This window comes from Pinus tabuliformis, chromosome 3_1, assembly GCF_031772625.1.
Source record: "Pinus tabuliformis cultivar Carrire ecotype Pingquan chromosome 3_1, CPIR1, whole genome shotgun sequence".
Classification (NCBI taxonomy): Eukaryota; Viridiplantae; Streptophyta; class Pinopsida; order Pinales; family Pinaceae; genus Pinus; species Pinus tabuliformis.
This window is the reverse complement of record NC_142301.1, coordinates 195,648,457-195,720,545: the sequence shown is the minus strand read 5'-3', so window position 1 is coordinate 195,720,545 and position 72,089 is coordinate 195,648,457.

The window sequence follows — 72,089 nt, the reverse complement described above, 5'->3', positions numbered from 1 at the left end:
ACTATCTCTTGAGAAAAGTATGAAAAATTACAATAGCTGCTGAGGAATGTCAACTTATTCGAAGGCCAGGCCTTTGAAGGATGGCGAAAGGAAGAAGAAAGGGTCAAAAAGGTAACTCATAGACTAGATGTAGTCATCAAACAAATGGATACCTTATGCTCTTTGTATACTAACATCCTAGCATGTAGAGCACCTGCTAGGAACTATGCCTTGTTTTTAATGGAACGATAATTTCAATTGAAAATTAAAGATGTCAAAGCAAGAGCCCTATAGAAATAAACACTATTGACGATTTCATAAATTTTTGTAAGCACTATGGGGTGAAGGTTCAGAGATTATTATGTGAATTCTATCTGCACAACCTTGTGTTAGATCAAGAAACAGAGCAGAATCCCAGCCCTTTCATTGGGGATATCCAACTGCAGGCATTCATTTCTTTTGGTGTTAATCAAATAAAATGGCTTAAAGCCTACAATGCCTTTCAAAGACAAGAAAATGGATTAGACTTATGGGTGCGAGCTGAGCCTAGAGACCCATTACAGTTGTGGAATAAACATAGGAACCTAATGAGGACTCCGGGCATGATTGAGGCATTAGGACCTATTCATACAACAATCAATTAGCAAGGGATAGAATATTTCTTTACCATCAAGGACCTTGCCATTGCAGCTGCAAAATTCCGATATCAGACTTCTAATTCGAACATCCAACTCAGGGAACCATTTACCTATGAGAACTTTAAGCTAGCTGCTAATCGCTTGGGTCTCTATGGTGACCTTGTTTTGAGAGAAGACCCATCTTGGTTAGGTTGTAGATTCTGAAGTCCGGTTATTTGGTACCCTGCACCAGGATACCAAGCATTGTATGAAATTCCTGAGGGTCAGACAAGACATCTTTTTGAACACCTAGCTAGGCATCATGGCTGTAGACCACCTCATGAGATCCCGTCTCTAGCCTACTCCCTCACTGCCTTGCATGTCAACTACAACATTTTCATGAGGGCATGAAAAAGGGTAAGGAGGGGGGTGTGTTGAACATGGGAGAAGGTATGTTATTATCGTTTATTTTTCATCTTTTCTTTAAAACTCATAACCTATTTGCATCATGAACTAGGTAGATAATAAAAAATTATGATAAAATCTATAGGATTTGTATGTAATGTGAAATAACTAATAATTACCATTTTCTTATGCAGGAAAAGGAGAAAACGGAAGACTGCCATCCCAAAGGAAAAGACAGGACAAAGTTAACTATTTTCCCTTTGATAGGGAACTACATGCAAACAAGGTGATCCAAATTGGAGCGTATCAGCCAGGAAAGGGAAAAGGAGATACCAAATCGGTGCAAGAGAACAAGAGGATGACTGAGAATTAACAGTTTGGTGAATCCCTCAGGATCCTTTCATCCTAAGGGATCGCTATCTTAACGATTTTTTGTATCGCTGATATCTCTGCTCGGCTGTTATAAGAAGGTGTAGCACTGTTAGCCCGGGCGATGAACTGTTGTTGTTTTTAATGAAATTATCCTTTGTATTTGAAACTTTGATCATTGACTCTCATTGAAGAGCGATTCACTGTAACTCTGTCTGATGATTTAATATAAATCTGGTTGCCGTTCCATCTTTGATTCTGGAGTAATCTCAAGTAGTGTGTCCCTGGAGGCTAAGGGCCCGACCTTGGTGGAACACTTGCTCTTGTACCATTATTACCAATTCGCGTGTGGTTTGATCTTCTTTATTAGCTCTATTCAGTAATCTGATGTGCTTTGCTATTTTACATAATGTTTCTGTTATATTTTGTTTATACTCGATTAAGTAATGTTGTTCTCTATAACAGGAATGTTGTGTTGTTCATTCTGACTTTATAACGCATTGTTGTTCCTTTAACCATTGATATAACATTGTTGTTATTTACAGATTGCCATTATTGTTTGATTGCAGAGTAACCGTGTTGTACATTCATAAATCAGTATTACTGTATTTATCTATTGTTTCCACTTAAACGTGATTGTTGTTCAATTGGGATTGTTGTTCCATTGCGAATCACAATTGCTACTCTTTATAACTGTGATTTATACTTGTATCGAAGTGAGATTACTGTTCCTTTCATTATTAACTGTGCCGTGTGTGATATTCGACTTGGTTTGTCATACAAGTTGCTATTCTATATTTCATTTCTGTTTACTGCCTGACTTATCTTTAGAGTAAATATTGTTACTTAATTCCTGTAGGATATAATTACTATTGCATTCATTTCCCTAGCTGAAAGTTTTTTTGTTCAATCCTGTTCATAAGAATAGTTTTTGTTCCATTTCCTGTCATTTGAATTATCATTGCTTTGGTGTGCAGAACGACCTGAGACTGTAGTGAGCATTGACATATGTTGTCTGGTTCCCAGATTGATGATCCTTTCCTTGATTGTCTTTTAATTACATCAGTTTATAGAGGGAAGAGTTACCATTACTGTACCCTTGACTGATAAATTGCTATAGCTTTCTGAGTGCATGATTTGAGTTTTGATTTTCTTTTCTGTAAGTAGATCTTATTTCAAGCATCCATTTACTCTTGTATTTAGAGCACTATACTACTAGCATTACTATGACAAATGACTGCCTCAAACTGAGTACACACTTTGAGATAAAAAATCATTCCTAGGTTGACAAGTTAATGTAGGGTAAATAGAGGTGAAAAAGACCCTTTTTGCTGCTCGATAGAAGTAAAGACATACTGGAGCAGAAAATGGACCCATCTATGCTTACTACATTCTTGGAGACATGCATGAAGTTGTTGCATAATAGCAAGGCTGTAAAGGGGTTGCAAGAACTCATAAGTAGATGTGCTAGGACTGCGCTAGGAGAACCGTGCATATTTCAGAAGCTCGGAAGAACACGATGTAAACAGGACGGGAGATGAGATTGATTGCATAGACTAGGGAATATAATATGGACCAAGTGATTCTGGATCTAGGATCAGTGAACGTCCTGCCAAAGCAGGCATGGGAGCGCATGGGAAAGCTTGCGCTGCAATGGTCTCTTATCCAACTATGAATGCTAAACCAACAAAGGATCCTACCTATGGGGAGATTGCAAGGAATTGCAGTAGATATCGAAGGAGAAAGCACACTAGAATATTTTTAAGTGATAGAGATTGTTGATGACAACAATCCATACCTTGTGCTATTGGGAATAGATTGGGCCACTTACATGAATGGAGTGATAAATCTGAAGAAGCACAAGATGATTTTTGAGAAAAAGTCTCTGTGTGTAGTTGTAACTTTAGACCTTGCAAAAGGATCATGCTACATGGAGCCAGTGCATGACTGTGATAGCGATGATGATATGTACTGCATATACAAGGTAACTGTGTGGGAGAAAGACTAGGTAAATCCAACCACAGATGGCCAAATCTCATCAGAGTGTGAAAGCTCCTGCACATTAGATTTTGATGAGGAGATAGAACGATTTCAGAACCAGTTACATGGGGTAACCACGCTAAACTGTAACATGATGACAAGATCACTATGCTGTGTACCAATAGAGGTAAGAGATCTTCCTACGTATGACAGGTTAAGTGAGGTGGATGACTTCCTGAACAGATTTGAAAGAGAAGTGTCGGAACAGTTATGCTTTGATGCTCTAAAATGGGTACTGTGACGTATGCCCGCAAGGTGGTGGGGTATGCACCAAAGAAGTATTAAGGATTGGTGTCAATGTAGAAGAATGATGCGCACATGGTTTGGGAAGCCTCAGATGTGATTAACAGACAATATTGTCAGACGAAACGGTCCACACACCCATCTATCCAAGTGGATATAGACATATGGTGCGAAACATGCGCAGATGCACACAGTCGTCGCAGTAAGAGACACGGTTAGTAAGTAGGTGTGGGCAAGGCAATGGTGTGAATGACCCCTTCAGTTGGGACCACAGAGTATGGAAAGACCAAGTGCGTATAATTATATCCATGTAAAATCCTTTAAAAAAGTACGCAAAGTGATGAACAAGGTCCATAATGCGAAGTAGACTGATTGGGACCTGTGCGTACCAGTGGTTCTATGAGCTTATAGGACCGTATGAAAGAACCTGACTGCACAAGCACTGCCAAGGCTAGAGTATAAAGTGAACATTGTAAGCCCTATAGTACATAAAAAGCTTACACCATGCATGATAGCACCAGTAGATATGACAGTTCATGGAACCTTAGAAGAAGAATTCCAACAAGGACATTTTAAGCTCCAAGAACTTGAGAAAGCAAGGGTTCAATTAAGGAAGAAAAATGCTCTGGTAGACGCAGAAGTCAAGAATATGGAGGACGAGATAAAGGAAGATTTTATCGATAAAAATACCAGGGTGATAAGATAGGATGCGAATGATCATGCTAACATGTTTGATGGCTATCGCCACGAATGGATCAGTCTAATGCCTTGGCTTGGACCACACATTACTAAATGAGTCAACCAGGGTGGAATGTTGTAGATGATAAAGTGCGTGACACCACCGGTAACAATAAAAGGTGGGTATTTTCCAGGAAAAGTGATGGATGACAAGATGAAACTTTATACAGGTGGTGCGACCACCTGAGTAGCCAAGGGAAGTACAGTCTTAGCACTCTAGGCAATTGAAAGGAAGTGCGGGACTATAAACTATTATGCATGGGAGCTGCGCGATGTTGGAGCTACGTGCAGAAGCAGAGTGTTGTTGGGAAAAGTATCTATTCAGAATGCCCCTATCCCACCCTAAGGTGTGATAGTGCCTTAGCAACAAACAAGAAAAAACTAATTGAGTATTCTTCTTTATGAAATGTAAATGAGGAGGAAGGATGTAACTAACCTTGGTCTTCCGCTAGTTTGTTGATCCAATCACTCCTCTCTTCAGTAGTTCCCAGCTCCCATCTCCCTTACTGGCCCAGCTTCACCAAATTCCTGCAAGATCACAAGAGAGAGAAACTACACGAAGATACAGAAACACATTCATAAAAAGCTCAAGATCAAATTAAGCTAAACATGCAAATATAACAAAACATCATTGATACACAGCATGTAGGAGAAACTCAAATAGTTTATTGATAGAATAAGAAAGTCCAAGAGGAGATACAACCAAGTGAGTTCCAATCCAGCATCTACCTCCCAGCAAAGGAATCCCTTCCTCTCCTCCAACAAAGCAAAAATCACCCAATGTACTAATCTCAATCTCAAACCAACAACGATTCTCTACAAAGTACAAAATTCCAGCCCCCTGGATCTCTGGGTGAGAGACCCATATATAGATGTAAGCAGAGAGGATGAGTCAGCTTATGTTTTGACTTGTGGCTTCTTTTTGTCAGTTCTTGCTTCCACCTGGAGGTTGAGAGCCTCTTACTCATCACTAGTCGAATTCATTGAGGCAAGTGTCACTGGAGAAGATTCTGGAAGCTTCCATGGTATTTCCACCTCGTTGAATGAGCTTGCCACTTGTCATTTCCCACTCAGCGCACCTGGGTAGTGTATCCAAGTGCGTTGCAACGCACCTAGCCAGTGCATTTGGGTGCTTTGCAACACAGGGAGCTAGTGGAGCACTTGAATTGATCCTGAATTGACTATTTCTGAGTGGTTTTTGGTGGAGGACTTCTGGGAGAAGTTGTCATTGGTTGACCTTGTTCCTTTAGGAGCTGTAACAACATCTTTAGGGACTTTGGATCCCTTGAATTATGGACATTTCATGCTTATAGTTGTAAGGCACAAAAATTTCTATAACACAGAGTCACAAGGTTCCTGACCACACATGAAGGGCTATGCTACTGCGTGGGTTGGCTAGAAAATGACCGTTGAAGTCACTATTCATGATGGCATGCTCGAATTGAGACCAAATGGAGTGGGCGACAAGAATTTAAGACATGATTTATGGGCAAGATTTGGGAAAATATACCGCCAAGGGAGCATTAATGAACCGTATTTGGGGGTAATGGGCCAATTCAAATTCAAAAAGTGATATAAATTACGAAGGGCTGCCCAACAAACAAAACTTTATCATTTGCGAATTGAACTATTGAGCAGATCCCTATTTTTTTTGTACCGAGCATTGATTGAGCCCCTGAGTTTGCGAGTGAAAGATTTCTATACGAATACGATGGCAGCAACTAAGGAAGTTATACAAATAACAGAGATGACTGCCGAAGACGTCGTGCAGGCCCTGACTATGGGGGATGCTCCAGAAGGTACCAGGATTGTGGCAGAAATCCCAAGATCACCACTCATGCCAAGACCAAAGAAGGACAAACAAGCGATGGTTCCTGTACGTGTGTCCTTGTGGAACCCGTTGCGCACCAAGTTGTCGATAGAGGAGAAGGGGAAAGTTGTTACCATAGAAACTGATGATGAAGAAGAATACTTGGAGGACCTTATCATCAAAGAAGATGAGGATGAAGGCATGGAGGAGGAAACTAATCCTGCGCACCCTCCAACAAAGCTGCCTACCTATGTTCCCCCGCAGAAAGGGAAGGCTAACATGCCCAAGGACCTTGATGAGACCAAGAGCTCTCTACAAACCCCGCTCCTCCCAAACAATATCATTTTTGAGGGCACGCAACTAGGATGGGTGCCGAGCTTAAAATTTGAAGATTGGGACCTCACTAACTACAAGAAGTTACCTCACCTTGAGACCTCGCACCTCATGTGTTAACTACCTATACCAATAGGTTTCATATTTCATGATTGGCAAAGAAAGTTCCAAATATGCTCTGCTTTGATGATGCAAAGATCCCATATTTCCAAGAGAAGACAATGTGTGTATATAGCTTGATGTGGACTCAATTTTGATGGATGGTCCAACAGCCTAATCTGGATCATGCCATGTTTCAATTTTCTATTGTAGAATAGAGAAACAAGTCTGTCCAAACTATTTAATCTTGGCAGACCAGTAGCTTAGGTAGAGAATTAAGGTTCCCAACTGCTTAATCTGGGACCTTGGAAGCAATAAGGGTAGTTCTAGATAGAAAATCAAAAGAAAAAGCCAAGAGAAAAGAAAAGGAAAATAAGGGTCTACAAGTCTAAGTGCACCCTCCAAGAAGAAACAAAAAAATGCTAGGCAAGTAGATGGGTAGGCAGATTGGGTTGCAGAAATGTCATTCCTTACAATTGAATGTGTGCTAACCTATTCACAAAGGAAAATCAATGGATTGGGAAGGTCGTCCTCTCCATCATGCTGCAGCAAAGCAAAGGAGCATGTCTAACTTCACATTTTCCCCTTTCACATTCATTACTGACATTCCTTCATCAGTTGAGATTCATGGAAGAATTTGAGGTTTTATGGTGGTTCTTATTCCTTTAAAAGCCACATTTCTTGTCTAAAAATCTTTTCATTTTGATCTACTCCCTAAGCTAAGTTATCTTCACATAAACTTAGTGATTTCACTCCTCATTCGCCTTTTCCATCCATATTAACCCCTAACTTCTATTATCTAAATCCCCTATGTTACCCTTTCCCTACTAGTATAACACTATGGTGTATAAACACCAAACATTGTATAAATATCCCTCCCCTTGGCATTATAGCCATATGTTCACTGTTAGGGATTAAATTGACATCTCGTCAGTTTGAGAACCCTAAGCCTTACCCCTCTTTCCCTTTCAGAAGTCATTTAACCCACTAAACCCTTTATTTGCCAAGAAACCTTGTCATAAACCCCTTTTTACCCCTAACCCGCTTCATTTGCAAAATACATATAAAAACCCACTTTTTCACTTACCCAAAGTCTTAGCGCTATGCGCATTTTTGTAAAAAGCATCGAAAAAACATGAAAATCTGCCAATTTCCAAAGGTTCCCGCCGGGCGCAAATCTCAAAAGAAATATTATTTTAACTCCGCCTGCATCCGTATCGTCCGGCCAGCTCAACGATCCATCGACCGTTGGATCGGGCCCTTTTCATCCGACGGACCTCGTGCATATCGGACCGGCCCCGACATTCGAAAGATACCTTCCGATATCTGTCAAAGGGTGACGTCATGCCTCTACCACTCGTCACCCCCACATCATATCGGAGGTACCTCTTACAATTCCTCTTCCTTATGGAAGGCAGTGCGATATGAAACCACTAACCACTTCCGGTTTCGGTTAATCCACCCTGCCTACGTCACTGCCCGCATCACTGCTACGTCAGCGCCGCGTCGGTACGCCCCGTCCGCCATGCCTCCACCTGTCTACCACCTCACCATCCCCGTGGACCTCTCTTATGCCGCCACGTCACCCGATGACGTCATGCTGACGTCATCTGACCTTGACCCCACCTGATGACGTCATGCTGACGTCGTCCAAAAAAGGCGCCAATATTCCAAAAAATCCATATTTTAGCCAAAATTTCGTGTTTTTTGCACTTTTTGCCAAAAACGCTGTTGTTTTCTCTGCATGGTTTTTACGTCCAACCGCGCACCAACCTGCTGAACTCGACCTAGAGACCGCTGGCACGCCATTTCCACCTGCATTCGTGTCCATTGTTCTCTGTATATCAGGTATTTATCCTTGTGAATCCCTCCTGCACCTGGTTCCGTCTGTAAATTGCCAAGAAAGCTTAAGACACTGAGAAGCTTATAATTCAACAGCAAATCCGTTGTGCCTAGTCCCCATTTACACTCTAAGGTCGAAATTCACCGGTTGAGCCTCGTTTGCCCGAGTTTTTTACCAATAACTGCATTCTGTTCGCACAATCGCGAAATGGTAACCCAAACTGTACCAATTTGCTGAGAAAAAGAGTTTGAGACCAGACATTTGTCTTATCCATACTTTAAGCAGTATTTCAATTGCTGCAATTGACCATTTATCCTCTGTTCCTCAGTAATTTACCTTCCTGTTCAAAGGAAAACTCTTTGGTGTTGCTCTGCACAATAACACCAGTTTATAAACAACATAAATCCTTAAAGTAACCATGGATCCACCACTAGCTCCTGTAGCATTGAACATTGCTCCTTTAAATCCCCCTCAAAGACAATTGGATTGGCAGCCTCTAGCAGACCTGGATTATCAGATAGCAGAAGAAATGCTAATGCACAGCAAGTACCACATTCATTTGCTGAATGAGTTGAGGATTAAACATGAGGTTGGAACATATGTATTGGGAATTTGGGATTCTTTCCTCCCTCTATTCAAACTCCCTCAGGTCAACCAGTTTCCTAACCTAATCCACCTATGTGCTGAATCCTACGACGCCACTCAGAGGGCTGTGATTGACCCTTCAGGCTCAGTTGTTTTCTATGTCACCCCTGAAGCCATCAGAGAGATGCTCCATTTCAAAACTGAGAAGAAATTAGTTCCTTTATCACTGGCTGATCTGATAAAGCAAGGAGCTAAATTGACAGAGGCCCAAATCACCAAACTAAATCAGTTGTACATAGGGTCTGACACTGTGAAGTTCCCTCCCATCTCTCATGTTTGCCTCAACCAATTGGGCAGGGACCTGGTAGATATGATCAGTCCCATTCTGGGCTATAATTCTATTGAGTTTGTTGATGAGACTGTGCTGGTGATGATGCTCATGTTTGCCCCTGGCAAGTCTCCAATCTGCTATGACTATGCCACTTACATATCTGACAAAATACATGAGCAATTGATGAACTTACCAAGAGAAATGGTGTTCAGATACACCTCCTACATCTACCACTTGATTTTGTATTATCAACATGAGAAGTTCCACTTTTCTATCAAGAGAGTGGATGCACAAGGAAATCCAAGGTCAGTGGTGTATTGGTCCTCTGCTTTCCACTGCAGATCTGTTTCTCCATACAATTATTGTGAATTTATAGACCTCTTCATCCAACCAGCCATGTCTCTGCTCATGAGCTCACCTCCTCCTAGGCTAACTGATGAGATGCAGAGGATTCTTCAGCTGTCGAAAGCATACAGCATCGGGGATTGGTATTATTACCAACACCACACAGTCATCAGAATATATGGGTTTGAGCTGCCCCCATACAGATTGCCTAGATATGTGCCCATGAGATTGTTTGCCCTGGAATACTTCAGGCAATTTGGGAATGCTGATGTGTTGCACTTTTCAGGTAGAGGCAAGAAAGCACAACTCAAGGTTAGAAACCAATTAGGCCACTTCATCTACAACAAAAGGGAGGAAGGTTGGCAAGAAGCCGACAGCATGTTAGGATCCCTTGGCCTACAGACCAGTTTCCTTTGGAAACCTTATGACCCCAACCACTTCATAACTTTAAGAAGGGTCAAGTATAGGCTATCTGGTTATGACCTTGTAAGGTTGCCTCACATAGAAAAATATGCAAATCAAGCAAAATGGACGAGGGGAACCTTAGAGGAGGTTGCTACACAAGAAGAATTAAATCAAAGAGCAGTTAGAAATATCCAAAAGATGGCTGACTTGGAGCTTTGTGCACAGGTGTTCACTCTTCCAAGCACTCAAGTGGGAGCAACTGCATCTTCCTCTAAAGCAAATCAGCAAGCGGTTAAAGCTACTGAGAAAACCTCAAGCAAAGGCAAAGAAAAGGAGATGGAACCAGAACAACCACCTCATGAGTAGGCACAACAGCAACAACAACAGGTACAACAGCAACAAGAGGGGCAGCAAGAGAAAGAGCAGCCATTACAGCAAGAAAAGGCAGCTGAAGCCCCAATTTCCACTGAGCAATAGGCTCAGGACACGGTGCCTCCTAGGCCAGAAACGACAGTGGAGGCCTCAGTCCTCCAAACCCCACAAAAAGAAGACATAAGCAGAAAGAGGGACAGAGAGACTCCCCTCACAACAACAAGGACTCAAGGGGAGAAAAGACACAGAATGAATCCCCTTTCAGAAGAGGAAATGCCTATGGGGCAATCTTTGGGTATGGGCCCACCAAGTCTGGAGGCCTCAGCAAGTTCCTTCTAGCAGGAACAAGAGAGGATAATGGGAGGAGAAGTCAGCTCCTCAAGCCAGCAAAGAGAAGGTGAACTAAGCATCAAACAACAGTTCATTGACATAAAGAGGAGGAATGAGCCAATAAAGATACAACTATATAATCATTTGTTGAAAATGGCTCCCACTAACCAGCAAAGACTGATCTCTGCATATGATGTTAGTGAAGGCAAAATGATCATGAGTCACTTCATGCCAACTGCATTACAACCACAGTCCCATTCAGACTACTTGAGGACCAATCTTGAGGTCCTTGCCAAGGACATCCACCCAATGGACAAAATCGAATTGCATAAGCAAACGGGTGAGATGGTGTATGCCTCCTTGGCAGACAAGACATTGGATAATTATAGGCTAGAAAATAGCCTAAATAATACAGCTTCCCAACTTGAGTTGGAGAGAGCATCCTCTCAAGCAAAGGACAACAACATCAGGTCCTTAGAAGATATAATCATAGAGATTGGGCATGATCCCAAGGACATCAAGGGCATACAAGAAATATTGAAATTGAGGGATGCAGACATGGCAGCTTTGAGGAGAAAGATCAAAATCCCAGCAACAATTCACCCTCAAACAGATGAAGTTGCCCAACTGAGACATGATCAAGATGCCACAGCTTTGCTGGTGTCTTTATATAAACAGCTAATCCAGACTCAAGAAAAGCTGGGAGAATCAGAGGCTGCATAGGCAGCATTTCAAGCATCATTACAGCAAAAGGAAGGAGGTCAAATATCTCAACCTCCTCCTGAAATAATTAACCTTGTGGAAGCTCCTCCAACTACTGCTCCCCTCACTCAACAAACAGAACAGGCAGCACCTTCTACCTCAGCACCACCGCCAACAACAGAGCAGGCCTCAAGCCTGGACATGCAAAAGCTCAGAAATGAGATTCAGACCCTGGAAGCTCAAATGATAGAATTAAATGAGGCCAGGGAGAATTTAGCTAAGGTAAATGAAAGATATGACAAATCCAAGCAGACTGTGACAGAAAAGGGCAGGGAAATAAAAGCCCTCAAAGACAGGATAAAGGAGCTGGAGAAGGAGCTCAAACTGGATAAAGTAGTGGCTGAGCTCAAGACAGTGCTATGGGCCAATATTGGACAATCCATCACTGATCAATGGCAGTATATTGAGACAATTCATGAGCAGTTGGAGCTCATTGCAAAAGCACAGAAGGAAATTCAGAGATCAAGGGCCTCTCTAGGCAATATGCCTGAAGTTGCCAACAGGATGATCAATGTGCTTAATAATAGAACAAGTGCTCAGTTAGCAACTATGGGAATTTCCAACAGGACTGAGACTATTTTGTTAGTAAAGACGGTCCTAACACTAAGAAACCTGGTGCAGACATTAGAAAGAAGGACCGAGGACATGCAGAAAAAGGTCAACATATTCATGGACAAATTTGTGGCATTGCAAAACAGAGGTCTCCCTGGCTTACTGAACAGCGCAGGAAGACTACTTACACATGAGCAGTATGCCAAGAGGGTCAACACATTCGCCACAAATCAGATCACTGAAAGGCCCAACACCTCAGAGGAAACAGGGCCAGCTACAGGACAAAGTCTCTACAATAGAGTAGAGAATTTATTCTTTATAATGAATGAAATTAAACACCTGTTTGAAGTGCCTCCCAATTTCTATAAATACACAGAGGCAGATGAGACTTTGGATGCAATTCTTAGACATCAACTGCCCACACAGGAATGGTGGACTAAGGCAATATAGATGATCTTATAGACCAGGAAGCCATTCACTAAGTTTTTTTCATCAAAAAATACAAGTTGGCATGCACAGGAAGACTTAGTAAAATCAGCATGCATGAAAAGGGAAGGGCTGAGCCAACTCAGCAGATCATATTCGGCCAACAAAAGCAAGATTGACAGCTAACAGGTAACAGGGCCGAAAAGCTACAGTGCAAAAGCCATAAAGGCACATTTCCAGCACTAAAGGAGAACGTTTAGACCGACTAAGTGGCCTCCAAGGGTCAAAGTATCTCCTGACAGATATAAAGGGCATTCATTTTGTATTAATAGCAGCAGTAACTGCTTTTCTGATATTTTGTAAAAGTTGGTAACGTACTTAATTATCAGATAACTCAGCGGTTCAGATATTTTGGAACCGATTGTATAAATTCCCCCTCACATAAGCTTGCAGGGTTGTTGATTTCCTCTTGAAGAGATCCTATGTTGTAATTTATTCAGAGTTTAATAAAAGAAGTGATGGAATCTCTCAAGTTCTGAGCTGTTTGAATGCGTTCATGGTGTTTGTTAAAAGTTGCAGGATCCCTGTGCATCTCACAATACAATAAGTCTTCTGTAACTCTCTTTGTTATGTGTTTCAATCTTTTACAATCCATACATGTTTCTAAGTTCTAGTATTTAGCAGCAAAGAAAAAGAATAGCTTCAGGATTTATTCATGAAATACCCTGGGCTCAATCTATTTTGTTAATGAATTTTTTTCTTCAGTTATAATCTTGATAAGTGTAATTCTTAATTGTTGCACTTTCAAAATATATCTTTCACAGTGACCCTTGTTTCAGGAATTCAAGTTTGCTCCTGTGCAATATACTTCACTTTCACACCACTAGCTTAGTGGAAAATTCTTAATTGCTTTCCATTGGCTAATCATACATCATCACCACAATTTTAAGTTTGTTTGTTGGAATACCCAATAGGCACTGCAGTCTGAACACTCCCACTTAAGCATTTCAAACAATTCACATCTCTAGACTCCATTGCCCAATGAATTACAACTGTCTGAACACTACATCTTAGGTATTGAAAGATATCATTCAACCAAAATTCAAACCAAACCCTCACTTCATAATTAGCCTAAAATCCTCACAGAACAGAGACAAATCTTAAAGAGAGAGCCCTCTCTGATTACAGTTTGGCTAGAGACTGTAATCCAAATCTTGGTTAGTGGTTACCTGGGCCGTATTCCCTTGGGAGTCATAGGGAACAACCTGGGAGTTAACATAATTGGCGACTCCACTGGGGAATCCTTAGGATTTTCTAATTGATATATATCCCCTAAATCTGCTTCAGTCAAATCTTCATGATAGCTTTGAGACATATACAGCCATTCTAAAATCTAGTCTAGTCCTTACAGATATAACAATTCCCTGAAAATACTCAAAAAACAAGTTCAGAAGTTGGCTCCCAAGAAGAATCCACGGTACACAAGGTCAAATCCAGACCCCAACCCACCCACTGTTTTTGAAAATCCTAACACAATCCCTAAGATTGTTAGGAAGCAGCAAGGGCCAGATAAGCTTGCTGACTTAAGTCTAGAGACATATCACCCTAACCCCATTTCCACTCCAATAAAGGTTCTTTTTCGGTCTACCCCCAATTCCCCTAGTTCACAATCCACATCTGAAAGCCCTCCTTTCACACCTTCATCCACTGGACATATTCCCTTGACCAACACTCTAGGTTCTGCTATAGCTGTTACCCCTGTGGTACCCATCGTTCCTGTTGTCCCAGTTGCCCTTGTCAATCCTCTAAACCCTGTAAATATGGCTAACATATATGCACCCTTGCAGTTGCCTGCTAATCTTGCAGCCTTACCTCAGGATTATCAAACCAAGATCTCATATTTTGACTCCACTGGTCCTTTCACAGCTATTCAGCATGCCAAGAAGATGCAGGATCACTTTGAGAACTATGAAATAGATGATGATAGTGTGAGAATGAGAATTTTTGTCCAGAGCCTGACAGGTGATGTCCGAACTTGGTTCAGATCACTTGCTGTAAATACCATCACAACCCCTAATGAGTTTTATCAAGCCTTTACTAACAGATGGGAGAAAAAGAAAGATCCCTTGCACATACTTGGTGAATATGACACAATCAAGAGAGGTCCTCAAGAGACCGTTCTAGAGTATTGTGCCAGATTCAACAATGTATACAACGCAATACCACAAAACTTAAGACCTCCTCCTGATTTAGCCTTGTACAAATTCCCTGATGGATTTGACCCTGACATGGCATATCAGTTAAAGGAAAGAGCACCTGAAACTCTCCAAGATGCCCAAAAGGTAGCTGTCATAGTAAAGCAAACCTGATTGCTAAAAGAAACAGGGCAAGATTGGAAAAGAGAAACATATACAAAGAAGAACCCTCGGCCTTTGATCAGAAACTGGATGCAATACTCAATGGTATGAAGAGATTGGGTGATAGAGTGGATTCGGTTGAGAGAAAGGCATCATGGGAAGCACCGCAAAACAACCCTATAAGGAATCCCAATTTTAGAAGAAATCAAAACCCAAATGTTGGCAAGGCCAATTCTGATCCAGACATAAGACCTCCTTTCCAGGAAAACTATATTGAGGCATCCACTTTGGATGAACAAACAGATGACACCCACATTAACCTGATGGGCCTGAATGATGAGCAGCAAGTTTTTCTAAGTCAAGAGGATCATAAAGATCATGACATTCAGCAATTCCAAACCAGGTCAGGTGAGTCATTTGACTTTAAACAAGGATATGACACAGCTATTTATGAAATTCATAAACAATATAAGCTAAGAAGCAGAACTATAAATGTGACACAGCCTGACGAGACAAAGGACACAACACAGCCTAAGAAAGCTATTATCACAAAACCAAGTGACAAAACTGGTCCAATTACAGATGAGGTAACAGTTGAGGAAATAACTGTAACTTCTCCCTCAAAACAGCAACCAGTAGAGTCATCACCCTTGCAGCCCAACCCAACTAACATTCCTCAAGAGGTTAGTAACAAGGACAAGCTTCAAGATCAAGATAAGAATCAAGAAGAAAACTTAGTGAACAAGGAAAAGGCTGCCACCCAAAACACCAAGATCTAATCTGAAAGACCCTTTGACTTAGAAGCTGAAATTGGTAAATTGAAGGTAGATGTCCCTCTTTCAGAACTAGCCAAGCATGACATTTATAGACAACAAATCAAGAAGTCCCTTCAGCTAACTCATAATAAATATAATGTAAATGTGTTAGATGACACCCCAGAATTGCTTTTCGGTCCAGAAGTTGATGGAAAAACAGCCGTTGCAGGTATCTTACCTTTTTATGTCAGTTTACATGTTCATGATAAGATACTACACAATGAAATGTTTGATTCAGGTGCCTCTCACAACTTGATGCCCAAATCAGTCATGGAAAGATTGAATCTAGATATTACAAGACCATATAAGGACCTATTCTCATTTGACTCCAGCCAAGTCAAGTGTCTAGGCTTGATAAAAGACTTATGTGTGTCCCTTGTTTAGTACCCAAATAAAACAATTCTCATGGATGTTGTGGTTGCTGATATCCCACCTAAATATGGGATGTTGTTATCAAGATCGTGGGGGGCTAAACTCCAAGGTTCCCTACAACTATACATGTCATATGCCGCTATCTCTGTCTTTGGGCAACCAAAAAGACTATACAGAGAAACACTTATGAAATACATGGTCAACAGTGAAGAAAAACCTCAAAATTTTCCCATATATGCTGTTCATTCTGATATATACTCATATATTCTTTTCAATGACAATACAGGTCTTACAAATAATGATGTTGAAACCAAAACACTTGAGCAAGACCAGGATATTAATGAACAAGCTGCTGCTCAAGAAATCAAGCTACTTCAATCAAGTGATCAGACTGTCCTAGAAGACAAACCAGGTGAAAAACCAGAACTTCAACTTATGATTCCAGATCACAGACAAGTTATTAAATCTCCCCTAGAAAAAGAGAACCTATGGTTTCTAGAATTTGATGGGTCAGTCAACAAGTTAGGGGCAGGAGCAGGGGTTTGGATACATAATAAACAAAATAGTCATGCAGAGGGCCGAGCCTATAGGTTAAACTTCAGATGCACCAACAATATGGCAGAATATGAAGCTCTCTTGCTAGGTCTTAAGCTAGTAAAATCCTTACAAGCCATAAAAGTTTTCACTTATGGGAGATTCAGATTTGATTATCCAACAGGTAAAGGGAAATTTTGTTACTAATGATAAAAGACTGAGATCTTATAGATCTGATGCTGCTGAACTACTGCAGTCCTTCACTGAATTTCAAATTACCAAGACTCCCAGGACCCATAACCTGCATGCTCATAGCTTGGCCACATTTGCAAGCACCTGCAAGTTACCTTTTGAGCCCCATCATTGCTTTACAGCTGAGGTAAAAAAAAGACCTTCTGTCCCAAACAATGTCAAAGACTGGCAAGTATTTGAAGATGATGCACAAATAAATAATTTCTTGACCTTGCAACAAGAATTTGCAGGACTAAATATTGACACTGAGGGAGCAAGTCAATCACAAATACTTGAGGGAGCAAGTCAATCACAAATACTTGAAAGAGGAAGTCAATCACAAATACTTGAAAGAGAAAGTCAATCACAAATACAGAGTAAACTGAAAAACAAGCCAGTATCACCTAAGACAGCTCACCAAATTCTACATCCAACAATTTTTAACAAAGACAATATACAAAAAATTCAACAAATCAGTAGTGAAGAAGTGGCTGATGCTGAGGCTGAAGTAATACAATTGAAAGAAAATTTTCTTCCAATAGGCCTAACTCCACTAGAGGATATCTTTGATTCAAATGATGTCCCAAGAAAACCAAAAATGCAACCCCTTAACTCTGCCATTGAAGAATGCAACATTGGAACCATGGAAAATCCCAAGATAATAAAATTGTCTGCATCCCTACCTCCTGATCAAAAGCCCAAATACATTGACCTTTTCAAAGAGTTCCAGGATGTCTTTGCATGGAGTTATGAGGACTTAAAATCCTATGATACCTCTATTATCCAACACACAATCCCTCTCAAGCCAAATCAAAATCCATTCAAAAAAAAATTGAGAAGGATAAACCCCATGCTTCTCCCTGCAATTCAGAAAGAGGTACAAAAAATGTTTAAAGTTGGTATCATAGCACCAATCAGGTTTTCTGATTGGATCTCAAATTTAGTGCCTACAAGAAAGAAAATTGGTGAAATAAGACTCTGTGTTGATCTTAGAAACCTAAACCAAGTGTCCCTCAAAGACAACTATCCCCTACCTAAGATGGATCACATCATCCAAAGAGTGGTAGGAGCATCAAGGATCTCACTACTTGATGGATTCTCAGGCTTTAATCAAATCCTAGTGCACCCAAATGATCAAGACAAAACTGCATTCACAACCCCATGGGGAACCTTTAAATATGTAAAAATGCCTTTTGGATTGAAAAATGCGGGGGCAACATTTCAAAGAGAAATGGATATTTCTTTTGCCAAAGAGATTCATGACTTTCTTGTCATTTATTTGGATGACCTTACACCTTTCTCAAAATCAGACCAAGAACACTTGAAGCACTTAAGGCAGATTTTCTTAACATGTAGGAAATATGGAATTTCCTTGAACCCAAAGAAGTCTCTATTTGGTTTGGAAGAAGGAAAGCTTTTGGGACATATCATTTCAAAGGATGGCATCAGAATTGACCCAGACAGGATACAAGCTATCTTGCAAATGACCCACCCAAGAAACATCAAAGAATTGCAAGCCTTCTTGGGTAAGATCAATTTCTTAAGAAGGTTTATCCCAAACTTAGCAGAACTGATCAGATTATTGAACAACATGATAAAAAAGGATTCAAAAGTGAAATGGACAGTAGACGCAAATCAAGCCTTTGAAGGCATAAAATTGGCCCTCACCCAAACCCCAGTTTTAACAAATCCTCAATTTGACAGGGAATTTATCATTTTCTCTTTTGCCTCCAAACATACTATTGCTGTTGTTTTATTACAAAAAGATGACCAAGGAAATGAGAAACCCATTGCTTTCTTTAGTAGAGCCCTTAGAGATGCACCCCTGAAATATCAGATCATGGAGAAACAAGCTTATGCTTTGGTCAAGGCCATTAAAGACTTTAGGATTTACATCCTTTATTCCCATGTTATAGCTTATGTGCCAAGTCCCATTGTAAAAGACATTCTCACTCAAGAAAACTTAGAGGGTAGAAGAGGAAAATGGATTGCGAACATTTTGGAATTTGATATTGAGATAAAACCTAAAAAACTGATAAAAGGGCAAGGTTTGGCCAAATTAATGTCTGAAACAAATTTCCAAGCCTTGGACATCAACCAGCTGGACAGTGAACCGGAGCTGGCGACTCCAAAGATCAATGTAGCCTTTGAACAATCCCCCTGGTATTCTGATATCTGTTATGTGTTACAAAACCTGTGTGCTCCCCCAGGACTGTCCAGAACTAAATGTAGGTTCCTAAAAATGAAAGCTTCAAAATTTTGTGTTATGAATGGAAATTTGCTTTGGAAAAACCATGAGGGTATATTGTTAAACTGCTTAATGGAAAATGAGTCTAACAAAATCTTGGAAGAATTTCATGCAGGTAATTGTGGTGGACATTTGTATTGGAAGTCCACTGTGGATAAGATATTGAGAGTTGGTTATTATTGGCCCTCTGTTTTCTCTGATGTCAAGAAATTTACCACTTGATGTCATAAATGCCAAGTGTTTGAGGGAAAGAGAAAAATACTGCCACTTCCTTTGAGGCCTATTACAACAGAGAGACCTTTTCAGCAATGGGGCTTGGATTTCATTGGAGAAATTCATCCCTCATCTTCAGGCCAACATAGATGGATTCTAACAGCTACAGACTACTTTACTAAATGGATTGAGGCCATCCCATGTATACAAGCAAATGATTCCACTATCATTCAGTTCCTTGAGGCCAATACCCTTGCTAGATTTTGTTGTCCTGATAAGATAATAACAGACAATGCTGTTGCTTTCAGATCTAAGAAGATGGTGAACTTTTGCCACAGATTTCACATCACTTTGGGCCATTCCACTGCATACTATCCCCAAGGAAACGACCTAGCTGAATCATCAAATAAAAGCCTTGTAAACATCATAAAGAAGGTATTGGAAGAAAATAAGAAGAATTGGCATAAGAAGCTTGTGAATGCCTTATGGGCAGATAGATTAACAACCAAGAGATCAATTGGGGTCAGCCCATATGAGCTAGTCTATGGATTAGAGGCCAAATTCCCTTCATCACTAGGGATCCCTGTTATGAAACTACTTCAAGAGACTCAAGCTGAGCCCAATGATATGTAGAGGGTAAATCAAATTATATGTTTACAGCAAACTAGAGACCAAGTTTATAACACAGTTCAAATCCTACAAGAGAAGTTGAAGAAAGCCTTTGACAGGAGGACTAAGGCTGAAGATTTCAACATGGGTGACAAAGTCCTCAAGTGGGATTCAAGAAGGGAAGATAAAGGAAAACATGGAAAATTTGATTCCCTTTGGAGAGGACCATTTGTCATCCAAGCAGTACAAGGAAACAACACCTACTTCCTCAAGAATCTTGATGAAACTGATTTGGATGAAGGTCCTGTGAATGGCAGGATTTTGAAGCACTATTTTGACTGCCCCCCATGTATATAGCGTGGCTATTCCCTTGTACATAATTTGTTGTGTTTAGTGTTTTCTTTCAGCATGTGAATAGCTTAGTTCGAAGGATCTTGCAGAAGCAGGAAAAGGTTGTAATTCAACAAGTTCTATAAATATGACAGTTTACAATTTTGAGGTTTCAAGGAAGAAAAACTCCAAGTTTTGGTAAAGAGTAGTCAAAGGGCCAAGGCATTCTGACCTGCTGTTCTTGGTCTTTCAAATGGAAAAACCATCCCCATGTGGAGCCACTGTTAGCTACCTATACCAATAGGTTTCATATTTCATGATTGGCAAAGAAAGTTCCAAATATGCTCTGCTTTGATGATGCAAAGATCCCATATTTCCAAGGGAAGACAATGTGTGTATATAGCTTGATCTGGACTCAATTTTAATGGATGGTCCAAAAGCCTAATCTGGATCATGTCACGTTTCAATTTTCTATTGTAGAATAGACAAAGAAGTCTGTCCAAACTGTTTAATCTTGGCAGATCAGTAGCTTAGGTAGAGTATTAAGGTTCCCAACTGCTTAATCTGGGACCTTGGAAGCAATAAGGGTAGTTCTAGATGGAAAATCAAAAGAAAAAGCCAAGAGAAAAGAAAAGGAAAATAAGGGTCTGCAAGTCTAAGTGCACCCTCGAAGAAGAAACAAAAAAATGCTAGGCAAGTAGATGGGTAGGCAGATGGGGTTGCAGAAATGTCATTCCTTATAATTGAATGTGTGCTAACCTATTCACAAAGGAAAATCAATGGATTGAGAAGGTCTTCTTCTCCATCATGCTGCAGCAAAGCAAAGGAGCATTTCTAACTTCACATTTTCCCCTTTCACATTCATTACTAACATTCCTTCATCAGTTGAGATTCATGGAAGAATTTGAGGTTTTATGGTGGTTCTTATTCCTTTAAAAGCCACATTTATTGTCTAAAAATCTTTTCATTTTGATCTACTCGCTAAGCTAAGTTATCTTCACATAAACTTAGTGATTTCACTCCTCATTCGCCTTTTCCATCCATATTAACCCCTAACTTCTATTATCTAAATCCCCTATGTTACCCTTTCCCTACTAGTATAACACTATGGTGTATAAACCCCAAACTTTGTATAAATATCCCTCCCCTTGGCATTATAGCCATATGTTCACTGTTAGGGATTAAATTGACATCTGGTCAGTTTGAGAACCCTAAGCCTTACCCCTCTTTCCCTTTCAGAAGTCATTTAACCCACTAAACCCTTTATTTGCCAAGAAACCTTGTCATAAACCCCTTTTTACCCCTAACCCGCTTCATTTGCAAAATACATATAAAAACCAACTTGTTTCACTTACCCAAAGTCTTGGCACTATGCGCATTTTTGTAAAAAGCATCGAAAAAACCATGAAAATCCGCCAATTTCCAAAGGTTCCCGCCGCGCGCAAATCTCAAAAGAAATATTATTTTAACTCCGCCCGCATCCGTATCGTCCGGTCAGCTCAGCGATCCGTCGACCGTCGGATCGGGCCCTTTTCATCCGACGGCCCTCGTGCATATCGGACCGGCCCCGACGTCCGAAAGATACCTTCTGATATCTGTCAGAGGGTGACGTCAGGCCTCTGCCACTCATCACCCCCACATCGTATCAGAGGTACCTCTGACAATTCCGCTTTCGTATGGAAGGCGGTGCGATATGAAACCGCTAACCACTTCCGGTATCAGTTAATCCGCCCTGCCTACGTCACTGCCAGCATCACTGCTATGTCAGCGTCGTGTCGGTACGCCCCGTCCGCCATGGCTCCACCTGTCTGCCACCTCACCATCCCCGTGGACCTCTCTTATGCCGCCACATCACCTGATGATGTCATGCTGACGTCATCCGACCTTGACCCCACCTGATGACGTCATGCTAACGTCATCCAAAAAAGGTGCCAATATTCCAAAAAATCCATATTTTAGCCAAAATTTCGCGTTTTTTGCACTTTTTGCCAAAACCGTTGTTGTTTTCTCTGCATGGTTTTTACGTCCAACCGCGCACCAACCTGCTGAACTCGACCTGGAGACCGCTGGCGCACCATTTCCACCTGCATTCGTGTCCATTGTTCTCTGTATACCAGGTATTTATCCTTGTGAATCCCTCTTGCACCTAGTTCCGTCTGTAAATTGCCAAGAAAGCTTAAGACACTGAGAAGCTTATAATTCACTGGCAAATCCCCTGTGCCTAGTCCCCATTTACACTCTAAGGTCGAAATTCACCGGTTGAGCCTCGTTTGCCCGAGTTTTTTACCAATAACTACATTTTGTTCGCGCAATCGCGAAATGGTAACCCAAACTGTACCAATTTGCTGAGAAAAAGAGTTTGAGACCAGACATTTGTCTTATCCATACTTTAAGCAGTATTTCAATTGCTGCAATTGACCATTTATCCTTTGTTCCTTAGTAATTTACCTTTATGTTCAAAGGAAAACTCTTTGGTGTTGCTCTGCACAGTAACACCAGTTTATAAACAACAGAAATCCTAAAACTAACCATGGATCCACCAGTAGCTCCTATAGCATTGAACATTGCTCCTTTAAATGCCCCTCAGAGACAATTGGATTGGCAACCTCTAGCAGACCTGGCTTATCGGATAGCAGAAGAAATGCTAATGCACAGCAAGTACCACATTCATTTGCTGAATGAGTTGAGGATTAAAAATGAGGTTGGAACAGATGTATTGGGCATTTGGAATTCTTTCCTCCCTCTATTCAAACTCCCTCAGTTCAACTAGTTTCTTGACCTAATCCACCTATGTGCTAAATCCTACAATGCCACTCAGAGGGCTGTGATTGACCCTTCAGGCTCAGTTGTTTTCTATGTCACCCTTGAAGCCATCAGAGAGATGCTCCATTTCAAAACTAAGAAGAAATTAGTTCCTTTATCACTGGCTGATCTGATAAAGCAAGGAGCTACATTGACAGAGGCCCAGATCACCAAACTAAATCAGTTGTACATAGGGTCTGACACCGTGAAGTTCCCTCCCATCTCTCATGTTTACCTCAACCAATTGGGCAGGGACCTGGTAGATATGATCAGCCCCATTCTGGGCTATAATTCTATTGAGTTTGTTGATGAGACTGTGCTGGTGATGATGCTCATGTTTGCCCCTGGCAAGTCTCCAATCTGCTGTGACTATGCCACTTACATATCTGACAAAATACATGAGCAATTGATGAACTTACCAAGAGAAAGGGTGTTCAGATACACCTCCTACATCTACCACTTGATTTTGTATTATCAACACGAGAAGTTCCACTTTTCTATCAAGAGAGTGGATGCACAAGGAAATCCAAGGTCAGTGGTGTATTGGTCCTTTGCTTTCCACTGCAGATCTATTTCTCCATACAATTATTGTGAATTTATAGACCTCTTCATCCACCCAGCCATGTCTCTGCTCATGAGCTCACCTCCTCCTAGGCTAACTGATGAGATGCAGAGGATTTTTCAGTTGTCCAAAGCATACAGCATCGGGGATTGGTATTATTACCAACACCACACAGTCATCAGAATATATGGGTGTGAGCTGCCCCCATACAGATTGCCCAGATATGTGCCCATGAGATTGTTTGCCCTGGAATACTTCAGGCAATTTGGGAATGCTGATGTGCTGCACTTTTCAGGCAGAGGCAAGAAAGCACAACTCAAGGTCAGAAACCAATTAGGCCACTTCATCTACAACAAAAGGGAGGAAGGTTGGCAAGAAGCCGACAGCATGTTAGGATCCCTTGGCCTACAGACCAGTTTCCTTTGGAAACCTTATGACCCCAATCACTTCATAACTTTAAGAAGGGTCAAGTATAGGCTGTCTGGTTATGACCATGTAAGGTTGCCTCACATAGAAAAATATGCAAATCAAGCAAAATGGAGGAGGGGAACCTTAGAGGAGGCTGCTACACAAGAAGAATTAAATCAAAGAGCAGTTAGAAATATCCAAAAGATGGCTGACTTGGAGCTTTGTGCACAGGTGTTCACTCTTCCAATCACTCAAGTGGGAGCAGCTGCATCTTCCTCCACAGCAAATCAGCAAGCGGTTAAAGCTACTGAGAAAACCTCAAGCAAAGGCAAAGAAAAGGAGATGGAACCAGAACAACCACCTCATGAGGAGGCACAACAGCAACAACAACAGGTACAACAGCAACAAGAGGGGCAGCAAGAGAAAGAACAGCCATTACAGCAAGAAAAGGCAGCTGAAGCCCCAATTTCCACTGAGCAACAGGCTCAGGACACGGTGCCTCCTAGGCCAGAAATGACAGTGGAGGCCTTAGTCCTCCAAACCACACAAAAAGAAGACATAAGCAGAAAGAGGGACAGAGAGACTCCCCTCACAACAACAACGACTCAAGGGGAGAAAAGACACAGAATGAATCCTCTTTCAGAAGAGGAAATGCCTATGGGGCAATCTTTGGGTATGGGCCCACCAAGTATGGAGGCCTAAGCAAGTTCCTTCCAACAGGAACAAGAGAGGATAATGGGAGGACAAGTCAGCTCCTCAAGCAAGCAGAGATAAGGTGAACTAAGCATCAAACAGCAGTTCATTGACATAAAGAGGAGGAATGAGCCAATAAAGATACAACTATATAATCATTTGTTGAAAATGGCTCCCACTAACCAGCAAAGACTGATGTCTGCATATGATTTTAGTGAAGGCAAAATGATCATGAGTCACTTCATGCCAACTGCACTACAACCACAGTCCCCTTCAGACTACTTGGGGACCAATCTTGAGGTCTTTGCCAAGGACATCCACCCAATGGACAAAATCGAATTGCATAAGCAAACGGGTGAGATGGTGTAGGCCTCCTTGGCAGACAAGATATTGGATAATTATAGGCTAGAAAATAGCCTAAATAATACAGCTTCCCAACTTGAGTTGGAGAGAGCATCCTCTCAAGCAAAGGACAACAGGATCAGGTCCTTAGAAGATATAATCATAGAGATTGGGCATGATCCCAAGGACATCAAGGGCATACAAGAAATATTGAAATTGAGGGATGCAGACATGGCAGCTTTGAGGAGAAAGATCAAAATCCCAGCAACAATTCACCCTCAAACAGATGAAGTTGCCCACCTGAGACATGATAAAGATGCCACAGCTTTGCTGGTGTCTTTATATAAACAGCTAATCCAGACTCAAGAAAAGCTGGGATAATCAGAGGCTGCACAGGTAGCATTGCAAGCATCATTACAGAAAAAGGAAGGAGGCCAAACATCTCAACCTCCTCCTGAAATAATTAACCTTGAGAAGCTCCTCCAACTACTGCTCCCCTCACTCAACAAACAGAACAGGCAGCACCTTCTACCTCAGCACCACCGCCAACAACAGAGCAGGCCCCAAGCCTGGATATGCAAAAGCTGAGAAATGAGATTCAGGCCCTGGAAGCTCAAAAGACAGAATTAAATGAGGCCAGGGAGAATTTAGCCAAGGTAAATGAAAGATATGACAAATCCAAGCAGACTGTGGCAGAAAAGGGCAGGGAAATAAAAGCCCTCAAAGACAGGATAAAGGATCTGGAGAAGGAGCTCAAACTGGATAAAGTAGTGGATGAGCTCAAGACAGTGCTATGGGCCAATATTGGCCAATCCATCACTAATCAATGGCAGTATATTGAGACAATTCATGAGCAATTGGAGCTCATTGCAAAAGCACAGAAGGAAATTCAGAGATCAAGGGCCTCTCTAGGCAATATGCCTGAAGTTGCCAACAGGATGATCAATGTGCTTAATAATAGAACAAGTGCTCAGTTAGCAACTATGGGAATTTCCAACAGGACTGAGACTATTTTGTTAGTAAAGAGGGTCCTGACACTAAGAAACCTGGTGCAGACATTAGAAAGAAGGACCCAGGACATGTAGACAGAGGTCAATAGATTCATGGACAAATTTGTGGCATTGTAAAACAGAGGTCTCCCTGGCTTACTGAAAAGCGCAGGAAGACTACTTACACATGAGCAGTATGCCAAGAGGGTCAACACATTCGCCACAAATCAGATCACTGAAAGGCCCAGCACCTCAGAGGAAACAGGGCCAGCTACAGGACAAAGTCTCTACAATAGGGTAGAGAATTTATTCTTTATAATGAATGAAATTAAACACCTGTTTGAAGTGCCTCCCAATTTCTATAAATACACAGAGGCAGATGAGACTTTGGATGCAATTCTTAGACATCAACTGCCCACACAGGAATGGTGGACTAAGGCAATACAGATGATCTTATAGACCAGGAAGCCATTCACTAAGTTTTTTCATCAAAAAATACAAGTTGGCATGCACAGGACGACGTAGTAAATCAGGATGCATGAAAAGGGAAGGGATGAGCCAACTTAGCAGATCATATTCGGCCAACAAAAGCAAGATTGACAACTAACAGGTAACAGGGCCGAAAAGCTACAGCGCAACAGCCATAAAGGCACATTTCCAGCACTAAAGTAGAACGTTTAGACCGACTAAGTGGCCTCCAAGGGTCAAAGTATCTCCTGACAGATATAAAGGGCATTCACTTTGTATTAATAGCAGCAATAACTGCTTTTCTGATATTTTGTAAAAGTTGGTAACGTACTTAATTATCAGATAACTCAGCAGTTCAGATATTTTGGAACCGATTGTATAAATTCCCCCTCGCATAAGCTTGCAGGGTTGTTGATTTCCTCTTGAAGAGATCCTATGCTGTAATTTATTCAGAGTTTAATAAAAGAAGTGATGGAATCTCTCAAGTTCTGAGCTGTTTGAATGCGTTCATGGTGTTTGTTAAAAGTTGCAGGATCCATGTGCATCTCACAATACAATAAGTCTTTTGTAACTCTCTTCATTATGTGTTTCAGTCTTTTACAATCCATACATGTTTCTATGCTCTAGTATTTAGCAGCAAAGAAAAAGAATAGCTTCAGGATTTATTCATGAAATACCCTGGGCTCAATCTATGTTTTTAATGAATGTTTTTCTTCAGTTATAATCTTGATAAGTGTAATTCTTAATTGCTGCACTTTCAGAATATATCTTTCACAGTGACCCTTGTTTCAGGAATTCAAGTTTGCTCCTGTGCAATATACTTCACTTTCACACCACTAGCTTAGTGGAAAATTCTTAATTGCTTTCCATTGGCTAATCATACATCATCACCACAGTTTTAAGTTTGTTTGTTGGAATACCCAATAGGCCCTGCAGTCTGAACACTCCCACTTAAGCATTTCAAACAATTCACAGCTCTAGACTCCATTGCCCAATGAATTACAACTGTCTGAACACTACATCTTAGGTATTGAAAGATATAATTCAACCAAAATTCAAACCAAACCCTCACTTCATAACTAGTCTAAAATCCTCACAGAACAGAGACAAATCTTAAAGAGAGAGCCCTCTCTGATTACAGTTTGGCTAGAGACTGTAATCCAAAGCTTGGTTAGTGGTTACCTCAGTCGTATTCCCTTGGGAGTCATAGGGAACGACCTGGGATTTAACATCATGAAACCCAAGCAGAACACCATGGCAGGGGTTACAGAATTAGAGCAACGAAAGTGGTTGCATGGAGTGGAAAATGTGAGCTACTTAACCTGCTCTGGGTGCCACATTTCCACTATTCCCCAATAATAATTTTCATCATCAAGTAGCTGCTCTGCCTAGTCCATGATGGGTGTTTATTTCTGGAGGAGTCCATCCCCATCATGACAGACTTGATTCACTACATTGCCCAACTTCCATGCAAAGGAGAGGACCCTGTAGACATCTTGGAGGGGAAAAGCAGTGACTTTGCCATCGTGGAGGCCATGAAGAAGAAATACAAGCTGGCGAAGAAGAAAAGAGACTACACCATATCCAACATCAATGACAAAGTAGTAAAAGTGGCGACCGAGATACTGGCAAGTAAGGTTATGCGCAAGTGCTACGTGAACGAGGTACTCGCGCTAGTGGTAGCACATGCTGAACAGTGCGCAGAGGGGGTCTAGTTTAACTGGTCTAAGTTTCTCTCAAGGAAATATTAGAGAATTTCCACGAAGCTCAGGAACAAGGCAAAACGTTCCATTATGCACGACTTCTGCTATCCATAGTGCTCGTGCCAGGGGCATTGTCGGAAGATAGTCAATTTCCCACAAGACAAGGATCTGCCAAAGCTCACGAAGTACGCTTCGCTCTACGCCATAAAGGATGCAAATAGGATCCGCAACAGTAAGATATTCTTGGTGTTCATGGAGATGAACCTCAAAATGGGGATCACTCACAAGCTGTGGTTGTCACCCATTGTCTACAATAGCTTACAAAGTTTTACAGAATTTAAAGCAGACATCCACAACATATACATCAGAGCGTGCAAGGACCCAACCAAGTAATGGAGAGAGCTACTCTTTGTAGCCACGAACACTGTAATCTTTAACATACTGGAGACATGGCCACAGAAGTGGCGCGCTCCAAAAATCGCTAAGATAGAGAAGTCAGTGGCGTAGAGGAAGGAAGAGGAGGCCAAACTATGCATGGCACAGTTGGTAGAAGGGAAAAGAAAGGATGCAGCGGTAGCAGAAGCGCAGGCAGCACGAGATGCTACACAGACAATAACTGAATATGAAAAGGCCACAGCAGCAGTAGTGCAGGAGGCAGCTGTGAAGGTGTGCGAGGGCCAAACATCACCTTCACATGGGCAGGAAGCAGAGGAAAAAAGGGGAGGCGTGGACCCACAAACTGCATCAACACAGTTGGAGCACCAGCACCCAACCGAGCAGACAAGGCCGTGCAAGAAGGTCAAAGCATCGGAGTTGTCTATTGACTAGATCATCCTAATGGAGGGTAATCTACACGACATCGGTGAGACAGTGCAGGATGTCACCTCCGAGGCCCTCCAAAATTTTATGCAGGAGAACCAGATTGTGTTAGGGGCCCTTAGGCTGGTACCCTTTCAACCAATCTCACAATCGAAACAACAACAGTAGAACAGATGTTGCACACTTGGGTGACGAATACCATAGTGTTGCTAGAAGGGGTACTAGTGACAACGAATGAGGCCAACAGGCTTACAATTAGCACTTTGAAGGGTCTCGACATCAACATGGCTGCACTCTGTGGGAGACCTTATACGTTTTGTAGGATGGGTTAATTGCAGAACTGCAGGCTAGGGAGAGTCAAACACTACAAGTCGTCAGCAAGTAGAAAATCAACATGGAACAGTTGAGCTTGCAGCATGATGAAGTGGTGTCGCAAAATTGACAGTAGTTACAGGTACTAGATGAAGCGTGTTAAAGCATCCCTGAGCTGGCCATCCCAGAAAACACACCAGTAGAGGCGCACATCCACAGGCTAGAATCAGAGGTGCACAAGGCACGGGAGGAAATGACAAAGGTTCAGCTGGAGCTGAACCTTCAAATCGCCGAGTTGTGATTAAACGCATAGCTTTCCACCACTCTGGAAGTCAAAGAATAGCGCACCAGTGTTATTACAGCGGCCCTGAACGAGATTGGCAGTGCAGTGCAAGATTACACCAGCATGTTGGAAGAGTTATTTGAGATCCTCACGAATCTGCAGGAGGACCGCAACATCTAGTGCTTAGAGACAGAGGCGCGAGAACTCCAACAACAATATGACAGCGCAAAGGAACTACACAGACGATGGCCCTCACTCAGAGGCTCGTGCAGATGCAACAGGCCAGAGTGTTGAAAGAACAGGTGGACGCAGCACGACAAAAGGAAGTAGTCTTGGAGGCGCACATGTAATATACCCATTGTATTGTATGTATGCGGCCTATATAGAGGCTAGAGACTCCCCATTGAGAGATTTCAAGGAATATTGTATGAAGAGGCATATGGCTTGTGAAGTGTTCTCCTTCCTTAAGGAGTGAATGTATGGTGTTGCCCTACCTTAAGGGTTTGATCAATAAAGAAGAATTTTCTATATTTCAGATCTTATTATTTCTTAGGTTTATTTGCATTGTCTTATATTTTCATATCAGATCTATAACAAGTGGTATCAGAGCACTTTCTTGGGCAAAGAAAATATTTTTTTTTATTTTCTTTTGCAGGAATTTTTTGGGGCGGTGAGTTTGCAGATCAAATCTATACATTTTGGTGCAAAATCTATAGAATCTAATTGTATATCTAGATTTTTTGTGAAAATACACACAATTTAAAAAAAAAAAAAAAACGGTCGAATCGAAGTTCGGATGAGGGAGATATTGCTAATTTAAAAATCAGTTGGGTTGTAGATGTTTTTTGGGGCTGCGAGTTTTCGTAGCAAATCTGTATGTTCTGGTGAAAAATCTACAAAATATAATTGTAGATCTGGATTTTTTGGGGAAAAATACCCAAGTTCAAAAAAAAAATCAGTCGAATTGGAGTTCAGATGAGGGAGATATTGCTGATTTAAAATCAGCTCTTTTTCTAGAAATTTTTTGTGATGGCAGGACAGTTGCAGTGCGAATCAGAAATTCCGGTGCCTAAATCAAGATTTATATCACATGGGAAAATGCATAATGGTTGTTCCATTTCCGAAAATCCATAATAGGGATTCTGAGCAATATTTACTAAATTGTGACAATTCCAAATTTTCGCCAAGTAAGTGAATTTTTCCTAAACCCTCTTCATGGAAATTCTATATTTTACAGGAAAAGATAATGGTCCTACTATTGAAGAATACATAAAAGCAAAGAAGTCAGTAGGGGCACAACATTGGAGATACTTGGTAGTGGCTCATTTTTCAGATGAGGTGGCCACATGGTGGGAATTACAGAACAAAAAGAAGTTGTACACCCTTTCAAATGAAGAATTTGAAAAATTATTTTTAGACAGATGGTCTCATGCCAGAAAACAAGATAATGAGAAACATGTGGGGTTATTTCCTATCAGCATCTCCTTATTTCAGGTTCATGGATTGATTCAAAAGGAGAAGATGATTGTGTCTATAAATCCTGCCTGCAAGCATAATTTTATCAATGTTAAATTGACAAAAAAATTGCAAGTTCCAGCAAAACACATTGAAATACACAGGTTGATAATGAGGATGTTCAAGTTTATAAAGATTTGAAGCTTTCTATGGATAAGTATGTGTTGCATTGTGATTTTTATACTTCAAATATGGATAACATGGATATTGTTTTGGGATATCCTTGGATGGAATCTGTGGGTACTGTCAATATTAATGTGCAGAAGAAATTTATGAAGCTCTGGTATAAAAAGAAGAAAATTACATTGCAGGATATTTCCATTAAGATCCAAGCAGAGACTATGGAGGTAGAAGCAGAAAGCTTTAATTACACTTACACATCAGATGATGAGCCTTTGGTGGTCGACAATCAAACACAAACATCAAATCGGGTACCAGAAAAACAGGTAGTGCCCAAGGAGGCAGAAGCAAAAAAGGTTACAGGTATTGATACATCAGATGAGGACTCAGTGGTTGAAGTAATATCGGAAGATAAGAAACAATAACAGGCACCACAACATGTACCAGATACCAATCAGGCTCCATTAGGTGGTGAATTAAAGAAAGACACATTGTTGGTTAAAACATCAGCATATCACCACCCACATCACCCCGCAAGAAAACAACCAACAAGATGGCAACGAATCAACAACAGAGAGGGGCGACGATCCACCTACTACACATCAACACAGAAGAGCTGCCAGGGTAAACTTCCATCTCAAGCGATTGAGGCACTAGCTAGATCAGGGGTTCACCTTTCTCTGGGATGGCTAGATGCACATGCATGGTAACAGTGGACTACTCTTTTGAGTAGATCTTATGATTTATGTTCTTCCCATGTTTCAGGGACAAAACATGTTGAGGGGGGTGGAATGTAATATACGCAGGGGGGATAATATGGGTTACAAAGGGATGTACCCAAGGGATTAATGTAATAATGGGATGGGCTATAGTAATAAATAAGGTGGTTAACCTGTATCATGTAAGGGACCACAAGTAGTTAGCAATAATGTAATAAGACCATGGTATTAGATAGATGGTATTGAGGGAACTATGGTAAATGACCCATGGTATTGTATGTATGAGGCCTATATAGAGGCTAGAGACTCCCCATTGAGAGATGTCAAGGAATATTGTATGAACAAGAATATGGCTTGTGGAGTGTTCTCCTTCCTTAAGGAGTGAATGTATGTTTTTTCCATACCTTAAGCGGTTTGATCAATAAAGAAGAATTTTCTATATTTCAGATCTTATTATTTCTTGGGTTTCTTTACATCGTCTTATATTTTCCTATCAGATCTATAATAGTGTGTTCAACCTTGGATCGAAGAGGCCTTCACCATCACAGGAGAAAATGAAGGCAAGCTTGCACAAATGTAGGGGATACATGCGTAGATGTAGAGAAATAGTTATGACATTGCGGTCTGTACAACAGATCTGGCAGGCAGCAACTCAATGCACTGTCAACCTTGCAACAGTTCAAGTAGAGTTGGAAGGACTTCGCACCAAGAGAGTGACTCGAGGTTGAGTCATGATGTTTGTGTTGGGGGTTTGTTGGGCATGGAATCCCCCAAAGGCATGTTTTGGGGCTTAAAGCCCAAGTTTTGACTAAATCCTTTTGTAAAAGCTCTGAAAATTGTGGGCGCGAAGCACGAAATCATAATAGAGTCACAGGGTTGTCCGCCCTAGTTTTTGTAATGTAATGCTGGCTGGATAGACCTACCCATGGTCCATGGACCATAGGATTGTATAAATAGAGTGAGGCTCTAAGTAGAAAAGGGAGAAGAAAGAGGGGGAATGATAAGTCTAAGTGATGAAGTCAAAGTGTAAAGTGTGCCTTTGGGTCCTAGAGTAGGAGAAGGCTTTGCAGCTAAGTGCGCAGAGGCCTAGTAGTCCACAGCTAAGTGCGTGGACCCCTGCAGCTGAGTGCGTGGGGTAGGTTGAATCTGTAACCATTGGAAGAATCAACAAAGAAAAGTTTACCATATTTTTGTGTATCTTTTCCTGTTTTAATGTATGATTGGGTATAATTTGCAAGTATACTGTTTATTTTCTATGCAAATGCATATGAATGTTTTGTATAAATAAATATAACGTAATACATCCAAGTATGAAAATTAATTAATTGGTATAGGAATATAATTAAGATCTTGGGTAATAGTGCAGAGTGTTGCTCTAGCAGCATGGAAGCTCTACAGCCCCCGCTTAGGGCTGTGCAAAGGCAGTGTATCAGGGCGTGAGGAACAGGGAAGTGCATGAAGTGACCTACACACAAGGATGAACAGTTGGACCATTCAAACCTCTTAGACATCTTAAGGGTGCGGAAACCTAGTTCCAGCACCCTCCCATACTACTTCGGGTGAGACCTCAATCCGCGCTTCACGGACTGTTGTCGAAAGGGCCAGTAGTACAGGGATTTGTTTGGCTAATTAACTCCAAATCTAGGTCATGCCCCAACAAGCCAACATGCATGGTATGCAAGAATGGATGCATACGTTCTAAGAATTGGGTTTGTGAAAAGTATTTCTAATCCAAATATCCAAATCAAGGTTGTGGATAATTAGCTAGTCATTATTATACTATATGTGAATGATATATTCATTATAGGTGTGGTGAAAAGGATACAAGAATGCAAGAAGGTGTTGGAAACCAAAATTGAGATGAAGGATTTGGGACTGATGCACTATTAGCTGGGTTTGGAAGTATGGTAGAAGCCTGGGGAGATATATCTGGGGCAAGAAAAGTATATCATCAAGTTGTTGTAGAAATTTGGAATGATGGATTAAAATCCCATGACTACTCCTATGATCACCAATCTCACTAAGTTAACGAGATTTGACTCATCTCTCGTAGTTCCTACCTCCTATCATAAGTTGGTGGGTTCTTTGATGTATTTGGTAAATACTAGGCGAGATATATTTTTATGTGAACATGCTTAGCCAGTTTCAGTTGGAGCTTCGTCATGATCACTGGATAACTGCTAAGAATATATTGAGATATATTTATAGCATTATACATCACTGCCTAAAGTACGATAGCAAGGAAGTCAAGCAGATTGGTTTCACAGATTCTTATTGCGGTGGAAGTGAGACTGATGGAAGAAGAACTATAGGTGGATGCTTTAGTTTTGGATCTCCCATGATCTCATGGATTAGTAGAAAGAAATATCTCATTTCTTTGAGTAGTGTTGAAGAAAATTATGTGGCTGCATGTGAAGTAGGAAAGGAGGTTGTATGGTAGAGAAAGCTTATGATAGATTTGTTCGAGAAGCCTCTAGGTCTGTTGTGCTATACAACAACCCTCCCCATTTCAAAAATTTTCATATAAAACTTTAATAAGAAATGGGTCCCCTTTTAGAATGTAAATAAAATCAATAAAATGTTTGAAAATAATTTTTATAATAGGTTATATAAAATTTTCTTTTAGGATTGGTTAAATCACAATCGCAATTTGCAAATCTATCGAACCCATGAAAGTCCTCTTGATAAGGACCGATCGAATTTGAATTATAATAAAGCCTTATCATAAATATTTATCAAAGGAAAACGGTTATAAAAGGAATATGTCGCATTGCGCACATCATTTATTACAATAGTGGACTTAAAGTGTTCCATTTAGATCCACCGATGCGATAAGCTGATCGCAATTGCGCATTGCTAAAATCATAAAACACATCCCAAAAGCCCCTTTGAAATCTTCTGATGTGATTTCATTATCGTGTAGCGTGCTTTTGATAAAGGCAAAACATGAAGTATTACGAACATGTGAAGTTTAAAGTTATAAGTCAATTATAAAGAAAATTTAAACGATTTATCAATTTTAAAGCATGCCAACTCCCCATGCCAGCTCACCACTGATCTTAATCGCAACCATGCAAAGGAAACATTTAAGCATGGCACTTGTAACTCCTAATCTGTGATATGCGATTATCACTAATCGTTGATCCGGAAGTCACGATACCCATTCTAAAAAGGACCGTTATAAATTTGCGATGCGACATATCATCACAGCATTGAAGTTCCATGTTGGAAGTTACGAGGAAATCATTAAGAAAGAAGTTATGGTTGAATCCTTCAAGGATTTCATCCTTGGTAGCTTAATATATTATAAGTCTGTATCATCTATTGCACTTAATTGTTGTTATTCCTATGCTCTTTGTATTAGCTTTTAACATGTTTTTCCACTGTTACACCCTTCTGTTTCATTTTGCAAAGCCAATCTTAAATCATCAGTCCAGCAAAAATGACTAAGAAATCTCGGAAAGTAAAGGTCCCCGTCATAGCAAAAGATGAACCAGCAAAGTTGGTACTGATAGCTAATACTACCTATTCAGGCCTCGACAAGACTTCATGGGAGGGCATATATAATCTACTTGAAGCCGAGGATCCAACCGAAATTAAAGAAGAAGGGGCAACGGCTGGTTCAATTGATAAATCAGAAAATGCTCTTAATGATTCAACCAGCTACTTCCTCCACAAAATAGCAGCATGTGTGAAAGTGTTACCATACAATGACCTGGTGAGATGGGTAATGGAGAGTATCAACATTACTGACAGAGCATTCTTTATTGTCGATGGAAGGATGTTAGGGTCATTCAGGGCAGATGATTTCAAGAAGAAGTATCATTTTATGGACCCCTAGAAACATTACAAAAAGGCATTTTTAGAAGCTTTCGCCAAGAAGAACGATATAGAGTGGGACCCTATCAAGCAATGGAGGCATTTCCCAAACAAGCATAAGCATGAATCCTCTAGTATGTACTCTGTGGACTCCTTAGCATCTCCCTATTGTTATGCTGGTGCTATGATATGTAAAATATTTGGAGTCTCTGATTCAGCTAGGCTTTCCATAGAAATGGTGCCTTTAATGGAAGCAGCAATTAACTCTTATATCATGGATTAGGCAACCATTTTATCAAATAAAATGGCCAACCAAATCCTTGATTATAGAAGAAATAGGTTTGTAACTACCCGGATAATACCCCCATTCTATATGAACGCCTACATCATGGATACCATCTATTTCAATTCTTACTACCCCATTCTAGGTTGGAAATGGACTCCTCAAGACCCAACCCCTATTCACATTTATCATAAGTATTTGTGGAAGGCCCATTATAAAGATCATATATATAGAATTTGCCCTGGTTTTGTTTTACCCGTCCATCAGTCCATATTCAACAAACCTGCTCCTCAGTTATCCGATGAGGACAACATTGACCTAACATCAATTGATAGTTGGTTCGGAGAAGAAAGGTTCACCTATGTTAGACTTTTTGGCAGCACCACAGATCCACATGTTCTCCCCTTGTACATTCATGATAAGCAATAGCAAATAGCTTACAGGATAACAGAAACATGAATGTCCATGAACCTCAAGGAGTCCAAGAAACAAATGTGGCCTTCATTTCCCCTCCATTGTGGTACTTATTCATGTTATAGACATTTTTGTGCCTAACAGCATGGAGCATGAAATGTCAATAATCTGAGGGATCCAAAGTCCCTCAACATGTTGTTCTTACCCTTAGAGGAACAAGGTCAGCAAACCACAGCACTGAAAATCAGTTCTCCACCTGAAAACACTCAAAAACAGGCTATTTTAGGATCATGTCAGCTGCTCCACTGAGCATCTGCGCTGAATGTCAACTGCTCCACTTTGTACCTGCGCTGAATGTCAAATCTAATGAAGGCTACCTGTGCTGGGCGAGATTGGCCAAGTGGCACAGTCATTCTGCAAGGTGTCAACTGCCCAGGAAGCTTCCAAACTAACACTTGGGTCAAGGAATTCGCCTTGTGATGAGTAAGAGGGTCTTGGTCTCCAAGTGGACTCAAGAACTGAAGATTAACTAAAGTGGGAGAGGACACTAGTCAGCTTCATGCCAGTCTCAAGATGACTCATCCTTTCTCCAAAACCCTATATAGAGAGCTCTCTCATGAGGTCTAAAGAGGCTGGAATTTTGTGCAAGTAAGGAAGTGCTGTTGGTTTGAGTATAGAGCTATTGGGTGATTTGATTGAAGGAGGTGAAGAGGAGATTTCTTTCTGCTGGGAGGTGTTGCTGGATTGGGCCTATTATGGTTGTAACTCTCTTAGAACTTTGCTTCTTCTATTAATAAAGCATTTGAGGTTCTTCTATATGCATGTGTCTCTATGGTGAATTGATGCTTGTATATTTGATTTATGCTAATCCCTGAATCGATTATGGATGTATGCTTCTTGTAGTGTCCTTTTCTTGTGCTTTTACAGGATGTTTGTGTAGCTGGGCGGGTGAAAGAGCAAGGAGCTAGGAGCAAGCAGCAAGGAGTGAGGATTGGATCGACTATTAGTGCAAGATAACGGTTAGTAGATCATCCTTCTCTTCTCTCTCCCATCTCATAAAGAAGTAATCTTGAATAGCTTTGCATTCAGTTGTTGCTGAGGTACTATCACCCTTAGAGTGGGATAGGGTCATTCCGTATTGGATACTTTTCCCAACAACAAATTAGCGACTCCACTGGGGACGTATCTTGTTGGTTGTTTTTGTTTTTTCTACTCATTTCATAAACAAAGGGAGTACCGAATCGAACTGTATTTGGATCTATCAAATACAAAGTAGAGGGCAGCTACTCTAGCTCAGTTTCTGAGCAGGTTTATGATTTGAAGAGCTGATCCACAAGGACTCTAATAAGCTATTAGTGATAGCTTTTCATCCTCCTTTCCATCCCTTAGTGTTTCCTTGACTGATAGCTTCTGATTTGAGCAAAAACTGTGAATTTTTGAGCAATCTGTGACCCGGAAACCAAGAGAGACGAAAGTCTCGTTCTTCAGTGCAGGCTGTACAAAGGCTGTCTGCATTTCAGCGCAGTTCCCGAAGGGGCTACCTGCGCTGAAGGTCAAACAGGCAGTGTTCCACCTGCGCTGGACCAGTCTTGCCTTGTGCCGCTGCGGTTTCCTACTGTTTCTTGCCTTGTTTTCACTCTTGTTTTTGCTGTTTGTTACCAGTCAAAGTGCCTATCTGAAACCAACTTTCTTTGTCACTATTCCGCCTCAGTTGTATAAAGAAACTGTGTTTTTTCTTTTTGTATTTCTTGTGTCATTTACAGTTTCCCATAACGAAAGTGAACCAGTCTTGCTGTGGCCTCTTAGATCTAGACCTGTGATTAAGTGTCGTTTTGATCTTAAGAGTTAGTTTGTTTGTTGTTCATAGCTGATTGAGCTTGTCGCTTTCGTCATATGGTTTGAATTTATATATTTCTAGTGTCGAAACAAGTAAATCTTAAGGTATCTTTTGATTTTGGACAAACTTGTTTGCTTTCGCTTGAAATTGAATTCAAAGTTATACAACAGCTTTCTTTTTGTATTGCACAAACATTAAGGAAGAGAAAAGAAATACCTGCATTTTTGCATTTTGCATTAAGTTTGTATGTTGATTTAGGGAAAAAGTGCATTAGCGAGTGCTCTTTGATCTGTGTGAAAATATTTTTGTCTCTCTTTTCCCTCAGTAGTTAAGATTTTCATAAGTCGAAAAGATTGAAAAAGCTTGCTTCTCATCTTAGACTGCATTTAGGAATTTGTATCAAAACATATCGTGGTGAACCTTGAAAGGCAAACTTTAAAAAGATCAACTTAAAATATATTGAATGAACCTAACAACGCTTTGAAACATAACGCAAACATCTAGAGGTCTAAGCTAGAGACGTGTTCCGGCGTCGTTAAACATAGTGACTATCGATCTCGACGAAGGTGGGTGATTCCTCCTAAGAGTCGGTGGCACTAATACGGACTTGTGCTCCCACGTACCATCACGTATATATTGGGAGACCCCTATAGGATCAAAGCCTTTATCCATAGGAAACCATGTCGGCCGCCCTACTGATCGCAATGCAGTGAACACAGCATTCACGAAGATCGACCACTCGTACCGTAAAACGTATTCTGTGGTTTTGCGAAAGGTTTGGCACACCCTCTGCCTAGATCTCCAGAGCAGTTTCTTTTGGCCTTTTTCAAACTCTATAACTGAAAAAGTCCAACCGAGTATTTGTCACTTCGGGCTCGTTAAATACATCGAAGGAGACTAGAGTCATCTTTAGCTTTTTCTCGACTCTTAAAAAGTGAAAAAGCTAGTTGTGTCTAAAAGCGTCTAATAAAATTCATTCAATTCGGAAACAAAAATTTCCCCTTTTAATATTTTGGTTGATCGAGTAATCCGCAATCGTGGAAGAAAGTCAATTGAAACCCCGTCATTCGCGGAGGCTTACGAGTCAACCGTCTTTGTCCCCGGAATCGAAAACAGTACGGGCAAAGCGAACTCGTTTAACCGGTTCAAAATCTCCTTTGAAAGTTAGAACAAGTGTTCCGACTACATCTGAGGTTCCAGTTACTCCTAACATTTCTGGAAACCCTGCCTCTCTAGAAGAAGTTCAATAGCCACAGAAGGACAGTAATACTGATCCTAGTCTGGGGACAAATACTTGTGTAACTGAACCAGTTCCATCTGTAACCGGTGTAGAGAGTTTTGTTCCTCAAACAACTGTCGCTGTCGAAACAACCACTTCTTCGACACCAGAAATATTTTACGGACCTGATGGTCTTCCTCTTCCACCAGGTTTGATTGCGATAGAGGAAATTGCAGAGGATCCGCAAGCAAGTACTCCAACTCATTTTGGAGTCGAGGTCACTCTATTTCCTTCATCAGAAGTTAATCCACCACAAGTGGAAGTTCCTGTAGAATCGTTAGGCAATCTATTGGATAGACTTAAAATGTCTGAACAACCGTCATCATCTAGGACTGTGTCAAATGACACAGCAACAGCAGAAGCTCCTGCCATCACTCCGACGATGTTTGCCGGCATACCAGCTGTCCCAACTAGTTCTCAACAGCTAGAAGGAGTCCACCAAGGGACTATTTCGACAGTATGGTCTGTTCCAGTTGTTCATCCGGAGTAATGCCCAGTAACTCATATGTTGAGACTCAACAGATTGATCCTCATGGGGGTCAATCTGGGCCATCAATCCCTTTTAATTCCGGATTGCTACCGTATGGGGGGCAATATGCCCTTTCATTACCCCCTCCGGGAGGGTACCCATACGTGAGTTCGCAACAATGTTCAGGTTATGCTGGAATTGCATCAAGTAGTTGGGTACCTATGCTACCTCAACAACCAAGGATTTTATATTCTATACAACAGTGTGTACCTGTGACGAACATCCCAACCACACCAGCTATTGTAACCGTGTCGCAAGTTCAAGCGATACCTGTTACATGTCAACCTCAGATTTCTCAGGTTGTAATGCAACAGTCGCTTGACCATGGGTCACAACCACAATCGCCAACTGGTGGGTCGACACAAGTACAAACGGGTACAATTACCCCACACCTTGGTCCAATGGTTAGCATGGCGCAACAGAACATGGCGTCACAACCATGTCTTGTACAATACCAACAACCGCAGTTCTAGCAAGTATACCAAGGTTCTGAGCAGCAGATCTTTGCGAATAGTGGACAACCGTATATCCAAAACGGTCAAAACCAACCACTTTACAGTGGTCAAGTCCACCAACTGTATCAATCATACCAACATCAATTACATTATACTGGTATGCAAAGACCCACTGCTCAAGCGATTCCATCGTACCCTGGTTACGCTTCGCCTAACCTGAATCAACAGTTACCATTCGTGGCGACTCTAGAGTTACCTGATTTACATCGGTTAACGAACGATCCGATTGCTTATGCCCCTTGGTGGCCAGCGATTCCTCATAAACTTCCATCTGACATTCCTAAATTCAATGGAAATCCAGGTGAAGACCCGTCGAATCACGTGATGACCTTTCATCTGTGGTGTTCGTCGAACACCCTTAATGACGATTCGATAAGACTTCGCCTTTTTCAGAGGACATTGATAGGTCCAGCGGCTAAATGGTATATTGAATTGCCAAGAGCCTCTTTCGACAACTTTAGTTCCCTAGCCACGACCTTCTTAACCCATTTTCAGTTACCGATAAGGTATGAAACGGGAACAGAAATATTAACCAACTTCAAACCGACAACTGCTGCCCATATATCTGATCATATACATGAGTGGCGTCGTCGTCGTAGGATGGTGAAAACATATGTTCCCGATCAACTATTAGCTGAATTGTTTATAAAGTCGTTACTTCCAGCTATTACGGAAGATGTGGCCAAGGGGGGAGTCGTAACAGAGGAGCAAGTTATTGCTCGTGCACAGTATTTGGACTTGGTTTATACCCAGTCCGGCACACTCTATGAAAAAATACCTGACGCCCCTAGACCGGAATTTTCAATTCCTCCCCCTCCTAAATCAAATAGTGACTCTCATGCTGGTGATGGCGTGATTGGCACAGCAAACACGAAATCGATAAAGGCTTCCGCAAAGAAAGCTCGTAAGAATTAGGATCAAAATGCAAAAGGAGAAATTCTTGCTTCGGAAGTAAATGCCGTATCGGAAGATAAAGGCAAAGAAACCAATCAACCAGGAAGCAAGAAGAAAAAACAAAACAAAGGGAAGAAGAAAAAACAAGGTGAATCATCGCCTAAGGAAAATTCTTCAAACCCTCCTGGGAAAGGGAAACAAATTTATCCATGTCAGATATGTGATGATGAGGATCATTACACAAGGAATTGCCCATTCAAAGCTGAGTTAAAGAGGTTCTTTAAAAGTTCCCAAACATCAGCTGTGTTAACTGATCCATTTCCTAACCTAGGTCAAAATCTGGTTGATAGTGGAAATGCTTCCCCGTCACAAGTACTTATGTTGTCGGTCTCGAAACAGCAGAATGATGCTTTGATTTCGACAAGGAACAAAGATTATGGGAATCCTCAGGTGTCGAATGAAAAAGGTAAAGATCAACCAAGTAGTTCGACAACAACTTCGACAGAAGTTGTACCACCCATCATCCCTGAATTAACGATAAAACCGCCAAAGGGTGTAGTACATAAGTCGACATTTAATCCTCGCGCCAGAGTGGCGCAGCATTATAACATAGTGGAAGATTTGGCCCAATCGCCATCCGCTATGTCGACTCTTGAGGTGCTACAAAATTGTCCAACCCAAAGGCAGGCGTTGTTATCAGCAATTGGTGGGATAGATCCTAAGGATTCAAATCTTGTATCCTTTGATCACAAGGGATATGATCCTCAGTTACCGGCTCAACTAGCTTTCCTTATTCAAGTGAAAGCCCTCAACAAAACTGTTCACAGAACGATTACTGATGAGGGGGCATCGACATGTATTATGTCGATCACCTACTGGAAAACTTTAGGATCTCCAACCTTGTCTCGATCATCGACGACATTAAAGGCTTTCGACGGAAGGACTTATACCCCCTACGGTATCCTTAATAACTTGAAAGTTGAACTTGGAGGAAAAACAGTAGAAATTGATGTTGAAGTCATTGATGGAAATCTTGATTATAACATCCTACTGGGAAGACCATGGATTTATGCCATGGCAGCTGTCGTGTCGACTTATTTTAGGAAGATCGCATTCCCGTTTGAAGGAGGGATTACGATCGTCGACCAACAGACTTTCCTCCAAAATGGTTCACAAGTTACAGGAAGCATTCCCATGATCCATGAAAGTAACCATTCAATTCAAGATATCGGAGTAGGATTATTGAAAGACCCCATATTGATTTGAACTTTCGCGCTACCACCTCCTGTTTATTCAGGAAATGTACCGTTCGTAGCAACCTGCAACATGATATCTTCCACGAAGGTCAACATGGATCATGCAATGGTATTGTCCCCAAGCCCTTTGGAAATATTGTAGCAATCAATGTTTCAGGAATGGGAGGCGAGCCCAAATCAATGCTCGTCAAGCGTTTGGGTAGATAGGTCTAGAGAATATGGAACCCCACTAGATCCTTGGTCGAAAGTACATGGGACTGACGAAGGAATCTTACAATCAATGATGATTGAGGGGGCGCCATGGAATGATCGCCACCATCATTCCCTTCTTCCGGAATATGAAGAAGATACTCAAAGTGACCTTTATCACCGTTCAGTATTTTAATTCCTAACAAATACTGTAAATACGGTGGATTCCGAGCGAAACCTATCCAATATTGAAGAGACTATAGCCATAAATATCTCGACCAAAATAGATGTTGTAGAGAATATTTATGTTGGCAAAGGTTTTTCCCCTTCAGAACTGGAAATATATAACGCTCTTTTTCGCGAATTTAGAGATGTCTTTGCTTGGTCATATGATGAAATGCCAGGCATCGACTCGAGTATAGTTGAACATGAAATTAAAATGTATCCCGATGTCAAACCAGTAAGACAACGGCTTCGGCAGGTGCACCCGAAGAAAGTCACTGCCATTAAGGCAGAAGTTGAAAAACTTCTCCATGCTAGATTCATCTACCCGGTTCCTCTAACCGATTGGGTATCGAATATTGTCCCTGTTATGAAGAAACAAGGGATGATTAGAGTGTGTGTCGATTATAGGGATGTAAAACATGCTTGTCCGAAGGATAACTACCCTACACCCTTCATCGACCAGATAATTGATGAATGCGCCGGATGTGAAATCTTTTCATTTATGGATGGATTCTCTGGGTATAATCAAATAAATATCCGCCCACAGGACCAGCCAAAGACTGCATTTATTTGTCCGTGGGGCACATTCGCTTATCGAAAATTACCCTTTGGTTTAAAGAACGCAGGGGCAACGTTTCAGAGGGCGATGAATTATGCCTTCCATGACATCAAGAACATTGTTCAACCTTATCTCGACGATCTTCCGGCTCATTCGCGAAAACGGACTGATCATCCGCAGCATTTAAGAGCGATATTTCTACGTTGCCGACACTACAAGATAAGACTCAACCCACACAAATGTGTGTTTTGCGTCAGTTCTGGTCGTTTACTTGGCTTTGTAGTCTCTAAAGATGGGATTCGTCTCGACCCCTGTAAGGTTCAGGCAATCATTAATTTGCCTCCACCTTCAAATTTGCTTCAGATTCAGAAACTCCAAGGGAAAGCAAACTTTCTGAGGAGGTTCATTCCAAATTACGCAGAACTTGCTAAAGGTTATACTAGTCTTTTGAAAAAGGATGTACCTTTTGTCTGGGACCAGGTGGCGCAAGCTTCCTTTGATGCTCTGAAAGATTGTCTAGTAAAAGCATCATTAATGTATGCCCCAGACTATCAAAGAGATTTTAACCTGTATCTGGCTGCAGCGGATACGACCATTGCAATGGTATTAGTTCAAGAAGTCAATGGAATTGAACATCCTATTTATTATTTAAGTAAAAACTTAAACGATACAGAAAGTAAATATTCTTATGTTGAAAAACTAGCGCTTGCGGTTGTTCAAGCGATTCAAAGGTTTCGACATTATGTCCTCTTTCGGAAAACTACCATCTTGTCAGATTGCAACCCCATGACTTATATACTGTCGCGACAGTTGCTAGGGGGAAAATATTCAAAATGGATAGCGATCCTTCAAGAGTTTGATCTGGAATTTGTAAAATCCAAATCAAAGAAAGCTCTAGTTTTCGCAGAATTATTATGTGATTTCCCATCGTCGTCCAACGATGAAACATCGAAAGAGTCAATCGTGGACGAAAGTTTGTTTCTCATATCCGCAAGCGATGAGTGGTATGGAGATATTATAGTTTATCTCCAAACCCAAAAATTTAGGTCTAATACCTCTCACTCAGAACAGAAACGTATACAATACCAAGCAAAAGACTACATGATCGTCGGTGATACACTTTACTGTCGTGGTGTCGATACAGTTCTGAGGAGGTGCCTTACCCATGACGAGGCCGAAAAAGCTCTGAATGATTGTCATTCAGGCGCGTGTCGGGGGCATCAGTCTGGATATGCAACAGCCCAAAGAATCTTACGAGCAGGATACTTCTGGCCAACCATGTTCAAAGATTGCATAATAGCAGTCAGAAGTTGCCATGCTTGTCAAATCTTTGATAGCAAAACCAGACGACCACCGGCACCCTTGCAGCCTATAGTTGTTGTTGGGCCCTTCGCCAAGTGGGGCATCGATTTCATGCAATGTAACCCCACCTCGACTGGGGGGCATGGGTATATAATAGTAGTTGTTGACTATTTTACCAAATGGGCCGAGGCGATGCCTACATTGGATAACACTGGTGAAACAGCTGCCCTTTTCTTTTTCAATCATGTAGTCGCCAGGTTCGGCGTACCACAAGCTATAGTTACAGATCATGGATCGCATTTTTGCAATCACATGATGGTCGAATTAGCTGCCAAGCTAGGGCTATCTCACGACAGCTCTACCCCATATTATCAGCAAGCCAACGGACAAGTTGAGGCAATCAACAAGGTCCTGAAGCGTATGTTGCGAAGGATGATCGGGGTTCATAAACGAAGATGGCACCTAATCCTGTACTCAGCTTTGTGGGCTTACCGGACCTCGGTAAAGAACGCAACCGGGTTCACACCTTTTCAACTGGTGTATGGCCTGGAAGCAGTCTTGCCAATCCAGTGCGAAATTTCGTCGCTTAAACTCGCGATCGACCTCCTCCCCGGAACTTCAGAGGAAGAGGCTCGTTTCTTGGAATTAATCCAGTTGGATGAAACCCGTCGTGATGCCGCTTTGGCTAAAGAGGCCCATAAGAAACAAGTCAAGGCTCAGTTCGACAAAAATGTCAAACCCCGTGTCTTCTCAGAAGGTGATTTGGTCTTGCTTTATGATCAAGAATCCGATAAATTGGGAGCAGGTAAATTCAAGTCCTTATGGATGGGTCCCTATATTGTTAAAAGGGTGTTAGCAAAAGGAGCCTACGGGTTAATGGGTTACGATGGAATTCCACTGGCGCAACCCCGCAATGGGTTGTAGCTCAAGCGTTACTATGCTTAAATAGTAACCTGCATGCTTTTGTTGTATTTTGTTTTCGCTAAAGTATTTGTTCTGGTCGAGTGATCCACCTTTTTCATTTATGGAAGATGTCGAACCTTATGGAGACATGTGTTGGATACGCCGACGGAGCGAGTCGTAGTTCGCGGAACCTGTCTTCCGCGGCCTGGGCCATCTTTTATCCAAGCGGCGAGTTAGTAAGTTTCAGAGGTATATGTATTGGGCAATCAACGAATAACATCGCTGAGTATAGCGCGTTGATAGAACTACTCTCTGATGCCATCACACGTGGCATACGCCGACTAATTGTCAGGCTAGACTCACAGCTCGTGATACTACAACTCAATGGTATATACTTTGTTTGCAATCCAACTATTTATCGCATGTTCCTAAGGGTTAAGATCTTGGAAAGGCGATTTGATTCAATTCAATATCAACATATTTCAAGAAATTTAAACACGTTAACCGACTCATTAGCAAACTATGTGTTAGATAGACATTTGCAACATTTATAAAAAGGACACATTATCAAAGATTGTACATATGGATCACGTAAATCAACCATAATAAAATCCGAAAATCGAAATATATAAGCTGTTTATATAATTTCATACATAATGTTCTGTAACCAAGACAAAATTGGTCATGTGACCTAAAAACTCAAAAATATGCTAGGGGGCACCCTAGCCTAGTGGTGCTCATGATAGTACGTCACGGCCTGTGCAATCATGCGCAAGAGACGAGTCCATCGTCTAGGCACGCCAATGGTATGACGCTGCATCTGTAAAGGTAACTCGTCGATCTGTACATCCGGAAGGCCACGAGTAAGGCTCTCAACCTACTCCTGCACAGCTGTAAGGGTCTCGGTGTCGTCAAGATCGCGGATAACAACTCTCCTAGCAGGCTCCCCTGCTGGGGCAGCAGCTGGCGATCTCGGACGAACTGCTGGACGAACAGGACCAATATCTGCATGCACCCAAGAGTACAATTAAAAGTCTTGATAGAATAAAGCACAACAACGTTATGAATAAGAACAATAAACAGTAATGTGGTCAAAGAGTTTACCAATGGCACCCCACTGCTCGCCATCCGGTAGAACCAAATCCGGATCACCTCGGAAATCCATACCCACATATGGATACTCAGAAAACGCCATCTCCTGGCGCTCGAACCACCTAAAGAAGGCCTCAGTAAAAGTAATCTGAGGTTGACCTGCATGCCTAGACATGTGGTCAACCCACCTCTGCATGCGTGGCTCGGTCGGAGAAGGCAAGTCAAGTATGATATACTGAGGCTGCATCAGTGGAATTTTCTCCAAGGCAAAGGCAGTCAGAATAGAACCAAATACAAAGTTCTTCAGCTTCCCGTCCTTTACCTTGGTCAATTGACTTTTCATCTGAACAAGTACTGCATCACACCAGTTGAATACTTTCGGTTGGAGACACTCCAGGGCGTGCTGCATATAGGACCTGTTGGCAACATGTAAAGCTGCGCTGCCGGCCATCCTACCAATAGTGAACAGAATGGACCTGAGAGCTCGATCAATAATCTCACGGATCACAATCTTGCCGTCTCTGCTCGGTTGAGAACCTTCCCTGCAATACTGGCGGACATAATCTCTGGTGGAATCAGTCCCCCGGGTCGTACCTGATAAGGAAACGAAGGCACCTCGTCTTGACAACCCAGTCAAGAAGTACATGTCCTCTATGGTCAAGGGGATGGTCTTCCCCCTAATCTGGAATACTTGGTTAACAGGATCCCAAGCATCAAGCATATACTGCAGTAAAGAAATCTGTGCTCTCATACTAGAGATACGGAAGAACTTCAGCAAGCCACAGTTCCGCAGCGCGTTCACCGTGACTGGGTCATGGAGGGCAATCATGTCCTCCTCTTCATGTTCTCGTTCTCGCCATGTAAGGGACATTTTGTTCAAGTTTCCCTGCAAAGCAAACAAGAGAGAGAGTGAATTCCTGTTTTGGTGAAAAACTGGCGAAAAAATCATCAAAATGACCTGGAAACTCAGTCCTTTTGAGCCCAGCGCAGGCAGAAGGTCCTCTACCTACGCTGAGGGTCAGACTGCCTTAAGGCAGATTGACCTTCAGTGCAGGTTTCGAATGGGGAACCTGCGCTGAACCTAGGGCGCCCTGGCAAAACCCCAGGGGCTTAGAAAGACCGGAAAACAGGCAAAAAACAGGGAAATGAAACCGTGAAAAGAAAGAGCTAGGGTTTAGCTCCTACCTAGTCTAGACGGCGCCGAAAATCGTCCGCAGAATCTCCCAGAATCAGCCGGTGAAAATCAAGGGGGAAGAGGCACCTCCAGAGCTCCAACAAACCAAATGCAAATGAAATGGTAAATGAGAGGTAAAAACACCTTTTAATGGATTTTTACATAGTACAAAGTGAAATATTAGGGTTATAATCTCATTTTCATGCAAATATTATTCATTTCTAACAAATTGTTTTGCAGCAATTGAAAATGCAGTACTATATTTGGAAAGAGAAAAGCTAGTGATGGTAAAAAATCAAAATTTGACCATATAATCGAGCAGTTTTAGCACAAAGTTCATGCTCGTTAAAAAATAAACGCAAGTTCGAGTAGTTTTACCGCAGAATTTATGCTCATTAAAAAATAGAAAAGCGTGAGCAAGGGTTCCACCAGAGTTCAAGCTCGTTAAAAAATGAACCTATCCCGGTAAATAACCATTGTGATCGTAAATTTATTAGCCATAAAAAGCCTTGGTCGTGTTTGCACTTGCCACCTCCATTTCATTTTGGCCGATCGTTCACCCCCATATGATTGTTTACCCCTTTTGAGGAACAGCTGCGAAGAGTGATCTCACTTAGCCATCCTTGTGACACTGCCGTGATTGGAAAATTCCAACTTGTACCTGGAATCTGCTGCTATCCCTGTTTATCACTCGTTCCTCAAAAAGCGAGTCTTCTTTGAGCTCTTTTCAATTGACTCGTAAAATATGAAAAGTTTGTCGAGTTTTGGCCTTCCAGCTCGTTAAAAGGACCGGAAGAGCTATCCCTCTTCTAGATTTTAATCTTTTTGGACCTGAGGGATTATTGCACAAAAAGGTCGAGCGCTTGTTTTATTCGGCTCGTTAAAGTTATCGAAAATTCATCCCTTTTGTATTGTTTTATACTTTTTTGGACTTAAGGGATTAGATGACGAAAAAGGAATTTTGGAGTTAACTTTCTGTACCCTTTCAGACTCTCTAAAAATGAAAAGGACCGAGTTGTCTTTGTCGCTAGACTCGTTAAAATGATTAAATAGCGACAAACTTGTCTTTAGACGAGAACGAGTTTCCCTATCGCTAGGCTCGTTAAAACATAGCGATGGGCTTGCCCGAAGGGCAGGTTATAGAACAAGCATATGTTATCCTCCTCAAGCTTGACAAAAATAAAGAGGTACTGGTCAGGAATGACTGGGGAAAAATTGGGAGAACCTCAAAGCTTTAATGGTAGCAAGTCGCTCTTGAACATGACACTTTGTCCTCCGTATCACATCGGGTTGGGTTGTTTCATTCACCGGTCTCATCACCATGGTCTTCGCCAAACCATCCGTATTTGGGGTAATGCTACCGATCCATCACATCAGTGTCGTTATATGTTCAAGAGATGTGTTCAGAAAGAGTCAACCGTGTCCCATCCACTGCCATACATTATCCTTCATCCACCCATGATCGCCACCCTGAATCATATCTCACAGATTGTTTTCACCTCCACTAAAATCATTAGCTCCGTTCCCTGTCACTAATGTGGGATTCATTAAGGCCCTCCTTTGACGGATCGCTTCTTATCGACTTCAGCTCACTATCCAAGAAGTTGATCTAGGGACAAACCCCCCCAGTACTTTGAAGCTTGCATGCCTCAATGGCAAGTTTCTCACTTCCGGCGACAGGTATAAATCAATGACCTTCGACAAGAAGATTTTGCGTGGTGTTCGACGCCAAGTCCTTTATTCACACCACGTGAATTGTACTGCAGTACCTTGAGGGTCATTGTCATTAATGGTGATTCCTCTCGCACTTGTTAACGGTTTAAATTATTGACCGGTAATCAAGCGATGTCTTTCCATGTTCGACTTCAGCGCAATTCTCACATGGATTGACTTGTACTTAGAGTGAAGATCGAACGAGATTGAAGACCCCGGATCTAGTGTCATCCATCCGGGCTGCGATATATATTCAGGAAATATAAAGACATTTGATATGTACATTATTGCAGAAGATGATCATCCTACTCAAAGGATGATAATTTCAGCAGAGAATTATCAGTCTATCATCAGACGGTCGTCTGTTATATGTACCAAAATGAATTTATAAAGCTGAGCATGGGAATGCCCGCCTGAGCTAGATCATGAAGACAGAATGAAAAATAATGTATTGTATTGTATTTTATTGCAGGGCACCTCTCAGCGATTGAATGAACTTCGGATCCTCCTGATAAAGCATTTCACCTGATAAATGACCTCATACTTTAGGGGGCAACTGTTATAGAAATTTTTGTGCCTAACAGCATGGAGCATGAAATGTCAATAATCTGAGGGATCCAAAGTCCCTAAACATGTTGTTCTTACCCTTAGAGGAACAAGGTCAGCAAACCACAGCACTGAAAATCAGTTCTCCACCTGAAAACACTCAAAAACAGGCTATTTCTGGATCATGTCAGCTACTCCACTGAGCATCTGCGCTGAATGTCAACTGCTCCACTCTATACCTGCACTGAATGTCAAATCTAATGAAGGCTACCTGCGCTGGGCGAGATTGGCCAAGTGGCACAGTCATTCTGCAAGGTGTCAACTTCCCAGGAAGCTTCCAAACTAACACTTGGGTCAAGGAATTCGCCTTGTGATGAGTAAGAGGGTCTTGGTCTCCAAGTGGAAGCAAGAATCTCCAAGTGGACTCAAGAACTGAAGATTAACTAAAGTGGGAGAGGACACTAGTCAGCTTCATGTCAGTCTCAAGATGACTCATCCTTTCTCCAAAACCCTATATATAGAGCTCTCTCATGAGGTCTAAAGAGGCTGGAATTTTGTGCAAGTAAGGAAGTGCTGTTGGTTTGAGTATAGAGCTATTGGGTGATTTGCTTGAAGGAGGTGAAGAGGAGATTTCTTTCTGCTGGGAGGTGTTGCTGGATTGGGCCTATTATGGTTGTAACTCTCTCAGAACTTTGCTTCTTCTATTAATAAATCATTTGAGGTTCTTCTATATGCATGTGTCTCTATGGTGAATTGATGCTTGTATATTTGATTTATGCTAATCCCTGAATCGATTATGGATGTATGCTTCTTGTAGTTTCCTTTTCTTGTGCTTTTACAGGATGTTTGTGTAGCTGGGCCGGTGAAAGAGGAAGGAGCTAGGAGCAAGCAGCAAGGAGTGAGGATTGGATCGACTATTAGCGCAAGATAACGGTTAGTAGATAATCCTTCTCTTCTCTCTCTCATCTCATAAAGAAGTAATCTTGAATAGCTTTGCATTCAGTTGTTGCTGAGGTACTATCACCCTTAGAGTGGAATAGGGTCATTCCGTATTGGATACTTTTCCCAACAACAATTCACTACATGATTTCAAACATGCAGAGAAAGAGACAGAGAAGATAAAAATTCTAAAGTTAACAGTCAGTCCTAAGAGACAGCATGATCCAAAATCAGTGGCTTACAACTTTACCACTCAGGTGAAACTTTCCAAATTTGAAAATGAGAAAGATGACTATGATGACTTATTCTCTTCAAATTTTGAGAGGTAAAACATCTAGCAAAGACCAAACTAGGAGTAGGGGGGTAGATAAGTTTATGTAGTTCAGGACACAGAGGTTACAAACTCTGCCTCTAGATTTATTGAACACTACGCCTATGGTGGAGCAAGAAGGCCACGGTGAATAACAAACTACTGAGAAGAGTCCTGAAAAGGAGAAAAGTCCCTAAAGGGAGCAGACAAATGGAAATATCAATGATCTCAGAGATACTGATGTGCATATTGATTCCATCTTAATCAAGCAATGGGAGCAGTTCGATCAAATGATCAAGAACCAGAAAGAATCCCGAAACATCATTATGCCAAAATCACCCACAACACAGGAGCCTATTGTTACTAATATTCTAATTGAAGGGGCAGTCAACATACTTAACACTCAGCATGATATTGAAATAATTCCAGAGAACCCTTCAGAAGGGATTGTATTGAATGTAGAGGAAATACCACCCCTGGATGTATTTTACAGTCCAAAGCATAGGGCTATGGTCAAAAGACAGAGGAAAAAGAGAAAAATTGACCAGGGACCATTCTCAACTCCTCAAGCTAAATTAATGAATGTGGTATGGAAAGACTCAAAAGTTAATCCTTCTAAGGATTTCACCAAGTTATCTCAATACGCAGGTGCCTATACAGCCACTACAATGGACAAGGCTTCTAAAGTTAGCCAACTGATCAAGGGAAAGGATCTAAGCATCACCCAAATTGAAAAGCAAATGGCAGTGGAACAACAGAAATCAAACAGCTTGAGAAACATCTAGTAGAGCAAAAACAACAGAATGAGCAATTAAAAGAACAGTTAAATCTAGAGAAACAAAATATTCATCAGCAAGCTCTCCAGAAACAAAAAAAGTTGTCTCAAGAACATAGCAAGCGTCAAGTGGAAATTCGGTAGGAAAAGAAGGCTAGAGAAGAACAAGTTACACGACTGCAATTACAGGAAGAGAAATTCAAAGGTTATTCAAAAATTGGTGAATTCAATAAAGAAGCCCTCGAAGTGACCAAAGCCTTATTGAGGAAACTAAATATCCTTTGCCATAAAATATCATTGGTTGACCCATTGTGCACTATCATTGCATCACTCATTGAAGAGGCAGTTGAAACTAGGCTAGAATTTGAAAAGGCAGATGATAAGGTCACAAAATTTCACTCTTAGCAAAATTCAGAAGAAGGCATGGCTGCTAGTCTACCGAAAATCCAAGAATCGCACAAAGAAATCTTGTTTTTGGAGTGGGAATCGGAGTCAATAAAGGCCGAAAGATCTACTTCCAAAGCCAAGGCTACAATGAACAGTGTGATCAAGTTGGTAAATGACAGCTTATATCTAGCTAACTTGATCTCTGATTTCTCTCCAGGAAAGCTCCTGAAAGCAAAAGCACTAGAAGATCAATGGAGACATGATCTGGCTAGTAGAGAAGAACAAATCGGCAAAGTGCAAAACTTGACTTGGGATTCATTTTGGTTTTTCTTAGTAAAGTCGCATAGTGAGAAGATGGCCACCAAATTCCTTGCCGACGCCATCAATCTCATGGTTCCCGAACTTTCAAATGCTACGTACATAGCTCAACTACATTCTAGGCTCAGTCATCCTCCAGAAATTCAGTAAATGCTCTCAATTTCTCAGTTGCGAGTGCAAGAGAAGAAGTAGATACAATGAATCAGTCGAAAGGCTATCGCAACTGATATTTTCATAAATCAAATCCCAGATTTTCATGTTTGCAGTTTCAACAGCTCAAAGCGATTTTTATTGACAATTAGTTTTTATTTTTATTATTTAAACCCTTTCATGTTTTTTAAGAAAGAGTCCTCAATTTACATAAAAACTTGACTTGAGAAGTTACACTTTTGTACTTCTGAATATATTTTTATCAGTAGTAGATCAAGGTTCTACATTTTTGTGAAGAAAACTTTTTCAAGGCCTGCACTTTTGTATCTCCTGGAAGTTATCTCAAATAAGAAAGTGGAATCAGAGTGTTATTTGCATTGGAAAGACTCAAATGCATGTAGTATTTTTATCACTGTTCTTTTGTCTTATTTCCTTATGTGATGAAGCATTCCTTTTAAAAGTTGTTATTGTTGATGTATGTATGCTCTTCAAATAATTCTTTATCATGTCATTTCTGAAGATTTAGAATTGTTATACTTTAAAGATATATTTCAGCGATATACATTGTTATGAATGCGATATGTTTTATTAATAATTATTTTGTTTAATTTCTTAAACAAAGTAAACATTATCTATGACTTCATCTTTCTATCGATCAGTAATTCATCTATATTATTATTTGTCTGTTAGAAATAATCAGAAATTGCATTGTTAATACATTACCTGGGTTAGATAAGTATATTTGTATATTTTTGAGTTCTCAGTTAAAGCACTTATCATCCTTATTATACATTATAAAGAAATCATCCATCAAACCATTTATTATATGGGAAATTGGTCCCATAATATCCTGTCGGAGCCACCACACCAAATGGAAAAAGAGTTGCACTAAGGTCCAGACCGGGTGGTTAACCCCAATGTTGGTGCTAGGATTTTAGAGGCATCAATATTTTTGGCACTAGAAGGAGGGCCTGAACTGTGAAAGTTGAGAAAATCCAAATCCATAGGCCACTCTAAGAGTAAAACCCCCTAACCATCCCCTCCAACTTCTCCTTCACATTCTAAATCTCCCACTTTTAAGCGAGAAGTTGAAAAGGAAAATACAACACCCACTGTTGAAAATTTAAATACACCTGAAAGTTCTTCACTTGAACCCCCTGAAGTACAATCCTTGATTCATAAACTCCAAGGGTTTTCAATATCCCAAGAATAGTCTGAGTTATCCCAAGGTAGTGTGACTTCGCAGTATAACCCATCGCATCCTCTTACAAGATCGCAAAGTGAAAATTTTTCTATCTCACCAACTGAATTTGCTCTGCCAAGTCGAAAAATAGCTAGAAATACACCTTTAGAATCTGACAGTGAGATCCTTTCCTCATCATCATCCATTCCATATAAACCATTGCAAATTCATGCATCTATTTCACAACTCCAAATCATAGTCCAAAAGGGTACAGGTACTCCAACATCCTCTACCCAATCATTTTCAACTTCCTCCTCACCTTCTTCTGTTGTTAGTTCCACAATGACACATAATCCACCTCAACCAAAGCCATGGACAAATCCAGGAGCAGTCACAATGCCTACACCCTTGAGTCAATTACCAGCTCATCTTGAAAAATGGTTACCAAAGTTTAATCCTGACATTGCCATATTAGCAGAAGAACATATAAACAATTTTATGTTGTTAATAAAATTGAATGGGGTTTCTAGTGTCAGTCTTTCCAGCCTTCCTCCAGTGATCAAATATGCTCTTACAAAGTGCTCTCAGACTGTCAGGGTCAACTTTTGTCATTTCAAAGAGTCTTCAAGCAAAATTTGGTCACGAGACATTAGGTCTAGGGTTTGCTTTCACTCCTTCTAAAGTTGTCCAAATTTCAGTTCATGTCATCATTCAACTGAGTCTATCATCATTCATAGGGTTGTACTCATCATGTCAGGTTCCATTGGTTCATTTTACACCTTGTTCATGCTTCAGTTGTGCCTAGGCAAGGTTCATTTCCCTCTCCTAGGGTTTTGGAGGTAAATTCTCTTGGATGGTCAAATCATTAGAAAAAATTGTATCCAGATGTTCATACACCTTCCCCTATCCTTCATGTACCTTATCAAACACTTCCTATCACTGAGATTCCCCAAATTCCTCATTTTTCCACAAACCCTAGTTTCTTGCCACAACTTGGCAATTTTCTAGGCTAGGCCTATGTTTTGCCCTTTTGGACCCCTTCCCCTCACTCCATCCCTAAGATTCCACTTTCTCCTGCTTCCTAACATCCCTCCCTACTTCCCAAAATTTCTCGAAGAATTTACAAGCCCCTCATCCCCTTCATTTTGCTTCATTTCCACAAAATTTCTTGTTTCACACATCAGGATAAGTTTCACTCAAAAGATGTTTCAGAGCAATCAAAGATGAATTTTGGAAAACGGAGAGATTTTTTTTTGCACAACATGGCAAAGAAGAAAAAACTCCCTCACTTTTTACACAGGTGTCATGGTTTTAGAGAAATGTCAAAAATACAATCGCCTCCGGAGAATTGATGCACCTCTGAAGTGACCTTGGGAAAATCAGGTTTTCTCCTAGCTTGGTTGGCCAAATAACTTTCTTGATGAGTCAAAGAATAACTAGAAAAAAATATATTCCCAATGAGCTATCATGAGCTCAATTTGGAGTTGAGGAAGGCATTCAAAAGTTGACTGCAACAGCACTCTACCTTGAGGCAACCTCATTTGGCACATTTTGACCAGTCTTGGGAGATTTAAGTTTTGACAAGGCAAATGAACTCCAAAATGAAAAATTCCCATTCCAGTAGAAATTGAACTCAGGGACCTTTCCAACGAGATATCCTGTGCCTGATTTCAACACCGGGAAGGTCTCCAAACACCTCCTGCAAAGTGCGTGGCGCATCAGGGGTGTGCGACGCATCAGGCAAAAAATCGCAGTGTAAAAATACACGCGCGCGACGCATCAGAGGCGCGTGGCACATTGGGGTTTAAACCAAGAATTTGCATGACTTCACCTCCTCTTTGCATCAAGTTGTCAGGTAGGCCCTCATCCACTTCACTTGCATTGTATTTGATGATGAATGTGGTGGGTTCATGGATAATGACCGTTGAGACAAGATTTTGAAAGCCTCCCTTTGCCAATATGAAAAATTGTTGTAGGTTTTGAAAACAATTTTGTGACCAAGATTTGTTATTTTCCCAATTTCCCTTTATTCCTCATTTCATAAAATCCATTTATTAATCCTACATTACAATCAATAAACCCCTAATCCCGTATCCCTATATAAAACAAACAAAACTCTTTAACCCTATTCAATATCCCAAAACCCTAAAACCATATTCTCATATATAGATTTCTCCTCCACTCCCTAATTCCCTAATGTTTACCCCTTTCCTAATACTCCCTTATGTATTTTTTTTTTCCTTTGGTCACAACATTTTTTTTTTTTTTTTTAAAAGCAAAAGAACAGTCTACAAGCAATTGAGCACATAGTTTACACATCAGCATATATATCTTCCATCTATCTTGTCTTCAAAAACATGTCAGAGACCGAGTCAAACTATGAGTAGGAGTATGATGCGGCTGAGAAATGCCAACAAAGACAATGCATTATTAAAACACATGGCAATGCATTACAAGGCCCAGAACCTAGTTTGCAAGGCACGAATTAGGAGTCTTAAGGCAAAATTGAAGAAAGCGGTCAAAAAGCAAAAAAGACAAAAGGAGCTTGATCGTCTTCAGATTTTGGCCGAAGCCTATTTCGCTGAGCATGGTACTTGATTGGGGACCCCCAGCCCAAATTTCAAGGAATTTGGAAGAAATTTTGTCAATTTTGAATTTTTGGCTCTAAAAACAGGTTTTTTGGCTCAACGTGTAGCACGCGACCCATAATATTGGGAGGTCCAAATCACAAATGGTTTGAATTTTTGGACTTTTCATGATGAAATATACCTGCTCAACAATTTCCAAGGCATTTCATCAAGGTTTGGGTCCCCAAAAGGTCAAAAAACATGCAAAAAATGACCTCACTGCCCCTTTTTGGACACACAGGAAGCAGCCTTGCGAGAATGCACTTTTGGAGGGGTAAATGGACACCAAACTGGAAACTTCTACTTTTGTTGGACGGTAGACATCCCTACCTTTCCAATGAGCTATCGTGAGCTCAATTTGGATGCCGGGAAGTGCCCCAAAAATAGGTTGAAAGGCGCGCTACGCATAGGGCTAAGGCGCGCTACACATCAGGATTTTTTGCAAAGTTTTCATCTTCAGCTCAGGAAACGAAGCCAGTTTGATCACTTTTGACTTTTGATAGGATTTTTCACCCTCCTTGATGTAATTAATGGAAATTTATGTTGAATTGACATTTATTTACTTATTCTAGATGATTCATTCATAAAATAGCAAAAATTTAATGAATGAATTGGTTTCCTAGCTTATAGAGGCAAGTTGTTTTAACTGCCTAGATTGTAGTGCTTTGTTTATAATTGGTTGAAACAACTCCTAGGATGATGAGCTCGACCCCTAGAGGCAAGGGAATGTGTTAGCTTGCCTATATTATGTATTTTCTTAGTCATTTTCAGGGTTGGACTCTTGGGAATAGCTTGATACACTATTGTACATATTTTATCTGCATTTTTGGCAAAGGATAGACCAGGGTTTTGCAGCACTATTTGGGATTCATGTGGCCTTATGTGTTGATGGTGTTTTTCTCTCAGTACTTGTAAGTTGTGTATGTGTACCACTTTCCTTATTTAATCTTCTGCAATTAAACAAATGAAGTGTTAAGGTAGAATCCATAAATTTGCTATGCTCTGCCTTTAAATTTGTTTAATTTTCCAGGTTTTCTTTAGTTTAAGGAGAATCCTTGAGACTTCCTTGCTCTCCTTAGCTCCTCACCTGTCAGGTCTATTCATTGAATCACTTTAAAGGCATCAAAACAATCGCCTATCTTGCCCCAAGTAGACCTCTGCAAAAGCTGTGCCTCATCCCCGCACCCAAAATTGCCTTTCCCTTGAATTCAACAAAACTTCAAAAAATAAATTTCATAGTCCTTGTAATTCATACCTAGCCTAAAATTAGTCATCAATTCAGTCATCTTGAGCCTCTTTGATTACCTTTTGCCGAGATTGACCGGAGAGAGCCCTCTCCGGTCCTCGTAGAGCTAGCTACGAGGCTGAGCTTGGTTTGATGTTGCCTCGAGTTTTGCCTTCCTCAGCCTGAGGCAAATTCGAACGCTAACATAGTGGTGACCATACTGGGGAGAACATGGTTTGCTTGTTAATGTCATTTGTTTTATAAGCTATAGAAGGAGCCTGAAGTTATGCTAGGTAGCCTTTGAAACGCTTTTTCTTTGCATTAGTGAAAGTAGATAAACGCTGCTTCAGTCGATCTCTGGTCTAGCTTGTAATCGTAACACTTAACTTATAAATTACCCCAGTACATGTATCAAGTTCAGATCTGATTGTTGATGGTGGACAACGATCAGACACTGGAAAGGCTGAAATCATTCACCTGGTGACTCTAAATCATTTTCGAGATCAGATCCAAGGACTCCACTGGAGGATGATCCCGACCAGCAAAAACATGAAAGGACAACATGGACAGATCAGGTATTCAAGTTGGAATTTCATCCAAGACATTTTGTTCTTTGTCATAAATTATTTCTTCTCTTTTCCCAAGAATGTAAAGAAGGCTTTGCAAAGTATACTGTATTTGAGAAGCGATTCTCGGCCTGCAGTTGATTCTTTCCCTTTGAAGATTGTGAATACCAAAGATTTGCATACCTTTGAGCTTGATCAAGACCTTTCTTCTAAATCTTGTGATGACCATCTTTAGATTGATGAACCTCAAAAGACCAAGACCGATTCTATACCTGCTATACATACCCCTACACCTTGTAAAATTCCAGATCGGTATAAACCTCTTGTTTTACCTTCTGTTCTCCATGCTTTCCCCAAAAACTATGATCTATACTTGCCGAGGTTCGATGGTGAAAGTAAGAATGTCAATGCTGAGCAACATGTGCAGAATTTTGAGTCCTTTCTTGACCTTTTTGAAATTGATGAAGAAGATGTCAGTATTAGGCTTTTTTCTCTTTCTTTGCAAGCTAAAGTGAAGAGTTGGTTCAAAGCCCTGCCTGATACGAGCATCTCAGATTTCCAGCAGTTCGTCAAAGTTTTTCTCGACAGGTGGATGATCGGGCAGAACCTTTTCCTTATTATAGAAGAGTATAATCAGCTGAAAAGACTACCAGGGGAGACAGTACAACAATTTTCTGCCAGATTTAACCAAGTTTATTATTCGATGCCAGTTGATATAATACCTTCTCCTAGATCTGCTCTCTTGCACTATTCGGGTGCCTTTGATCTGGAGATGGAGTTTCAGCTGAGAGAAAGGGATATTGCAACACTTCACGAGATGCATAATAGTGCAGTAAATGTAGAGGCGCATCTGCTGATCTGACGGGCAAGGTTGAAAGAAGAAGAGATGAAAAACATAGATCCAGAAAAATCGACATCTCTAGAGGTAAAGCTTGACATTTTGGTAAGTGCAGTGGAAAAGATGATGGACAGGATCACCACAAGGAATGATTATGATGTTCAAGCTCGTGGCTCGCTGATTGAAGAAGAACAAGTTGCTATTCCAAAACATTTTTTTTCTTATCCTAGTTGTCATAGATCTGATAATGATTGTTTTGTAGATCACCTTGGCAAAGAAAGAACTGTTGATATGACCTGCATGCTTGATGATATGTTTTATACCGATGATTTTCCTCAGTTTGATCAGTATGATGATGATTATGTTCTCCAAACAGAAGTTACTATTGTAGACGAACCAGCAGCTAGTTTGTGGGAGGAGGAAGTTCACTTACAACAGCTCGAGTACAATGATCAAATGATGCATATCAGCTATGACATTGATGAGGAAAGTGCAGAAAATTGGGAAGTAAGTGAAGGATCTTTGCCTTTTTGTTTTGATTCGTTTCAGTTCATCAGAGAGAACTACCATGCAATCAGAAATCAAATGTCAACAAGTCTTGATTTGAATCATCTTGAGAGCAATGAAAATTTTGTTCAAGACTTTTCATATTCAGATTTGCAACCCCCGAAAGCCATTGATTGTCAAGTTGCAGCTGAAGACTTGGAAGTGCACACACATGATTTAATGATTCAAGGTGACTCCGTACCATTCTGTTTTGAATCATTTCAGTTTTTGAAGGCTAGATTGAATAGTAAATCTTCAAATGAACAACCTATAACAAATCAGCAATCTCTCAGTGTTAATGTTGAGTATGAGACAGATAACAAAATTCTTGAGCAGCCTGTAGCATCAGATTTGTAGCCACCAAATGAAATTGAAGGGCAGATTACAGATGAAGCTGTGGAATACGAAATACATGATTTGATGATGCAGGGAGATTCTATACCCTTTTGTTTCGAAGCATTTCAGTTTATAAGGCAGAATCTTTGTAAAATCTCTCAAGAAAAAGATGAACAGCTAGAAGGATGTCATACATTTTCAATGGATACATTACAGCAGTCTTTTCAAGTTTTTCATGATCCAATAGTTGATGTTTTGGATGAGGTTTGCAGTCAAAGTCTTTCTCCATTGACTACATGTGAGCTTGAAACATGTGCTGATATGAATTTGATCCGGCAGCCAGTTTCTTTATCATTTTCAGCAGAGGTCTCGTCACAATGCTCAGATCAAAGTTTGCATTCATGGTATGAGGAAACGAGAAGTAATCCATTAGATGAGCTAAGTTCCAGTGTGCTTGAATTTCAAGATCCTTATGCAGTATTTTTGGAGGCGAATAGAGAATCCGTAGCATTCAACAGATCTGTTTCCAAGTTGTCATGGGAGTTGCCTTTCAGTATTTCTCTCTTGTTGTTCATAAGTGAGCACTTGCGGAGAATTCGAACAGTAGATGGAATACTTACTTGGTTGCACTGGTTGTTTCATTTCACTTGATCAAGTGATGAATGAAACTGTTAGAGTAGGTTGTGATGAATAAGCTCCACTTTGAGCATCATTTCTAGTTTTTCAGTTGTGTTTAAGTATTGAGTCAGTTTTTAGTTGAGTGAGAGTCAATTTGTATCATCCGAGTCATCAGTTTTCAGTCACGCATTTTAGTTTGAGTTTTTGACTCCATTGCCCAATGGATAAGGCGTTGGTCTGCTCTCCCAAAGATATGCTGTTCTTGGCACCTCCAAGGAGCTACCATCCCCATTGGAGCCAATGTTAGTGTCAGTCTTTCCAGCCTTCCTCCAATGATCAAATATGCTCTTACAAAGTGGTCTCAGAGTGTCGAGGTCAGATTTTGTCATTTCAAAGAGTCTTCAAGCAAAATTTGGTCACGAGGCATTAGGTCTAGGGTTTGCTTTCACTCCTTCTAAAGTTGTCCAAATGTCAGTTCATGTCATCATTCAGCTGAGTCTATCATCATTCATAGGGTTTTCCTCATCATGTCAGGTTCCATTGGGTCATTTTACACCTTGTTCATGCTTCAGTTGCGCCTAGGAAAGGTTAATTTCCCTCTCCTATGGTTTTGGAGGTAAATTCTCTTGGATGGTCAAATCATTAGAAAAAATTGTATCCAGATGTTAATACACCTTCCCCTATCCTTCATGTACCTTATCAAACACTTCCTATCACTGAGATTCCCCAAATTCCTCATTTTTCCACAAACCCTAGTTTCTTGCCACAACTTGGCAATTTTCTAGGCTAGGCCTGTGTTTTGCTCTTTTGGACCCCTTCCCCTCACTCCATCCCTAAGATTCCACTTTCCCCTGCTTCCTAACATCCCTCCCTACTTCCCAAAATTTCTCCAAGAATTTACAAGCCCCTCATCCCCTTCATTTCACTTCATTTCGACAAAATTCCTTGTTTCACACATCGGGATAAGTTTCACTCAAAAGATGTTTTAGAGTAATAAAAGATGAATTTTGTAAAACGGAGAGAGGGTTTTGTCCACAACATGGCGAAGAAGAAAAACCTCCCTCACGTTTTACACAGGTGTCATGGTTTTAGAGAAATGTCAAAAATACAATCGCCTCGGGACAATTGATGCACCTCTGAAGTGACCTTGGGAAAATTAGGTTTTCTCCTAGCTTGGTTGGCCAAATAACTTTATTGATGAGTCAGAGAATAACTAGACAAAAATATCTTTCCAATGAGCTATCATGAGCTCAATGTGGAGTTGACGAAGGCATTCAAAAGTTGACTGCAACAGCACTCTGCCGTGAGGCAGCCTCATTTGGCACATTTTGACCAGTCTTGGGAGATTTGAGTTTTGACAAGGCAAATGAACTCCAAATTGAAAAAATCCAGTTGAAGTGGAAACTAGACTCAGAGACCTTTCAACGAGCTATCCTGAACCTGATTTCAACACTGGGAAGGTCTCCAAACACCTCCTGAAAAGTGTGTGGCGCATTAGGGGCGTGGGGCGCATCAGGCAAAAAATCACAGTGTAAAAATACACGCGCGCAGCGCATCAGAGGCGCGTGATGCATTGGGGTTTAAACCCAGAATTTGCATGAATTCACCTCCTCTTTGCATCAATTTGTCAGGTAGGCCCTCATCCACTGCACTTGCATTGTATTTGATGATGAATGTGGTGGGTTCATGGATAATGACCGTTGAGACAAGATTTTGAAAGCCTCCCTTTGCCAATATGAAAAATTGTTGTAGGTTTTGAAAACAATTTTGTGACCAAGATTTGTTCTTTTCCCAATTTCCCTTTATTCCTCATTTCATAAAATCCATTTATTAATCCTACATTACAATCAATAAACCCCTAATCCCTTATCCCTATATAAAACAAACAAAACTCTTTAACCCTATTCAATATCCCAAAACCCTAAAACCCTATTCTCATATATAGATTTCCCCTCCACTCCCTAATTAACTTTTATTTCCAAACTCCCTAATTCCCTAATGTTTACCCCTTTCCTAATACTCCCTTATGTATTTGTTTTTTTCCTTTGGTCACAGCATTTAAAAAAAACAAAAAAAAGCAAAAGAACAGTCTACAAGCAATTGAGCACACAGTTTACACATCAGCATATATATATATATATATCTATATATATATATATATATATATATATATATATATATATATATATATATATATTCCAGCTATCTTGTCTTCAAAAACATGTCAGAGACCGAGTCAAACTATGAGCAGGATTATGATGCGGCTGAGAAAGGCCAACAGAGACAATGCATTATTAAAACACATGGCTATGCATTACAAGGCCCGGAACCTAGTTTGCAAGGCGCGAATTAGGAGTCTTAAGGCAAAATTGAAGAAAGCAGTCAAAAAGAAAAAAAGTCAAAAGGAGCTTGATTGTATTTGGATTTTGGCCGAAGCCTCTTTGGCTGAGTATGGTACTTGATTGGGGAGCCCCAGCCAAAATTTCAAGGAATTTGGAAGAAATTTTGTCAATTTTGAATTTTTGGCTCTAAAAACAGGTTTTTTGGCTCAACGGGTAGCGTGCAGCGCGCGACCCATAAGATTGGGAGGTCCAAATCACAAATGGTTTGCATTTTTGGACTTTTCATGATTAAATATACCTTCTCAGCAATTGCCAAGGCATTTCATCAAGGTTTGGGTCCCCAAAAGGTCAAAAATATGCAAAAAATGACCTCACTACCCCTTTTTGGACACACATGAAGCAGCCTTGGGAGAATGCCCTTTTGGAGGGGAAAATGGACACAAAATTCGAAAATATACTTGGGTTGGAAGGTAGACATCTAGACCTTTCCAATGAGCTATCGGGAGCTCAATTTGGATGCCGGGAAGTGCCCCAAAAGCAGGTGGAAAGGCGCGCTACGTATCAGGATTTTTTGCAAAGTTTTCATCTTCAGCTTAGGAAACGAAGCCAGTTTGACCAGTTTTGACTTGTGATGGGATTTTTCACCCTCCTTGATGTAATTAATGGAGCTTTATGTTTACTTGACATTTATTTACTTATTCTAGATGATTCATTCATAAAATAGCAAAAATTTAATGAATGAATTGGTTTCCTAGCTTATAGAGGCAAGTTGTTTTGACTGCCTAGATTGTAGTGCTTTGTTTAGAATTGGTTGAAACAGCTCCTAGGATGATGAGCTCGACGCCTAGAGGCAAGGGCATGTGTTATCTTGCCTATATTATGTATTTTCTTAGTCATTTTCAAGGTTGGACTCTTGGGAATAGCTTGATACACTATTGTACATATTTTATCTGCATTTTTGGCAAAGGATAGACCAGGGTTTTGCAACACTATTTGGGATTCATGTGGCCTTATGTGTTGATGGTGTGTTTCTCTTAGTACTTGTAAGTCTTGTATGTGTACAACTTTCCTTATTTAATCTTATGCAATTAAACAAATGAAGTGTTAAGGTAGAATCCATAAATTTGCTAAGCTCTGCCTTTAAATTTGTTTAATTTTCCATGTTTTCTTCAGTTTAAGGAGAATCCTTGAGACTTCCTTGCTCTCCTTAGCTTCTCACCTGTCAGGTATATTCATTGAATCACTTTAAAGTCATCAAAACAATCGCCTATCTTGCCCCAAGTAGACCTCTGCAAAAGCTGTGCCTCATCCCCGCACCCAAAATTGCCTTTCCCTTGAATTCAACAAAACTTCAAAAAATAAATTCCATAGTCCTTGTACTTCATACCTAGCCTAAAATTAGTCATCAATTCAGTCATCTCAAGCCTCTTTGATTACGTTTTACCGATATTGACTGGAGAGAGCCCTCTCCTGTCCTCGTAGGGCTAGCTACGAGGCTGAGCTTGGTTTGATGTTGCCTCGAGTTTTGCCTTCCTCAGCTTGAGGCAAATTCGAATGCTAACAGGGGTAACAGAAGAAGATGTTGTTGTTAGGATTTTTCCATACACTCTACAAGGAACAACTGGATCATGGTATTTTTCATTACCACCAAGATCCATCAATAGCTGGGATGATTTTCAGGAGCAATTTTTAATCAAGTTTGGAGACAATAGGTCCACAATGACTTTGATTAATGATCTCTCCAATTTGAAATCTAAGTCAAAGGAACCCATCAAAGACTCCGACTCGTGATTTACTAAACTGCTAAATAAAATTCCAGCAACATCCAAGCCTAGTGAAGAAGTCCGAAGCGAATGGTATATTTCTGCCTTGCCTTCAAATATAGCCATCTTCATTGATAGGGCTACCAAACCCACATTAGCAGAAAATATGTAGGAAGCACTGTTGAAAAACGTATCCTTGCTTTAGAAAATAAAAACGCTATTGAAGAAATAAAATCCAAAAAAGATACCTCAAAAGGTGATTCAAAAAAGAAAACAATTAAAGACCCATATGACATGGAAGGTTTACAAAAGTTCTGAAAACTATGTCCAATGAAATGGTGGAAATAAAAAAGAAAGTAGCTGAAAATTCTACTAAAAAACCATTTAGGATCTTCAAAAGAAATCAGCCAACTAAACTGAAACCACCTAATGCTATATCTAATGCAAAATCAGATCTAGATGACAATGAAGATGAAGACATAATTTTATCATCGGAGGAAAAGGAAGCAGAGGAAACAGTGGAATGTCATGGGATGTGGGACTTTATCTTGCCCAACTCTGATAATGAAAATGAACAGGAAGCTCTCCCAATAAATACCAGTAGCAAGAATGTAGCAGAGCCTATTCAAACAAATCTAAAGAAGAAAAATTCAAGCCCTGTTACTAAATACAAAGCTCCCATGAAGAAAACTCTATTTGTGCCTATCCAAAATCAACCATCATCCTCCAATCCACTGTCATCATCTAAAACATTAGTAGTCTTTGACTCTATGGTATACAACATTGTGGAAGACATAAAGAAGACTCAAGCAAATATTTCTTTATATCAACTTAGCAAGCTCAAACATTAACAGAAGTTGTTACTTAAAGAGTTAAATGCAATACCTTCTTCTCCTCTTCCAACCAGTGTATTATCCAAGGTGGCTAAAGGATAAGGTAAACCACCATCGGAGAAAGTAGATGCTACTGATGTTGTTTTGATCAGAGATAGGTCTAATTCTCATACTCCTCCTTTTCTCTTTACTTATGAGATCTATAATAGAAATATTCATAACTGCCTCATAGATTTAGGGGCTTCATCAAACATAATGCCATCCTCAGTTTTCTCTAAATTAAACATTGAGACCCAAAAATTTGCAGTCCATCTTATTCAATTAGATCGGACTAAAGTACAAGTTTTAGGAGAGATTAATTCAATTACTATTAGGTTATCAGCTGATCCCAAAGTAGTTCAAAGAATTGATATATTGATTGCCGACATCCCTGAATTTTATGGTTTAATTCTAATCATGGATTGGTCTGAGAAACTCCACAATTATATTTCCACTGATTGGTCTCACATGTGGCTTCCCTATAAAGGGAAAACAAATCAAACCAAAATAGATTGGGAAAAATATGTACGTGACTCATACAGTAACAGATTTTGAACAAGAAAACCAACTTGTAGCTTTCAATGAAAATATTCTCAGAAATTACTCAGCTGAGTCATTTTTTCGAAATTTTAATGCTCAAAAATCTCCTTTTCCTGTTAATATTTTCACATCAAAAATTGAAAATTTCTCTCATACTGATACCTCAAGATGTGTTAGTATTACTGATGAACTTGTAAATAAATCTGTAGATAAGCATTTATTTTGGTATTTACATTTTAATGGATCAAAATCCAATGACAGTGTAGGAGCAGGGTGTATTTTACTTAGTCCAGAAGGGGAGAAAACCATGCTATCATGCAGACTAGAATTTGAGTGTACCAATAACACTGAAGAATATGAGGCATCAATTCAAGGGAACTATAAGGCAATAGGCCTGAATATTCAATATCTGAAAGTATTTGGTGATTTTGAAATTGTCATCAAACAAGTAAGGAATACTATCCATTGTCTCTAAGGTCATCTCAAACATTATCAATCCCTTGTTCAAGATCTCACAACTCATTTTCTGGGATTTAACATTTCTCCCATTCCTAGACCTCAAAATGCAACAGTTGATTTATTGGCTAATGTCGCTTCTAAGCTCCTTCCATCCAAGGATTATAGTCTAGACAGGTTTTCGGTTGAATTAATTTTTCGTCCATCTATCTCAAACAATACCACCAATTGGTGGGTATTTAATCATGATGAAGACATCTTAAATTTCTTGACTTGTGAAAAATCTTATGATGATTAGATTATTGATGAAAGAAATCATGATCTTTAGCTAAAACAAATACTAAATGAGAATTCTATTCCTAAATATATGGTCAAGCTATAATATCTATATGATATCAAAGATAGATTCAAAAAGGTCACTAATGTAAGACTTCAAAGCTCTACTTTAAGGTTTGAATTAATAAATCTTGGCGCTGAGGCCAAACCATAAAATGCCAATCTAGGGCTTGAACTCACATCAGAAGAAATATTTGCTTTCATCAGATTATTAAACAAATATAAAAATGTTTTTTCTTGGAATTACAAAGATCTAAGAACTTATGATACTTCTATCATTCAACACACAATTCCAATGATTTCTGATGAGAATCATGTACAACAAAAGTTAAGGAAAATTGACCCAAATCTGGAAAGTCAAATCAAAGCAGAGTTGAATAAACTTCTGAAAGCTAGGATAATTTTCCCAATCAAACATTCTAAATGGGTTTCAAACTTGGTACCTGTAAGAAAAAAGAATGGTGATATTAGGATTTGCATATATTTTAGAAATCTCAATAAATCATCTCAAAAAGATAATTTCCCATTACCAACAATGGAACAGATACTTCAATCAGTAGCTAGTTCAGAGTTAATGTCCCTTCTTGGTGGTTTTTTAGGATACAATGAAATACTAGTGCATCCAGATGATAGACTAAAAACTACATTTAGAACTAAATGGGGAACATATGCTTATCAAAAAATGCCTTATGGTTTGATAAATGTTGGAGCTAAATTCCAATGAGCCATGGATATAGCCTTCAAAGGTTTGATCAATAGGTCAGTTGTTGTTTACTTAGATGACATAACTCTCTTTTCCAAGAAGAGGGCCAATCATTTACATGATTTAAAATGGATCTTTGAACGATGTAGAAGGTATGGGATTTCTCTAAATCCCAAGAAATCGTTCTCTTCTCTAAATGAAGGAAAACCCTTAGGGTTTATTGTATCCAAATATGGCATATATATTAATCTTGACAGGATAAAAGAGATTTATGATATTCCTTTGCCATATAACAAGAAATCAATGCAATCATTTTTTGGTCAGATAAATTGTGTAAAAAGATTTGTTCCTAATTTTTCTCATATAATCGTACCTTAACAAACTATGATTAAGAAAAATTCAGTTTTCAAATGGGGACATAACAAAAAATAAGCCTTTGACTCAATCAAACAGGCAATTATTAATGCTCCTGCATTGAATACTCCCAATTTTTCTAGTCATTTTATTTTGTATACTTTGGCCACTAAAACATCTTATGTTGTTGTTTTAACACAAATCAATGATCAACAAGTAGAAGCACCCATATCCTTCTTTAGTTCTAATTTACAAGGTGTTTAACTCAACTATTCTGAAGTTGAAAAACAGGCTTTCGCTATGTTTAAATCCATCAGAAACTTTATACCATTTCTCCTAAAAACACACACCAAAGTAATAGTCCCATTCTCTGCAGTCAGGAAATTGCTAGTACAAAGGGAAGTAGGAGAAAAAAGGCTAACTGGGTAACAACCTTACAAGAGTATGATATTGATATTAAACCAGTGAAAATTGTTAGAGGAGAAGGTTTTTGCAAGTTGTTAGCAGGAGCTTCTAATATTCTAGAAAATGAAGATTCAGATAAGACTCTTCAAGTGAATGAGATAAGTATCATAAATTCTGAATCTCAGTATGTTGATCTGATCTTTTATTTAAAAAATGGATATGCTCCCCCCTAATTTCAGTTACAAAAACAAACGTGTTTTAAGATTAAAATCAAAACACTTTGAAATCGTTGATGATGTGTTATTTAGAAGAAATTATGATTCAATTTTATGAAGATGCCTTGAAAAACTGAAGCACAAAAGGTTTTGTAGGAATTACATGATGGTCCAACATGTCAACATTTTGGAGGGGATACTACAGCTCAAAAGGTAATACATGCTGGATATTATTGGCCCATTTTGTTTAAATATGCCCATGATTATGTTAGGAGATGCAAGATATGCCAAACTACTAGTGGGAGATAAAGGAAACCCTCCTTTCCTTTACAACCAGTAAACATTGAACCACCATTTGAACAGTGGGGGCTTGATATGATAGGAGAGATTGTTCCACATTCTTCCAAGCAATACAAATACATCCTTACGACCATGGACTACTTCACAAAGTGGGTAGAAGCAATTCCATTAAAGCTAGCCAATTCTAATGCAATCATTGAATTCATTGATCAATTCATCATTACTAGGTTTGGTGTACCTAATGCCTTATTTTTGATAACTCATCTTATTTTTCTGGGCATAGTATAGTTGAATTTTCTCTTGAGAGAGGTTTTAAATTAAAATATTTTGCAAATTACTATCCTCAAGGTAATAGTTTGGCAGAGTCAACTAATATGAATCTCATTAAGATTATTAAAAGAATTGTTGATTAAAGTAAAAAAAATTGGCATAAATATTTAATATTTGTGTTATGGGAAGAACACATAACTTAGGAGGCCTCAATAGATACTTCTCCTTTTAACTTAGTGTACGGAAAAGAAGTTGTAATGCCTTCAAACTTAGCACTCCCATCTCTAGCCCTAGTACAATTTATTGAAGAAAATCCTTCTTCTTCTATTCAATTAAGATTTGACCAAATCCTCAAATTGGAGGAAGAAAGAGAGAAGGCCAAAATCACTCATGCTAAACATCAAAAATTCATTAAATATTCTTTTGATGCAAGTTCTATTGGCTCAAAAACATTACAAATTGGTGATCTCATGTTGAAATGGGACAAAGCACATGAAGACAAAGGTAAACATACCAAATTTCAAAAGATATGGCTTAAACCATTTCAAATCATTGAAAAGATAGGATCATTAACATTCATACTGCAAGATTTATCAGGAAAGCGAGATTCTCTCCCTGTGAATGGGCTTATCTTAAAGAAATTATTTTCTTAAGAAGGTAACACCTTCTTACCTGTAAATATTCTTTATGCAAGTTTTCTTATGTTAGAAAATAATGTTGTGAATAGTCTTTCATTGGCCTTTTACTATTGAAAAGCTCTTAGAGAGAATATTGTGAATACTTACTTTCAATTGTTAGAAACTTTTAAGGAAATGATTACAGTTTTGGAAAGTTGAATAAAACATCAAACTTTGAAGACCTCTTTAAAGTTTGTAAAATCTTCCAAAACCATGAAAATACTGTAAATCATTCTAAGTTTTATAAATTTAAGAGAGGTTATTCATAAAAAGTAAAGACTTTTCCAAGCTTAGCATCCATAAATCTAAAATTGTCATCCATAAAACCTTAAGGAGAAAGTCATTCACCCCATCCACTAAGTTTATGATTTTTTCAGAGTGTAATTCTAAAATATGTCTGATATAAAAGATAAGAGGTCTCATCATGAGCCTAATTACCATGATCATAGGAAACTAATTAAACTGACATTACCAATACTGCATATCAAAGCAGGGTAATGACTTATAATCATAAGACATGGGGTCTCTTTACGAGCCAGCTTGTTCAGTTCAATTACAACCAGTAAATGGAATGTTATAAGCTGGCTCCTAAACTAGGACAATGGCTTTTTATCTTAAAATAAAAATTAAAAGAATATAATATATATATATATATATATATAGATATATATATATATATATATATATATATATATATATATATATATATATATATATATATATATATATATATAAACATATCTTTATGGATTTATCTTTTAAAAGCCATACTCTTAGATGGATGGGGCAATGAATGATTGATGGTCAAAAGTTAACCTTGAAGAGACTATAGATGTTTGCTGGCAACAGAGGCATTACCTATGACAAAAGAGTAAATTTAAAAGTTAAGTTGGAGGACCCCCTACTTTATCTTTATCAACCAATCATAGCTTGAACAAACCAAAAATGTTTTTATTTTTAAAGGATTGTAAAAGAAATTGCAAAAAATTGTTATTTTATTCAGAGTTAATTTTTGTTATGCTATTCTTAGATGGTTTTCTTTATCCTCAATTGTTTCCAAACTAAGAAAGTTTTAGATATTGCATTATTTTTCAAAGATAATTGTTTCTCCCAATGAATCTCCAATTGTTGTGTTATACAACAACCCTCAGCATTTCAAATTTTTTCATATAAGACTTTAATAAGAAATGGGTCCCCTTCTAGAATATAAATAAAATCAATAAAATGTTTGAAAATAAATTTTTATAATAGATTATATAAAATTTGTTTTTGGGATAGGTTAAATTGCAATTGTAATTTTCAAATCTATCGAACCCATGAAAGTCCTCTTGATAAGGACCGATACGATTTGAATTATAATAAAACCTTATCATAAAACTTTATCGAAGGAAAACGATTATAAAAGGAATATATTGCATCGCGCACATCCTTTATTTCAATATTAGACTTAAGTGGTCCATTGAGATCCGTCGATGCAATAA